This window comes from Serinus canaria, chromosome 8 (assembly GCF_022539315.1).
Source record: "Serinus canaria isolate serCan28SL12 chromosome 8, serCan2020, whole genome shotgun sequence".
Taxonomy (NCBI): domain Eukaryota; kingdom Metazoa; phylum Chordata; class Aves; order Passeriformes; family Fringillidae; genus Serinus; species Serinus canaria.
In genome coordinates this window covers 12,615,101-12,687,189 of record NC_066322.1, presented here as the reverse complement: position 1 = coordinate 12,687,189, position 72,089 = coordinate 12,615,101, and positions in this window count along the sequence as shown.

Below are 72,089 nucleotides of genomic sequence, written 5' to 3'. Positions count from 1 at the left end.
TTATGGGAAACATGAAGAAAGTGGGTGCTTGTCAAAGCTTTCAAGTAGCAGACTATCGTACACATTTAAAAATAATCCTGATTTTCAGAAAAAATGCAAATACTACTTATTTTTAAGTGAATTGTATTTAAAAAATCCACTGGGTAACTGGTCAGCAAAACCAAATGGGGTAGAATAGCTGGCTGAGACCTCACAGCACATAAGGAGGAATGTAAAAAGGTGGCTGCAGTAGTTTGTGATCTACTTCAGAAGTTGACTTCTGCCTTGTTCAAATGAAAGAAATGTACTCTGTGTTCCTTATCCCTACTCATAGCTGAACACATCATCTGGAAAGGATGCCACAGGCAAGTGTATCACAATCTAGTTTATAGGTACAGAGTACACAGGGCTGTTTGACATTAATTGGATCTACCCAACCCTCACATGGAGGCCAATTTGGCACACATAAAATTTGCGCACTTTTCACATGCAAGGCTGGAATTCTGCATCAAGTTGATAAAAACAACATTCACTAATTAGCACCTTCTGCATTGTCACCTCCAAGATAAAAGTTGCCAGGTGCCCACCCTCCTGCCTCAAATTGCTCTTAGTCAGGCTGTGTTACAGGCAGCATAAAAACAAAACCCCCCTCCAAATTGCTCTGAGGTGACTTGTACCTAGAGCTCAGCAAAACTGCCAGCTTAGACTACAGGGAATCTCCATCTGTGACACCCTCATCACTTTTACCTTGCAGAATATACTGTAAATTAAAACAGAAAGTGAAAAAGACATGCATGTTAACTAAAGCTTAACTAGCCAGCTTTATTTTGAGTGCAAAGTAATGGCACTGTAAAGGACAGAACTGCTGTAAAACAGTTTCAGATTATTACATTTTACGTAAAAGAAAACAAACCAGAAAGAACAAAGTTAATTAGTTTGCAAAGAAAAAGACATGTTAGTTGCTCAACAAACATTCCATGAAATAAAATTCACTCAGACCTTTTGACATACCATATCAAACAAAATGCAAGAACTGCAATAATTATAATGAGATTCTAAATATAGTGACAGCCTGTGTGCTATTAACCCATCATTTCATACCCCTTCACTCAATAGATTTTTTTTTCCCCTTTAATGGTCATATTATGTTGAGTCCTGAAATCTCCCTGAGAAAAAGGCATGTACAAAATATTGCAGAGAAGAGACAAAAATGGGAGTAACAAAAAAATCTTTAAAAGTCTTAATATTTAAAACAGTTTAAAATACTTCCAATTCCAAAAGTATTATTTGTACTAGTAACTTATCTCAATCAAAAGCAAAAAATAATTTAGGAGTATGTTAGCAGTTTATTTTCATAAGAAGCTACCAAGTAAGCCTCGGCTGAAATATTTTACCAAAAATTCTTTCTTAAAATGTCTCAGAAAAAAATCACAGAGAAAACAGTTTGTGTTATTCAACAGGCTTTTACTTCAAGGGCAATTCTGAAGGCTTATAAGTTTTAGCTAGCTCCCTTACAGACCTGCTTTATCCTAATGAAGTTAGAATTAGCTATATTTAAAGTTTTACCTTAAAAGGATGTTCTCTGTAACCTTACACAAAGTTAGGGCTGTGCAGCTCTAACAAGGCAAGCAAATGAGGACTTGGGCTCTTGGTTACCAGGGAGAGAGGATATTTTCCCAGGGGATTTCTCTGGTTTTGCCCTGACAACCAGACAATGAATGTGCTGTTAGCTGTGACTCACATGTGTCTGTGGCACACACCAAGCTGTTTTGTACCTCTGAAAACTGATAAATGTCTAGATATAATCATCTACCCTGCTCCCTTGCAATTCTCTAAATGTGCTTTAAAATGTGCATAGTTGCATGTGTGTAAATATATTGCAAAGGTGCATACATAATAATGGCTCAGTATCACTGACTCAGCTATTCAGAGATGGAAAACAATTGACCAAATAATTTATATACAAATCTATATGTATGAATTATAGAGGAATGGATGGATAGGTTGGCAGGTGGATTAGCGAATAGATGGACAAAGTGCACATTTCTGTGTGAATAAAATGAAATGGAATAGAGTTCTTAAGGAAAAAAATAGAGGAAATTAATTGAGTGTTGCCTATCATCAAGCAATAATAAAACATTAAATGAAATAATTTCTACAAATGCAGTGATATAATAATCATAATCATAATCATAATAATCATAATAATAAACAACAATATGACATATTTTACATAAAAAACCTCTGAACTGAGGTGATTAGAAGCTTAGCAGACCTCAATTAATCCAGAATCATAGCTGCACTTTGCTCACTGCACTTTCATTCCCTGCTGTTGCATGAAGGAACTTGGGTTTGATTTTCAGCACTTGACCCAACAAACTTTCCAGAGAGAAAGCCATTCCATCAATATGGAAGAAATACAATAAAGCCAAGAAAGAAGATGGATGATCTGTCAAGCAATGAGAGTCTTTTCTCCTCTGGGAGAGTGCACCACTTCCCCAGTAGTCTCCATCCCTCTCTGATCAGGATGCTGGTGTCTGGGTAACTTGAATCCAGTATTATTTAATATAAAGAATAATAATGGGTATTAATCTCATGTGATTAATGCATATGAAATCTCACATCATATTTATTAAGAGTGCAAATCATGAATTTCTAGCTTAATAAGAATGATTAATTGAGTCAAGTGTTTAATTTCCTCTCTTCAAATCATATCTTGATTTGCTATGAATTCCATAGCAAAGTCATTTACATTATCATATCATCAGGAAACATAGTTAGTTGTTAGGAAGATCAGATTGGGAGGTTGAGTACTTAAATTTCAAAAGATCTTGTTTTGTTTAAATGCAGGGAAAGTGTAATGGGCACAGTGAGCTGACCAAGACAAAACATTTGATCATATCAGAAAAACAATATCTCTTGTATTTTCTGCAATCTGAAAGTATGACTTTTTCAAACCACTTTGATTCTGCATTGAAGTCTCCTTAGACTTGTGCTGTGCATACCAGGAAGTTTAAAATGCTAAATAATATCTGAAACTACCCTAGAAACTCAAGTTGCTTATTAAAGGTTTTTGTTGGGTTTTTTCCCCCATGTTTGAAAAAATTCTTTGTTTCACTAAGGGTAAATCTCTTGTGTTTTGTAATGCTGTTATTGAACAAGTTTAATGATTTGCTGAGGACCTCATCTAGCAGCATTACCCAGCAACATGAGATTAGAAATGTATGGTGATGTAGGCTCTTCTAGAATAAATGAAAATATTTTATTCAGCTACCAAGAAGGGTCTCCTGAGATCAAATTAGAAGATAGCTGTGAAGGGAGATGTTTAGGCATGCTCTGGAATTATTTATCAGCATTTTCTGCTTGTGTGAGAATAAGCAGACATTAAGTTTAGATTAAACAAAGGAGAAAGAAAACAAGCTTTTTTAAAGTAATTTGACTGCTAATGATATTTCTGAATTATTCTCAGTTTAATAGTTTAAGTGATTTGCAATGATAATAATTGTTCCTGCTAAAGCTCCAATAGTGTCAATTCTATCTTTGATGAAATGAACTTTCTCTAAGACCTTCATATGGACAAGCAATTGCAAATTTATGGTGGGCTTTGTTAATTATAAATTTGTTTTCTTCTTGACATTTCTTGTAATTTAATTTAGTTTAATTGCATTCATCAACAACAAGAGAAACTGACTTAAAAGTCCATTAAAAAGAATAAATGTTTCAAGGTTCTGTATTATACTTGTTTATCTTTATTTATAATGGGTCTGTACTTCCAGATAGGACAGAGGGTGTTTAATTATTACTTTTTAACAATAATGTGTACTTTCCTCATACTCTTTCAAGATAAATGTGCTTTAAATTCTTCTCACCCAGCTAGAAATTTTTATGGTGATTTTTTTTTTTATTCAGTCGCTATAACCTGGTTTGCAAAATATTTAGAAAATTATGAATATGTTTAAATGGAATACTCAGGTGACTAAACTCATGAGTTGTTAAACCTGTAAGACAAACCAGAAGAGAGGACAATTTGTCCCTCAAGGAAAATAATATTGTAATATCTGTCACAGATACTCACTGTGAGTGAAATGCAGCTCCACGAAAAATCGTGCTGTAACCACTCACAAGGAAAGTCTCAAACCATGCCTGGCCACAGCACAGAAAGAGATCTCAGAGTTGGAGTTGGTTGGTATTGTCAGGCACTGTTAAAGTTATCTTTATTTGAGCTTCTCAGGGAGTTTCTCTAGTCAGGATTTGCTGATTTGTCCAGCTGAGGTGTAAGCTAGGGTTGTGTTAATTTCTGAGTGGCCAGAACAGCCTGGCCACATCTGGCTGGCAACAGCGAGCCCGGTTGAGGGTCTCTGGAGGCAGGTAGAATTCTTCCCAGTGCAGGAGTGTGAGATGATTCACCACTGCTCCTTTTGTCCTCTCCAGACATTGATTAACACATGCTCATGGTATGTGCCTTCTTTTTGGATGTACAGCCATCCAAAGCACAAAGAGAAGCAGGATTTGGTTGAGTGTTTGCCAGCAGCAGTAGAGGGAAGGAGGTGTCTCTGATATAAGTAAATATTGCACAGTATGATGAGTGATTTGTCACACAGATTCTAACCTTACTGTTGCATGGCTACACTGTCCTTCTGGTTCTGGCCATGCATTAGAATGGGCCACGTGCTCCCACAGAATGAAAAGACCATTCTTGGTGCTAAAAACTTGCAGTCCGACACTGATTGAGAAATCACAAAGTTGAAATCTTGCTCTATAAAGTAATGTGCTATCAGAAGTTGTATCATATCTTCAGTACCCTTTTCTTAAGGCATTTCAGTTCCTATGGAAGGTCCACTGCAACTTTCATCTGAAAATGAAAGTGCACTGGAAAAACTAACAGTGCTACACACGCTAATATAACTCAGTGAACAGACTCTCATTTGTTCTTGAGCTCTCCATTTTATGAGGGAGAAAAGGAGAAACATTTCTTGGCTCAGCATGTCTTCCTCTGCGTTTCTGCCAAACTAAATGCTTGACAAGTGCAATTTTACAGCACATGCTTGATGTGAACATAATGTCACCATGTTTAGCATTACAAAAAATAAAGGTTACAGTGGAAAAAAAGGTCAAAAAATGTTTTGGTTACTTGGATGTTCTTTCAGTATTGTTTCTGCTCTCATTTCCTTCTCAGAATTTTGTGGAATAAATGCTGAATATCTCAGGAAAGTAAGGATGCTTTGTGGCTTCTGCCAGGAGTGCAGCAAGCTGGTAAAATTTGTGGGCTGCAGCAAAGGCAGAGCAAGGTCCAGCACAGCAATGCCTGGTGTTGCCACTCTTACAGCCCCAGCAGAGAGACCAGGGGTGCCCCTCAAATTTTCCCTTTGACCTCTACAGATTATCCTTGGAGCCATTGGATTAGATCTGCCTTCTACTGGAACATACTGGCAGGCCATGAGAAGGTTTTAAGTTGCTTCCCAAGTGGTTCTTGCTGCACAGAGCTGACCTCCTTTTGCCCTGTAGGACTGCCATTCTGGTCCTTTTCACAAGCACCAGACACAGGCCTCTGCATTACACAAGTGCACATTTTCAACAAAGAAAAAGGAAAGTCATATATATGACCTCAAAATTAGAGGTGAAGCAATAACTTTTAAATCTACCAGCCCTGCACATGTGTAGGCTGCTCTGCACTGTGGTTATGACTCATAAGACCTAGCTCAACCTTTTTATTTCAGATATTTCACTGTGATTATGAAAGAAAATATGCTTTATAAAATAATGTGGTATGAAGTTCTCTCTTCACTGAACCCATGGCCATTATAACCAGCCTCCTTGTAAGCATAAGTAGCTCCCATGAATACAAAGGTCAGAAAGGACTTGGCTCAAAACCTGACTCAAGCAAGTATACATTTATTTTCTTTCCTACTCCCTGTGGGGATAAGAGGAGAAAGAAACAACAACAAAACAAAACAAAAAAATACCCTCTGTGACCAGAGACAGAAAATAAGAAAACCTGGAAGATTAAGCTTGCTATACAAGATTTGCCTTCGTGTTATCTGCTAAATCCTCCCTTCTCAAGGCAGGGAATGATCTGATGTACATTCCTACAAAGCCTTTCTAGAAAGCACACAATATTCATTAGCTGTGCAGATATTGGTGAATGTATTTAATGAACCTTTTTCCTCAGATGAGACACAGAATAAAGACAAAGCTGTTGTGAAGGCTGAAATAATCTGGCTGGAATAACTTTGGCATTTTGTCTTGTCCAGAGTGAGTGACTCTCATTCTCACTTCAGAATGTCAACATATAAAAATTTGGTGGTCTCATCCTGTCTTTTCTCAACTTGACTGATATAACTTAATAAAACCTTCTTTAGCAGCCTTCTCTGTTCCCCCATCTCCCCATTCCTAGAAGTGTCTGTATAAAACACCACTGATTAAATTATCTCCAGCTATTCTGCTTCAATAGTATCAAATCACTTGAATCTTTTTCTCAATTTCCTTTTTATTTTTTTAACAGTATCAAATTCAAGATCATATCCTGTTTGAAGTTCCACAAAACTTCATTATAGATCACACAATAAAGCTGTTTCTTCAGTTTCATTTCTGGACTTTTTTACTCTTTCTTCATTCCTGTTTGTTAAAGCATTCTTTATTACATTCTCTAATGCCCCTTCTTGAGGCTACAGTGAAGTAACTCATGTTCTCCCCACACCCACCTTTTATCACCTTCTAATCCCTCCATAAAACTCACTTTCTCACAGAAGTTCCTATCTCATTTTCCCTGAAAAATAATCTTGCCATACATTTCATTATTAGCACCTGTCTCTATGAGGTTTGTCTTTAGGGCATATGAGGGTTTCTCTATGCTCTATATATTTGCTATCCTATGGAAGTGATTGATGATAATAATTGTAGTTTTTACGTACCTTACTTAACTGCTTTTTTTATGATGTTCTTAATTTGGTAGCAATATAAATAAGATATTTCCTTCTCTATGGATTCACTGCTGCAATACTCATTAAGAGTATAACTCATTTATTAGACCCAGAGAGCTGTTTACAAGTTCTGTCACTGTACAGAACAAATAATATGGAATTATACTCAAAGAGCTCCAGCTCCCAGATAGATATGAGACACTTACAGAAACATAGGTAACATGTGACCCACATTTTCTAGTGAGGCATATTCCTAGAAGAGACCAGTGATGGGGGTAAGAGGGATTTCCAAATGTATCAGGTACTCATAAGCTTTTGTGTACCACTAGCACTAATTATTCTTAGGACCTGCTGACATCAAGGATCCTGTAAAAACATGGGTTAGGATATTAAATTTTGTCATGATATGCTCAATTTAGGTGAAAGCAACCTGAACCATGAGTTCTCAGCTCAGTCTGTGGACAGGCTGGCAGTTAATAACATGAACTTTTTCTTATTGAACTTCATATTATTTCTAACCCATGCTTGTTCTTGTTTCCTCCCAAAAATCACTGTTTCCTACTAAAAGAAATTGCATTTACCTTCAAAATTTAATGACAGAATCTTAATGAAAAAAAAAAAAAGAGAGAGAAAGGAAATTTTGGGAAAATGTATACTTTATTGCAGATTTGAAGCAAAGTTATGTTTACTGGTTGATTAGCATTTTTTAGTTCTTTTTCTCTCACAAGTTTACTTTCCCTGCCCTCTAACATAAGACAACTTTTTTTCCACTGGGGTTCTTGGTGATCAGACATGAGATTTCTATAATCAGAACAATGGTGGAAGGAATTGCTCTTTTCTAACAACCTACATCCAGCCAAGATGCAGCCTGACAAGCTGGTGACCTAAGTTAATTCCCCAGTAGAAGGGCTGTTTCTTTATCCTCTGCCCATGGGGGACAGGGCAAAGCCTGATAATTGGACAAAGGAGAATCTTCAGGGCTGTGGAAGAGGAACAGGTGAGAATGTAACTGATCATTATCTTCAGCCTGCAACTGGCAACCAGATGCTCCTGAAATACATCAAAAGAGTTTTCAGTAACACAGGGCTTCCTGCTCAGGGGGAGCAGCACAGGTTGTCTTCAGCCAGAAGAAAGTGATATACAACCACATTTAACTCTGTTTTTACTCTGCCAAATTTGCAACCTTTTACCTGTCTGTCAGGGCAAGATGCAATAAATCAAGTGAACATTTTACTTTTGGTCTTGCATAGATATGGTTTTTTAAAAGCTTTGTTAACTAGGCTCAGTCTGCAACTGAAGAGTTGTATCTCAACTATTGCACAGTATCTTTCCTAATCTGGTTCTGTACAACAGAAAGGAAGGTCATAGACTCTATATTATGCAAATATACGTGCCTGGTATTGTCATTTAAGAGACTGCAGATCTAATCTCTTCATTTTCTCACTCAATTACTTGTTTTTCCTCTTTGTCCTCCCAAAGTTTTAAGCCACAACTGAAATCCTTTGAAAAAAAAATTAGCATTTGTATCAATTTAGTTCTTCAGAGTAGAAACACAGTTGGTCTATACAGTAGCTGAAAAACACATACTGACAGAAAAACCCTAATGAAAGATGATAGCAATTAACATGGACTATCAATGTTGAATTCCTTTGTCAGAGAGAAAGAACAGATTTCTGTCTGATAACCTGAAAAGAACAATATCCAATTTGTGGGCATTATCCATTCTTTTGAGAGCTCTGAAACTGTAGGATTTTTCCCTGAGTTAATTTTAAAGGAATGCCTGACATTTTAATAAAACCTTCATTGAAAATTTTCATTTGGGCTTTAGAAAAAATACAGAAAAAACAAAAAAACCAAACCAAAACAAAATAAAAACCCCCAAACCAAGAAAAACAACCAGATTTGTCCCTATAAGCTGTCACTGTGTTGAGCAAAAGTGGGCAGGTTTCCCAGGACCACACCTGGAATCTGCTGGTTGGCTCTGTGTTGACAGTGGGATGATACAAGGAGAGTAATAAAAAGGGGAAGACTTAGCAGGATGACTCAGCACAGATGCCTGTGACCTGTTTTTACTGAACCAGGCCCCAGCTTTAATAGAGATGTTGTCACCCTTTTTTGAAAGGCTGATCTAACACTCCAGTTGGAGTAAAAAACTGGACAAGCTAAGTAGCTAACTGCTATTCTTGGCTTGCTCTCCCATACACTGAGTCCACAATGAAAAACAACTTTGCAGGACTGTAAAACATCTCAAAAAGCAAACTGTGCTCAGTGGTTCTGAGTCATACCAACAAAAGCAAGACCATGTAGGGAGCCAAAGGACCCTCTCTAGTCTGTGTTTTCCATGTTGTGTCTGGGCATTGCAGGGTTTTCTAATACAACAAAATGTTCACCGAAGAGCCGCGATGTATCTTTGTCTCTTGGGGGTAAGCTAAAGGAAACTCACATATTAAATTTCCAGTTCTAACAGTGCCAGGATTTAAGTACAGATGAACCTGTCACTATACTGTGAAGGAGAAGTACAAGTTTCAGCCAAATATATTTAGTTTCTTTGGCCGGGTTTCAACAAATTCTTAGGCAAATTTGCTACATGGGGTTTCCCAGCTCCGACTCCACACAGAGATTTAACTCTAAAAAATCAGATCTGCCAAAGTCAGGGTAATTACTTTAATTATGAGCCCATGCCTCTGTCTTCCAGCTCCTCTGGTAACTTTTGGTACAGAAAACCTGAAATGGGCCCTGCCTGTCTTTCTGGAACTTTTTAAATGATGTCTCAGGTATATTCATCTTTTTTTAGCTTTTGAAAAAATTAAAAAAAAATAGTACTGTCTCCCAGATTATTAGTTGCCACTAATTATTCATAAACACTCTTGACAGCTGCATTAGCTGCCCACTGTTACTATCTTCCAACAAATTTTAATACACCACCAAGAAATATTCTTGTATAGCTCAATGGAAACCAAGGCTTTGACTGCATAAGTGAGACTTTTCACCCACAGACAGATGGAAACATTGAATGTTGGGGAAAGGGAAGCAAACAAACTCCTCACAGTTTTAGGAGGGATTTATATTAGGCATTGTTCGATTTTCATCAACCTGATTAGAGCATGGAACACTCAGGAGCCAGCAGTGCTTTCATGAATCAGAAAGAGCAATTAAATTAATGGTTTTGTCAGAGCAGTGATAATTATATTATTAAAATATAGCATGGCAGTATCTAAAAACCTCAACCAAGAATATGGCCTCATTTTGTTAAGCCTTGGAAAAAAACACAGTGATGTTCCTCCCCTTCCTGCCCCAAAATGCAAATGGGTAAAGCAAACAGTAATGCAGAGGGGAGACTCTCATTGTTATTTTATAAATAAAAAGAATGAACCATTGACAGACAGGATGAGTTACCCAAAGTCACAGGAAATCTGTAGCAAAGTGACTGAATATGCTTCCCCCAAGCCATGTGTCCTAAATAAAAAGCTATCCCTCTTCCAGGCAGCAAGAATTTCAAGTCATGCCACTCCTCATAAAATATGCAGCCTTTCTGAAAAAGAGTGAATTTTCCATTTACTGATAGGTTAGTAAACATGGCACCTCTGGGCAATTTGTATGATATTCTTAGAAATAAGTAACATTAATCAATTTCACTATGGACACAATGTATACAGTATTTGAAGATGAAATTATAATTCAGAATGATGTAATTAATGAAAGTAAAATATATTTCAACAATATCTAGTGCATATGTAACTTATAGAGATTTAAATGCAGATTTATAGCCAGTTTGTCATGTGCTAGTGAAATGTCTGCATAAAAATGTGTGAACATTTGTGCTGTAACAACTCTGTCAAAAGAACATCATGGTGATCATTTGGCAACATGTATATGTTGTCTGATGAGCTTCACTACAATTAATTATCACTGCTAATGAACATTTGATTAAATTAATTTTCTAAAATATACAAATGATTAAGTGAGAATATGAAGAGATTTGTTGCACATATTGAGAGCAGAAAATTCTATGTGACATTTTCCTGTGTCTAAAATAGTGAAACAGTGAAATTATAATTCTTTATAAAGAATTTCAAAAGAACCTTTTGGAAAGCTCTGTTCTAATATACATATACCCAGGAGTCATTTGAATGAGCTGAAGATAACCACAGTCCTGACCCCTGCAATACATTCCTGTCACCATAAAATGCTGCAGAAGAATATTAGCAGAGCAAAAATAATACCAGAGTGTTGCATAGTAACAAGAGTTGCTGCCTTCAGTTTAAATTCATGGCTCAGCTTAAGAGAGCTTCATCCCTTTCAAAACTGGCTGAAATACAGACTGCTTGTCACATCTCCTATTTTTTTAGTTTGTTTAAGTTGACCCTCTCCATTGTACGTTGCACTGCAGGTTTTGTATCAACAATGAGTGGTAGTAGAATTTTCACTGACATTGGAATACATAGAAATACACAACCGACCTCTGGTATTTGTCTCTTACATTGCAACCATTAAAATACTGACTAGCGCTGGAAATCAATTTGCTATTGTTTCAAAATATCGATCCTAAGTTTTTACTAAGTAGGTATTTTTGGGTTCTAGTTCTACAGAGGAAATTATTTTGCTTATTTTGCGTTTTGCAACACATAATGCACAAGTGTTGTTTTGCCCTTTGAGACTGCCAGAGGAATGAAATTTCCTTCATGCCAGCCACTGAGCCGATGACAATGGTGACTATTGAATGGGGTGGCAAAACAGGAGCCCTAGAAGCCATCATCTGTCTCTTCAACACACGACTTTATTTCAGACAGGATCCCAAAATGTTCCTCCAGCTGGGGCAGTAATAAAGACACATTCAGAAGCTGTCCCTTACCTTTTCATGGTCCCTTGATAATGAACACCTTCTTCCAAGTGGGTCAAAAACTGCTGGGTGGAAAGCAGGAAAATATAGGCACAAACACATAAACTGATGTAAATAAAGATAAAGTGATTTTTTTCCCTGTGGTATCTGGACTGCACGTCAGATTTAATATATGAATATTTCTCCCTGTGAAGGACTCATTGTAGCTTAGCTTGCATGGCTGCTCAAGATAATAAACAGGCATAATCCTACATTTGGCTTTCAGCAATGCCAACAGCATCCTGTTATCTTGTTTGATGTTAGCAGTAATGTGAAATAAACTGAATTTCAGAAGTAAATCAATACTCATTTTGACAATAAATGAAAATTATTAATAAATAGGTTTTAAATGTATGTACAAACACAACATTCAACAATGTGGAAAAGCAATGACAATAACATCACATATAAACAACACTTTCAACTGTCAATCGTGTTTGAATTTAATTTTATACTTCTGTAAGAATGTTGAACTTTCTTCAATGAAACATTCCAATGAATGAAGGCATTCCAACTTATGTAAAATGCAAAGTTTGCAAATATATATTTTTTATAATAAATGCAATTTATTCTTCTAATGAGTCTAAATCCCACAGAGAAAGAAATAAATCAGCATTTTATCATCAACAATTTTGCCACTTCACTGGGAATGTGACCTTCTCCTTAATTTATCACACAGCCGCCAATACTTTGTACTTCTCTAAGGGCTTCTTGCTGAAGTTTCCCAATTTTTACAAGTATCAGCAATTTATTTTACCCTACTTTTGTGCACCTAGTGCTTTACAATCTTTGTGTTAGAGGCTACAGAAAGGAGACACTAATTGATAAACTTTTTGCACAGGAAGATTGATGACAGAAAGAAGCAGAATTCATATTTTGTGACATACTTTAGCTGCTAGTCTGTTCTAAATTTTTGATTCAGGAACTATTAAAAGAAAAAAAGCCTTTGGGTCCAAACTTAACATGCGTGTATGAAAACTTTATAAAGATCCACCTGTAGTTTCTAACTGACCCTCTCTGGGTTTGTGCTGACTTCCTCTTAGAATGAAGTTGAATTTATATGGCTGTTAGTGTTTAAATACTCATTCTGATAAAGCATTCCCTTTTCACACCTGTGCATCCTAATTATTTTGTAATGGCATCTGCATAAGACCCATAGTATTTTACTGTCAGTCTGGAGAATCCTTCTACTCAGAAAAACATGTGTGTGTGCATGTGTGTGTGTGTGTGTGCATCACAAATATTAAAGATTTTCCATCTGTCACACATCTTTAACAATTTATATAAACTTCATTGTTGGGAAAAGAACCCAGAAATTACTGAAATGCTTTCCACCACTCATTTAGCTAAAGGATGCAACAGCTATTGACATACTAACTGTGGATCAAGAGGGTTCTTGTAGTTATACCTCTAATTCTGTCCTCTTAAACCTAGCAGGAGATTTGAATTAATTATACTGGCATCAATGATATAAACAGACAATTCATCTTGAATCATTCAATAATCTTCAGTAAATGATTAATACACTTTTAATCACAGAATACCTGGTATCTTGCCAGTCAATACTTCTCAGGAGCTTAAAAAGATGCATTACTGCAAGCTACAAATCAGTTTCTGTTTTGTTAGCTCCAACTAGAAATGTCTTGGGTTTATTAGGGAAAGCAAATTTAATGACTGAATTTTTCAAATCCGGGGGGAAATGATTGTGTAATATTTTGTTGATTTTCTTCCAGCTAGATCTAATTGAATATAGAAAATGTATTGGTACTTTTATTACTAGAATCTTTATTAGGTCTGTCACATCCAAACTAAGTGAACTGTCTCTGAATTCGGGTTGAGCATGTTATTGTTCTTTCTTTAGGGCATAACAACATTCTTTCATGGAAGTTTGGCAGTCATCCATCATCAATGCTCTCCTTGGAGGTTATCATGCATCATGGAAAAAGGGCCTGCCCTCTCCCTACCAACAATATTTGCCTTGAAGGAGAAAATGCCTCCTCCCAACAGCTCCAACTTTCTTTCTCTGACAAATACATAGTCCAGCAGGAAGTGGCAAGGATAACAGAAAAAATTCAGAAGTCGGAGAGACACAATGTTAATTTTCAGGAATTATTTCTCACACTTAATAATCAATGTGTTCAGTCTATGTAGGTTCAAAAGAACTAGGATAATATTACTCTTTTTCTTTCTTTTTTCTCCCCCCCTGTGTACAGTACCCACAATGTGACTGAATCATTAAGAAACCTCTGTGACTGTGATTTTTGTCATGCAAAACAAATTTAAGCACTCAACATTATTCTCTCATAACTTACTCTCTTAGGCAATAGAAATAGTTATTTAAAAATTCTTCTGTTTGAGTAAAAGTGCTTCTTTAGAGCCCCACCAAATGTATTTGGGTGGGGAAGGGACCTGTATCATATATTTATTTACCAATGGTCACAGCTGTGCTAATACAGCAGAATATTAATCTGTATTTTTACACTCAGAAAGGATTTTGGAACAGCAACTTGCTTTTGAAAAGGGCATATGCAACAAATATTAGCTGTAAATAAATAAAAAGTGGAGGAGCCTTCTAGGAAATGTTTGTGTATGTAAATGCACTCATCCATGAAGAGTAGGAAGCCAGTCATGCTGTATTTATCTGGAGAAATCTATGCCATGCTAACCAAGTTCTTATTGAAAGATTTCACATGTTTATTCCTCTGTGCTCTAATACAAGAGCATAGAGGCCGTGGAAAATACATTAGAATTTGTCAATTCCAGCAGCTTTTATTAAATTAGGAAGTTTCAGAAAGCTGTTGGGGGCTTGCTTGCTTGTTTTGCTCTCAGTGTGGTGTGACAGAGGACCCTTTCTCAGATTCAGTTGAGATATTGCTCTCCAATGAACAAATGGAAATCCAGTATATAAAACCTTGTCATTCTATTTTTAAAGTTATATTTGCAAGTCTCATGCTCCTCTGACACCTAAGAGAAGTTGCTTTCCTAAAGTCACCAACACAAGGAAATGTGGTGATATTCCTTCAACTAAGTTAGGTATGTATTTACTATGAAATAAGACCAAACATTTTTAGAATTAGATTGTAGAGACTTGTAACAAATCTTGCTCTGTTTTATATACTGCTTAACCAAACTATTTTGTCTCAATTTTTTTTTTTTTTTTTTACAAAATACATTGTTCAGAAAATATTTTGTGACTTCTGGGAATAGCTTTTACACAGAAAAACTGAACTTGTTTCCTAAATGATGTGTAAAAATTAGTCACATTGTGTTGGGTTTTTTTGCGTCCCACAGGAAAATCAATCCAATTCTTCCTGTGTTTGAAAGGATTATTTACTTAAATGTTTGTTCAGTTTCAGCACTGTGCAATACTATGCATCTAAGAAAAAGGTCAGATTCAGATTTGGATCACAGATTCCAGTGAAACTCAATCTATTAACAACACATTGTGATGACATATATGCTGTGAGGGTGTTGTATAATGACTCTAAGTCCAACAAGATTAATTTGCAAATGTAAGTGCAGAGTTTGACAGGCTAGAATATGGCTGTTTCAAACAGCGTGGCACTTTGATGTGACACATTCCTTGTGGATAGTCTGATGGGAAGAACAAGGCTGCTAGACAAAGCTGATAGAAGTTCTACTGAATTTATTGCATCATACCTAAGGATCAGTGGATATCACTTGAACTGTAATTTGCCTTTTTTCAACTCATTCAATGAAACCTTCTTTACCAGGGTCATTTCTAATTGTAGGACCTGTGCTTGTAGAAGAAAATAAATGCTTTGGAGCACAGCTGGGGTTTTATTAGAATCTGCAGTGTGATGGAAAGGGTGGAAAATAGGGCAAATGATGGCCCTATCACCACTTTTTTGGACAGGACTTGTACAACAGGATGATTATTTGAGACAAGTAAAATTATGCCGGTCTAAACATAGGATCTTTGTTCTAGTTTTTGACAGACATAGCAACAAACTTTCATTGAGCTGTAGTGGAAGTGCCAAGATATAACCCTGTTAATTCTCTAGTTGATGGGAAGATGTATCAATGCAAAAGTGGGAGTAGTTTGGATAATGGGAAATAATTCATTGTTTAATAGCAGTAGAAAACAAATCCGATTGAGTGATATCAGTATTATAGTTTCTTATTTAAAAACGTTTTTCTAGTTCTTAATATCTTTAGTTTCTCCTTCATATTGTTTTTTTGAACATGACAATATTTGATTAGATGCTGCTGTATTTTATTTGGTACTTGTGTGGACATCCTTCTTACATTTCATTTTATTTACTGAATTATACAAGCCCAGTATAATGTGTTTAAAAGGATACTTCATCAACTATATGAATCGTATTGCAGCTGTAGCATTCCTATGTTAAAGCTGATTGGTTTATCTATCTATTATAACTCTTGATTTGGGACATTTAAGTATTTTTGGTTTTCTCTCTAGGCATAGCCAGCACTTATTTTATTGTACTGTGTCTCCAACGACCTAATTCTCCAGCCAAGGTACTGTAGCTCAGAAGCAACAAGCTATCAACCCACCCTTGTCATTTCAATTTTTCACACATTTTCTTAGGCTATATGTTCTGTATCTCAGTGAACTCTTATCTCCCTGGTCCACTGCCACAGCTTTGTGGTATATAACAAAGCTTCATCTCTGAAATGTCAAAAAATAATGAAAATAGGAAAACCACAAAAGAAAAATTGGCCACAGCCAATTCTGTGGATCCAAAGCTCTTAGGCTTGTGTTCATCAGCAAACCTTAAGTGAGGCAGTTTTTTCTGCCACCTGCACTGCAGCTCTGCTGTCACTTGGCAGTCAGGTACTACCAAGCAATGAGCACTTCCAGAGGAATTTTTATCTGCCAGTATTCTCTATCAGCTGGAAGAAAGACTGCACATCAACAAAGGATCTCTCTTCTTTTACAGCTTTTACACAATTTTTCGAGAGTGTGAACAAAGTTACAGGAGAAGGTGACATAAGAACATGTAGTACTTATAAAAGAGGGACTGGAGGTGGGATTAGGAGATTTTTATGGAGCTTGAAAATTTCTCAGGAAGGTCACTGTGGGTGTAATCCTCACTTTGATTACCACATTTCATCAAAATTTCAATCATCAATTCCTTTTAAAAGGTGATATGTTCCTTCCACTTGGAGATGTGATTCTTCCCCTGGGATGAACTGATGACTAGCCATTTCATCAGTAATAAACAAAAAATCTTCAGTATCTCTTGACATTAAACCAAGTCAATGTTAAGGGAAAAAAAAATGCAAGAAGGGAGAACAATGGATGATGTTGTTCCCATTTAGTAGATGGATTGAAACTGAAAAGCTGCAGAAAGAAAGGAAGGACTCAAATATATTTCCCACCCTAAAGGCTGAAAAGAGTGTAGAAATATAGGCCCATTCCAGCAGAATGAGGGAAAGTAATAATTTTCTTCATAAAAATAAACCAGCATTTATTTGCAGAGTGATGTGAGACATTTGACCATTATCTTATCAGAGCAGCAGGGCAGTTATCAGTATGGCAAAGGATCTAATTGTGAGAATTCTCCTGGAACGAAAAAAAGAAAAATATCTAGAATAAAAATCCTACTACTAAAAGGCAGCAGTACCCCCACCCACCCAGCATATGCATCTATGCAGGTCTTTCCATGCAGTCCTAAACATGACATATACTTTACAAAGAAAGCCCAAACAAACCACATTAAATTTGGAATAAAGCTATGGACGATGCAATGAAACCACCTTAAATTCACTGTCACATCCTTACAGCTTTGTGGATATGACACTGGCTGTTCTGTGCCTTTCCCTCTCTGATGCCACATCTCATCATAATCAATTAATAATTTCAGATGGACCACACACACACATGGGCATTTTGGGCAACCTGAACTTCCAGCTACTGTGCCATGTAGATTGTGGCTTGCTCCCAAATCTCTGACCCACGATGTTGCAATTTCAGTGAATGCTGCCAGAATTATTGGATGGACAGTGTGAAGGGCATGTTCTCAACACACAAACGTCTGCCAAAATAAGAGCAGTAAAATGGAATTTATTCCATCCTTTCAAGTGTAATAGAAGCCAATAAAACCTGAAAAAATTAGTTAGTTAATGCAGCACCAGAAATAGCAATTTTAGTGAATCAGAGAGAAAAAAAATCACACACACACACACACACACACACATAAACAAAAAAAAATTATTGAACTGACAGAGCTACAGAATAGAAAATCTTGACAGGCAACATTTTCATATTTTGAGTACCTTAATGCATAAATACTAATCAAAGGACCAACTGGCTATTTGTGGAAAAATAAAATGAATGATGCCAAATCAAAGTGCCAGCAACTACGCATAAATGACCCTATCTCACCACTGCATGATGAAAAAGATAAAAATCACACCAGCACAGTGGTTTGGTGGCCAGCCTTTGAAGCTGAAAGCTCAAAAACATTTAAGCAGAGATTACCACTGATGTTTTGTGGTTGGAGTATCAGAGAGATTTACTTTCTTTAGCAGCCTTATCTAGAATCATCTCCTTCCTGAAGTGGAAAGCAATGAAATGCTGGGTAAACACATAGAGGGTTTTGGGTTTTTTTCAGTTAAACATTTACCTTGCCCTTTTTGTGAGGGTTTCAATAGATTCAGTATGATATTGAAAAGCATGAGTCTGGGTCATGTGTGCATATATAGGGAAATTTGAATCCTGAGTCATACCTTACTTGAAAATGCTCTTTGGAAGCTTCATATATATTCATTTAATCTTCTCTTCCTGTCTGCTTTAGTCCTCTCTCTCCTGGGTCTCTGCATCTGATTACAAATCCATTTTCTCCCCAAAACACCAAATCCTATTTAGAACATATTCAGGACACAGCTCCTGAGTTTGAAGCAATCTGTCATTTTTATGAGGAGTTTTGACTGATTTTTATGGGAAGCCTAAGGGACAAATGGCATGCAGCATGCCAGAGTGGAGTGATTAGCCTGCCAAACTTGGAATCTCTAGCAAACACCCATTGCTGTTCTAATTAACTTACTACATTCACCATTTGCATAAATAAATTGCTTAATTGATGCTTCCTGAATGCCATGACTTTGCACAAATTTTGCGAGACCAGAAATATCCACGAAGGCCTTGCAAATTGTATAGCTTTCATAAACAACTTCTTCCTTTTATGGCTCTTCATTCATAAAGCATTTTCTAGAGCTATTTTATTTTTATATTAGATTTTTCTTGGTTGAATTAGGAGTTTTATAAATAAGATAGAAATGCCACGCCTTTCAAAATTTGTTTTAATAATGAACAGGTCAGTGGTACTTTAAGTAGTCAGCCAAGGTATGGCATTCACTCCTCATTAGCGAGTATCTTTCCAAGACTTTACAGGAATCTCTTAAAGAATTTAATGGACACTATAAAGAGATGCAGCTGATTTTCTGCATTTTTCATGAGAAAGAGAAAAACAAGGGAATTGTCAAGTCTACAAAAACAACATTAGAAGTTAAATTTTAGTGGAACAACCATAAATAGAGTACAACATAATTGGGAAAGGAAAATCTCATTTGTGAAAGTCACACTGCATCTACCCTGCTAAGACTACTACCATAAAAAATCCTGCAGCATGAAAATAATATTAAAAAAAAAAAAAGATAAAAATAGTGAAGGTAGAGTTTTGAAAATATCCTGGGCACACCCTGTCTTACTCAATATTTCTTTTGCTCTGGGAATAGCTTATACTACAAAAGTAACACATCCTGAAGTAATTGCTCACTTACAATTAAGAACAAAGCAGCTGGGGAAAGAATCCTTTAGTCACAGGAGAAATCAAGATGAGTAAATGTAATAAAATAAAATATCCCCATGCCTGAAAATAGGTTTCATAAAAGCTGGACAAATGGGGAGATTAGGCTCAGCTTCCACGCTTAACCATCTGCAAGCAATTTCATATATGTGGGTGACTTCACCATTCAGTACCTAACCTGGCAAGATCAGACCAGAATGAGTTCTCTTCCAAAACCCAGATAAACAGATCATAATATTTCAGAGTGTTTCATCAATTCAAAAGATGACTTAAATTACAATGACTATAGCTAAAGTAAATTGTACAAGATAGCTCCAAACCCAGAGCATGAAGAAATGTAGCTCACACTGTTTATTTATTCCTCCAGGCTAACGCTGGTGGGTGGAGAGAAATACTGAGTAAAGTGTTTTGTGTGAGCCATTTCCCACTGAAGTGTCTGTGTCACTCATCTGCTTGGTGGAGAAGCTGTGCCATGATATTCACAGCTTTTGACCAAACAGAAAACCTTTAAATTATAGACATTTTTGGACTGTGATGAAGCAATCGCAGCAGTCCAGGAAAGCTTGGTCATCCATCTTCCACATCTGTAACTTCTCTCCCCACCCTTTGTTGTCCTCTAGAAGCCTTTGAAATAAGTTTGGAATCAAATCTTGATAGCTGATGCTATCTCAAGGCACTCTTCAAGTATGTCAAAGACAATATAAATTTTCTGTACCAAATTTCACACAGAACAGCACTCAGTCTGGGATCGGTACATGGTTTGGTACCAGCCCTGTGTCATTTTCTATGCAGACACAGATGATAGCTCAAAAACAACACACATGAATTAAACTGGAGAAGACTCCTTGATTAATCAAAACCTGATTAATCCAAATAAAACATTTCTAGAGTTTAAGCACACAAGATTTTTATTTGTTAGGAAAACTGCTGTAATTCTGATAGTCTGTTTAACAGAAAGTCACAACACAAAGGTATTAGTTTTTTTAAATCACCTTTGGTTGTCATTCAAGCTGATCTGGTTGACTTGGCCCAACAGCTGTGTGGAAACTCCTATACAAACTATTTATGGTGAAGGAATACCAGCTGAAGGAGTAATTTCTTAAACTTGCACATCAAGTAGATGAGCTGTGCACACTATTCATGTGTCATCAAGGCCTGGCAATCAGCAAGGCTGAGTGAAGCTCATCAGTTCTCTCAAATGCTCTAGGTTGGGTATTACGCATAAAAGTCCTTCCTTGCTTTCATTGCCTTGTACTTCAGTAATGATGCCTGATAATGTCAGGATGTTTCTAAAAAATGCTGTTCCCTTTATTCCTTTAAACTTCTCTTCCACCATGTTACTATTCACAGTCTTTGCATTAGATCATTTGCAAATGAGTCTGTGCAAGAGAAAGCTTCAGGTCTACCACTTCACATAAGAGAATAAAATTAATTTTTAAAAATTAAACTATAATGTATTATAAGACTTTCTGCCACTAATGAAAAGCAAAATAGGAATCTTGAGAGGGAAGTGTCTGTGTTTTTAATATCAAATGCTGATTTTATCAGCCTATAAAATGTATTGAACACAAAGTATGGTTAAAAAATTCTCCTAAGAAACAAAAGCTAGAACTAGTTAACACGATTGTCTACTTCATGAGGATAGAAATTCCCTCAGGCTGCAATAGCAGTTATGAACTTAATTCTGAAATGAAACAAAAAAAACCTCAACATTTTCTGTATATCAGAGCTGCAGTGTATATCTTCAGAGTTTTGAAATGCCATAGGCATTCCTCTCGTTTTCTGTAATTCAGTATTTGTATTGACATCACCAAGTACCAGGGACTGTCAGGCCCTCAACATAGGCAAGTGTCCCCTGCCTGCAGGGTGTCAGTGTGGGTGGCACTGCAAGCTGCCACCACGTGCTGTGGGGACTGCAGGTCCAGAGCCCTGCCGTGCTCGGCCCCCTCCAGCTCAGGCACTGTTCCAGGACAGATCCCAAGCAGATCCACACCTGCCTGCATCCCATATCTGTCCCCAGAGCCAGTCCAACAACCCCACCTGAATGATGGCCCCTAGGGGAGGCGATGTCACCCAGGGACAGGCCCAGTGGATAGCCATGGATGGACTCCTGATCCTCTGGTGATGGCTTCACCTAGCATGAAGTATTGCAGTGATGGAATCACTGAGCACTAGGTGAGTATTTCAGTAAGGGAATCACCAATCACCAGGTGAGAATGTCAGGGATGGAATCACCAATCACCAGGTGAGAATGTCAGTGGTGGAATCACCGAGAACCAGGTGAGAATGTCAGTGATGGAATCACCAAGCACCAGATGAGACTGTCAGTGGTGGAATCACCAATCACCAGGTGAGAATGTCAGGGATGGAATCACCAAGCACCAGGTGAGAATGTCAGTGATGGAATCACCGAGCACCAGGTGAGAATGTCAGTGATGGAATCACCCAGCACCAGTGAGAATGTCAGTGGTGGAATCACCCAGCACCAGATGAGACTGTCAGTGGTGGAATCACCAATCACCAGGTGAGAATATCAGTGATGGAATCACCAGCACCAGATGAGACTGTCAGTGATGGAATCACCCAGCACCAGGTGAGAATGTCAGTGATGGAATCACCGAGCACCAGGTGAGAATGTCAGTGATGGAATCACCAATCACCAGGTGAGAATGTCAGTGATGGAATCACCCAGCACCAGGTGAGAATGTCAGTGATGGAATCACCCAGCACCAGGTGAGAATGTCAGTGGTGGAATCACCAATCACCAGGTGATAATGTCAGTGATGGAATCACCCAGCACCAGGTGAGAATGTCAGTGATGGAATCACCTAGCACCAGGTGAGAATGTCAGTGATGGAATCACCCAGCACCAGGTGAGAATGTCAGAGATGGAATTCCCCAATGGATGGGGTGGTGCAGTCTCCAGGTCCTGTGCAGCTCCGCTGGGCCAGCGCACACCGCTGGGGCAGCAGGAAGGTCCCTGGCTGCTCTGGGCTCACACCTCCCTCTGCCTCCACCTGCAGACACTTGATGACTCTCCAGTCTCTCTTTTGGTTCCTATAATGGATTTAATAAAGGAAGTGCTGACACAATCTTCGCCATGGCAGCATAAGTCCTCTCCTCCAATAAGGGGGAAAATAGGAATATAAAAATGGCTTTCTTTGTTCAAAACAGAACAAACCAGATGGTTTCCCAGACTATAGTGGCTAAAAACTCTTTCATGGATTCCAGTGTGTACAGTATAATAGAAGTGTTCAGGGGCCTCTAACTTCGTACAAGGTATTTTATTGTCTTTGTTCACTGGTCTGGATATTTGCCATGACAGTAATTGAACCTTGAAAAATATACATTTCTTTAAAGCATATTATACTGCAGTTTTTAAGGAATTGCTAGTGCCGTGTAATGTAAAAGGATTTTCATTATTTAATGCTTTGGGACAATTAGTACACTTGAATAAATAAAATTGTTTTACGTATAAAACGTATATGATATTCAACACTATCATTTCTCAGAGCAACATTAAACATAACCAATATTTTCTAAACTAGGAAAAGTTTGTACGTAAAGAATAGATTTCTGTGCATTTGAATATTTTTACTAATGCTTGTACACTATATACTAGCATATTAGCAGCAGAAAAAGAATATACATTCTACTGATTCTATTCCTGAAGGTTAGATACAACATCAGGATTAAGCTGATAAAGAATTATCAGTATTAAAAAAACTGTAAAGGAAACCCTGTTCAAGAGAAAGTTCAAAGGCATTCTTGTAAACTTTTACCCAGAGGAACCACACCACTGAAGCTGTTTAACTAGGGAGTGCTGTGAGTAATCACCATACTGGCCCCAGATACACATTTTCTTCCCCAAAACAGTAATAAGGAAGAAAGATAAACACCTCAGTGGAGCAAGGGGAAGCTTTTAGCAATCCCAGGTGTGCAGAGTTTATAAGTAAGAACAAAAAAAAAAAAAGGGAAAATGTGAGTAACTATCACTTCACTCTTTTAAAATTAAATTAGGCGATGTATCAGTGGAGTTTAGGGAATAAGAACAATTTTGAGGAATGTGCAAAACCACAAGATTTCTCCAATCCGTAATTTTTATGGAACAGTAAAACGTGTGTTAAAAAAATCTATTTTTCTGCATTAAACATTTCCTCATTTAGCCTGTCACCACCTCATCCCCATCAGCACTGTTTCCCAACATTCAGGTGCTCAGGGACAGGCAGGGACAAGACCATGGCACATACTAATGTGAGTCAGGAAGTGCCATCTTGACAATGTCATGCTTTTATTTCTCTAGAGAAAACAAATTGAAATTCCGCCTTAAAGCTTATATGACAAGACAGACCACCATGGAACTGTGCTTGAAGATCCAAGGGGCAAAATTAACATATATTTCATACTGGACAGGATATTTCAGGCAGGCAGCAGCTTTACAGTATTTGTGTTAGAGTCTGAGTTAAGCAAACTTTTGGTAAACCAGCTGCCCCCTCCACTGCAGCTTTTCTCACTGTAATTATCTGAACATCTTCCCCCACCACATTTACATCCTCTGTGGAGACTGGTCCTTTTGGATGGGTCACCATGGCATGCACGGGGGCACCAGGCTGAAAGGTTGAACCAAAATGGAAAGAAATTGCCTCAGAAGAACCACTGAGGCATGCTGATAGCTCCTCCGTGTGCTCTGAGCAGGAGACAAAAAGGATTTTACAGGCTGCTGTGGAAGGCTTTTTACAGGTGAGGCTCAGATAGTAACCACTGCTTCTAATTTACCATAATCTGCTGGTCCCTTGGGTTTCTGCTGCTGGTGGAAGAAGGAAAAGAGCAGGAGAGGTTCAGGTGCTTTTGGCAGTCAAAGCATAGAGACAAGTAATACAGAGCTTCCAGTTACCTTCCTAATGAGTCCAAGCAGCTGTAATTAACATGTTTGAGAAATCTTTGTCTTAATTGTGAAAACCTGTAGGATCAGCTTTGGAGAGGTCTGCACTACTCCTTTTGAGAGAGTATTCTGTGCATAGGCCCTTGGGATGTTTCATTACAGTGATACAGATAAATATTTGGGGAAAAGAGAATTTTGTCTATCCACATTAAAAAGAGTAAAGTTCCGTTCTCCTTAGGATCAAAAGTTTAAGGAACAGTCAAAAGCTTGTTGAAGAAATAATAGATTAACCTGCTGGTCTTCTATCAGGACCTACAGCTTTCAGAAAATAACTTTTCTGTGCAGGTATGTCTTTCAATTTTGTTTGTACATTCTACAAAATTCATGTTAATCAATTATACATGTAAGTTTACTGGTAATAATGAATACTTTGTCTATCTCATGAATAAAGAAGAGAAATGGAAGCTGCTACATCTGAACAGCATTCTGAGCTTGGCCATTTTTCTGTGTATGTGAAATCAAGAAAACATTTCTAAAGTTAAAATGCTGGCCATGATTAGTGCATCTCAATGTTCTCTACAACTGATGTCAGGTTCTATGGGGCAGCCCTATAAAATATAAGAAAAAAGACTTATTTCAGCCAGAATTTCAAACATCCAAGGAATTTAAGTAAAGAAAAATGTACTGCATTGCTATGGCTTATTGCAATCAACAAATATGAAAAAGGCACAGTTTTCTCTGAAATTCTAAAAATCAGTAGGAAATTCTATAGTATCCTATTATTTTCCATAAGACATTTTGGTTTCATTCATCACTTTCTACAAGTTTTTTTTTCTGCAGATAAATTCTCACCTGAGGCATCTTAGGTATTAATATATTCTGCACTGTCCAATGTTTTCCCTTTGCTCAAACACTCCAAATTACTAATTTTCCACTGTGAGTTAGGATGTATCTGTCTCAACCAGGATGAGAAGGAAATGTTATACATATCTAGGTTCAGTCAAATGATTAATTTCAGCTGAAACTTTCAGAACTGATTTCCCAGGTTGAGCAACTTAGATCTTGGTAGCCAAAACCTCCACCCTCCACTGATGACCTATCTAAAGCAAATCAATTTTGTTTTGTTTACAGTCATTGATCGAGACACACTGAGGTTCTGGCCTTCATAGTTAAATGAGAACCTTGGGATATCATAGGAAAAGTGGCCAAGTGTGATTAATGGGCAATGTCTGCCTCCATAAAATCTTTCCATGCTTGCAGATGTTCCCCACTTTATGTCTCTGCCAGACGTGAGCATCATAATCTTGACATGATTTGCCTGATTTTAGGGTCTGACACAATGGAGCTGTAGACTGGAGGTGTGGATGTGGGGCCTCAGTGCTCCCAGGTAGTTCCTGGTGCAGAGGAAGCCAAGGAGCCCACTGGCCCCTCATGGGACTTTTGTGTCACTTCAGTGCCTTTCTTGTCAGCAGCTCTGCCAGATGAGAGGCAGGACATCATTATCTTGTGCCCAACCTGGCTGGCTGAGGGGCAGCTCCTCATTACCAGCAGCAGCTCCAACACTAACACACTCTATGAGGGTGGGTGTTAAAGTCTTTGGAGATCTATCTCCAATTATACAATTATCTAATCAAACATCTGCATTTTTATGTTCTTGTATGATAACTCTTTCAGAACTCCACAGGTGATAAATTTATTATTTTTCGAGAATAAACTTCTGGAAATAAAGCAATTGTTATTGCAGATTAAATAGGATTTTTGCCTCGCAACATTTAAAAGAAGTTTTTGCTGTTAATTTTCTTCTTAGTTACAAAAGGTCATTTTCTAAATGAAGGGTGAGACATAGTTGTTTGGACAGTGCAAATGAGAGCTCTGGCAGAAGAGTTAATATTTGACAGTTTGCAGGAGACATTGATCAGTGTATTTTCAAATCTTTAATTCTGTAAGATTGGACAATTAATGTTGTGAGGCTTAGTCTGCAGCATACAACTTTTAGTTTTGTTTGCAACAAGTTTGGATTGCATTTGAACTCTTGTGTAAGAGGGATGAATCCTCTTATATGTTTTTATATAATTAACCAAAAACCTTTCTAATGCCATTTGAGATACTACCTTAAAAAAAAATAAAATAAAGCAAACCTGATTGACATGAGGCTGTATCCACAGGACCTGATTTTCACCTGAAGCACTAGAATGAAATAACCACAGAAGGGAAGCCTGAAGCAATATCTACACAGGCTTTCCTCACAAATGCATTCATACTGCCTTGAGGGGCAAGGCTTGAACTTGTACCAGTCTGTCTTGTACTTCACTTTCTTTCTTAGACAGCAGCTATCTGACGCAAGCTGGGACTAGGAGGCAGAGATAAGCAGAACAGCTGCTCTGGGAATTCATTCATTCATGCAGGGTGGCATGCACACACCCTGCTCTTCCTGGACCCCAGCCACATCCCCAGACAGGTAACACCTGGCTGGACTGGGGGACAGAATTCAACTCTATTTAGAACAAAAAGGAGATGTTTCCTAAACCTCACTTGACACAGAACTACACTGGTAGCACCTGCATTCATAAGGTCACTGCCTGGATGTTTGGTAAATGCTGCCAAACCCTCACTCCTACAGACATTTTGTATTTGTTTGCAGTTTTCTTTTATTATTTTTCTATATGTACTTTAGGATTAAAAAATTAAGTAAGTCCCTTATGAGTATTAACATTATGATTGATAGATTTTATATCAGCAGGCCTTTCAGTCTAAAAATTATGACTTTTTTAAGCGAGCTCCTCTGTCTCTGGAACAAGACGGAAAAAAAAAACCTGCTTCAATGATTGTCAAAGAGAAAAATAAATTTAACTTTTTTTTTTTTTTTTTACAAACACCCTTATTTTTGTACTCTGTGTCAGAATAAAAGCTACTTCAGCAATTGCATATTTTTACTTAAAACCAGGGGTTTTGGCTATAAGCATTTACCTAGAAGGTTTGAAACCCCATGGAATTCTATCAAGAAAGTTACTAGTCATCCTACTGTCAATTTCAGCTGACATAATAATCCATCTCTCCCATGGCTGCACTGGGGTACAGAAACTGCACTGTACTAATCAGGTGGATAGAATGGAACTTTTTTTATTCTTTCTTTTTAAGAAAAGAGTGTGGGAAAATGTACTTTTCCAAATTTAGATGCAAAGAGTCTAATTCAATCTGAATGGACATCAAATTGGGCTTTCTGGAAAATAATATTTTATTTAAATTATCCATTTTACAGTTTGTTTAACAATAAATAGAAAATGAAAAGAAAGTATTTACCATGTTTTTCTGTATAATAGTCTCAGGATATGACCTACTTCTTATGATGGTTTATTAGGGAGATGACAGCTCAGTAACTCTTCTAACTGACTTTACATATTTACAGATTTCCTTCTGTTATGTATAATTTGAATACCACACCCCGAGACATGATGGTTTGATATTTATATCCTGAATTATCATATCAGTGAAGCTAAAAAGTGAAGCCTGAAATCTGGCAGATAGCATCACAGCAGAAGGATAAACAAGCTAAAACCAGGTACAAGCTGAACTTACCGTCAGTTTTGTCCCTTCTTCCTGAAGTCATCTTCCTCATTATTCCTAAAGAATTTCTGTAATGTCTGCAGGAATGGTGGGGCTCTCTGACAGGATGGGGCTGTCTGCAGGAATGGTGGGGTTCTCTCTCTGACAGGATGGGGCTGTCTGTAGGAATGGTGGGGTTCTCTCTCTGACAGGATGGGGCTGTCTGCAGGAATGGTGGGGCTCCCTGACAAGATGGGGCTGTCTGCAGGAATGGTGGGGCTCCCTGACAGGATGGGGCTGTCTGCAGGAATGGTGGGGTTCCCTGACAGGATGGGGCTGTCTGCAGGAATGGTGGGGCTCTCTGACAGGATGGGGCTGTCTGTAGGAATGGTGGGGCTCTCTCTCTGACATGATGGGGCTGTCTGCAGGAATGGTGGGGCTCTCTGACAGGATGGGGCTGTCTGCAGGAATGGTGGGGCTCTCTGACATGATGGGGCTGTCTGCGGGAATGGTGGGGCTCTCTGACAGGATGGGGCTGTCTGCAGGAATGGTGGGGCTCTCTGACAGGATGGGGCTGTCTGCAGGAATGGTGGGGCTCTCTGACAGGATGGGGCTGTCTGCAGGAATGGTGGGGCTCTCTCTCTGACATGATGGGTGCACTCTGTAGGGCTGATGGACACCACAGCCTAGGGCACACAGCATGGACCCTCTTGGCAGCTGTGCCCAACAAATACCCCAGAGCCTGAACAACCTAAATATTTCTGAGGGAAAAGTTCTTCATTTCAGCAAGAACACACTGAGCAACTCAATTCCTTGCCTTTCATTTTTGCCCTTCATGTTTTCTGATAATTTTCACCATTCCTGAAGAAGCTGTACTTTCTGAAATAGCTTAAGACCTGTTGGTTTTGATTTTTTTTTTCCTGATATCTCAAACCACAGACATACCCTGTACTATGAGAAGCAGTGCAATAGTTTATTTCTCTTTCTCATGGCTTGGAATTCAAAGTTTAAAAATCTCAAAGCTTGTCATGAGAAATGGAAAGGAAATCATTGTCCAAAATTCAATTCACTACAAAAATAATTTGAAAACTGAGACACAGAGACTTTGACTCTAAGCTGTCATTTTAGATGGTTCATTTTGGATTTCTAGTCTGACCTACTGAAAATTAACTTGATTTTTGAAAACTAAGGTATGTCATTGTACCAAAAAAAAGAGGGAAAATAAAATGAAGAAGAAAAGAGAGGGAAGACAAGAGGAAGGAAGGAAGGAAGGAGGAAGGAAGGAAGGAAGGAAGGAAGGAAGGAAGGAAGGGAAGGAAGGAGGAGGAAGGAGGAAGGAAGGAGGAAGGAAGGAAGGAAGGAGGAGGAAGGAAGGAAGGAAGGAAGGAAGGAAGGAGGAAGGACAGGAAGGAGAAGGAAGGAAGGACGGAAGGAAGGAAGGAAGGAAGGAAGGAAGGAAGGAAGGAAGGAAGGAAGAAGGCAAGGAAGGCAAAGAATGCAAAGAATGCAAAGAAAAAGCCATTTTCATACAGGGGGGAATTTCCATCTACAGCCAAAGTCTTACTATTCAGTTTAACTCAAATAAATTCAATGTGTTTTGCAAAGTCTTTGAAACAAACAAAAGGAACTCCACAATTTTTCATGTTTGCAAATGACTAACATTATGTTTACCAAATATGATTTACTTCTGCTGGAATAAACAGATATTAGAATATTCTATTTCCCCTGAGACCCGTGAGGCCCTTTTTGTAACAAATAATTTGTTTACCTCTGCATTTTCAGTTTCCAAATTTTGTATGTTCTTAATAATATCATGGTAAGATTTTAGGAAATGTCTAAATGAAAGTTCTAATAAAGACATTTAAAATCCACATATTCAGTGAAGCATAGTTTCTTTGAAATTCTCAGCCTACCAGAGTAAATCTTACCCTATTCCCTTGTTCATCTAGTCTGTAGCTCCAAAATAAATACCACAGTAATGGATTTTTAGCACCCAAGGCGCTTTGGGCAACCTGGGGCTAATAACTTTCAGTGCCAATGGCAATCTTAGTATGCAGTAAAGAGAAAGGCAGTAAAAGAAAATTAGGAAAAAAAATATATATAGTATTGAGAATGCTGTTTGCATTCCCTACAGAAGCCTCTCTGCCCATGAAAGCTTTCAGGTGCTCTTCCAAGGCAGACTCCCCAACACTGCAGAGAGAGTGGAGAGCAGGGCTGCTCCCCTAAATGATCATTGGTTTTTGTCCTATATCTAGCTGTAGATGATTTCTGTGCTGTTAAAGCTGACATTAAGTCTCCCTTCAACAAACCTGGGTAATGTGAGTCACATTTCTTCATTCCAATCACTTCTTTGGGGGTTTACCAAAGTAATTTAAAGTAGTGCTCCTTATTAATATATCACAGCCTGTCAAAGAACTGGCCTAGAGAGAAAAGCCGTGCTGCTCTCTCAGAATTTTCTCTGTAGTTATAGCAGAGGAAGGAGCAGTGACACTGAGGGCCAGATGTCAAGCATGAGAGCCTGCATTATTCTTGACTTTCTTGCAAGTGTCTAAGTATGTTAAGAGAGCTGAGCAGAAATGCTAAATATGCATGCTCAGACAGTGCCAGACATGCTGGGGAAAAGAAAAGCAAGTGTGTGTGGTACCTCCCTGCTCTGGAGTTCTCTGGAGTTTTCCAGACTGCAGGGCAGGGCTGGCAGGCTTTGAGCTGCAGAGCCTGAGCAGTGTGTGGTGCCCACGTGGGCAAGCCCTGGGTATGCCCTGGGCTCCTGCAGTCCATCTGTCCTCAGCCTTTCATGGACAGATTGCCACAACTGCCCCAGAGAGTCAGCACATGAGATTAAATTTGTTTTGCCAGCAGAAACCAAGCCCCAAGCAAATGACTGAACTCAAGGTTTCAGGTGCTTAGTTAGGATTTTGCCCAGTCTCCTGGAGGATAGCTGAGCCTGATATTGGAATTAAACTCTGCTCTTCCATGCCATCAATCATTGCTCACACTAGTAAGTCTTGTGTCTCATTCAGCATTCAGAAATAGAAAGTCTTCAGAAAATACAAATGCAAAGAACTCTTTACATTTGATCATGATTATGATTCTTACTCATTTTTGATAAATATTGATGTCAATACAGTTTGTTCACATAAGTTACTAACCTCCCCAAAATATATGCCTTTAGAGTGAGAGAGGCTATTGGTACAAAAAGGGAAGTTGAAATTTATGATTAGTATTTACTTGTTATTTCTTTCTCAGCACTATGAGGGAAAAGGTGTTTAGCCAATTCTAACTGCATCTCTATTCTGTTAAATCCATGTTCTGTTTCCCTAATAAACACTCTTAAAACCCTTTGAAGTTTGATTTCACAACCAAATTGAATTGCTGAATTACTTTTTTCTGTGCATACTGTGTGAACATAAATGTTTTTTGAAAACAGTTTTCAATGCCATGTTCATTCTTCTAAATGTGTCAGGGCATGTTAGGTATACCTAAAGCATTATAATTGTGATTTTGCTAGGATGCACAATGTCAAGACACGCTAGATGTTCTAAACTGCACTGCAAATATACTTGCTATATTTTTTCTTCAGCTAGTGGTTAAACAAAATTAAGCAAATTATATTTCAGCAAGGAATATGAGGGTCAAAAGGTTAAGGACTACTGTGAACTGAGCTCTTCCTGATGAATAAAACACATTTTACTGCTAGAAATAATTTCACCAGTTTTTCTGTGAGGACCTTGGCAATAACAGGGCTCCAAAGGAGTTGGAAAGAGCAGACCAAGCCAAACCAGTAAAACAATGATTTATCTTTGCTGCAGTCTATTTCCCTGTTTTATTATCTCCTAATTCTGGTGTCTGTTGAGATTTTCTTTACAAGTTTTTCCATTGTGTGTCTCAGGACATTTCTGTTCAACAGAAAACTTGATTTATAACTGAAATCAGTAAAAACTAAATCATTACTAAATAAAGGATTTTAATGATTACTTATAAGATTCATCCAAGCCACAATTCACAGTTTACAAGACCTTAATTTGAACACAATTTATTTCAGCGCACAAAGGGAATTTCAATGGATTGTAGTTGTCAGTATCCTAAATTGACTGTTGGAATACTTAATCTCATTGAAAAAAAAGAAAATTATTTAAAAAAAGTTTGAATGCTATATTTTTAAAATTTGTTCCATTATTTTGTTTAAATGGAAACAGCTACTGTTAATTTTCTTTTTTGCATTTTCACTGGGAACACAGTCAAATCTAGGCTTACTTTATTATTCCATTAATTATTGAAATATATATATTAACACAGTAGCCTTTCTTCAAAAAGCAATTCAAGGATGATGTATTTTGCAAATTGACAATGGAAGGGAGTAAGTTTGACTACTATGATAAAATGCAGCACAAACAAAGCACTTAACAGTTGCATTAAGCAGTACTTAAGCAAAAAATATTCTTTTCATCTGTAATGCTTTGGGGAGTATGATTGAGATTTTCCCTCGGCGAATGAATGCTGTCCTAGGAGTTGGTAACATTTATTCTTTACAGCTTGCTTTTTAGAATGCAATGGTAGTAATAGTCTCAAGAATTAAAAATGGATGGAACAATATAGTTAAAACAAATAAAACCCATCAAGTCCAGTTAGTCATCTGGCCTGCAATATCTTTAGAAGTAACTCAATATTAAATGTCTCTCATAGATCCAAAAAGGTCATGAAAACAGTCATGTAAGTTAACAACCAGAAATTTCAAAACTAGGCTTTGTAGAAGCACTTTCCTATTTTTATTAGAGCTATCTGAAAGTTTTATTTTACACTTCTGTGCTTAATGAGAAAAAATTTAAAATTCTATAGAAACGCCTTTGCCAGTGGAGTGCTGAAATCATGTCAGCTCCACAATATCAATTCTCTTCAAGCAAAAGCCAATGTTTTTTAAAAGATGAGGAGACAGAGAACTGGGAGATTGTCTGAAGCCAGGAAGGTTGACTGATTGAATGAATTCCATGATATCAAAATTCTCCAAAACTGCAGGAGGAACCCTGCTATAACTCAGAAACCACTGACCAAGAGACTTTTTCAGCTTCCTTATTTGTGAACCCCACAAATTCTTTTAGGCCAGAGAGGTTCAGATAAGTTTGTATAAGTGTGAGATAAATATAAAATAATGTGTGAAGCAAGAAACCAATGCAGGGACTCTGACTTTAATAGAACAATCATCCAGCACAGTGATTAGAAAGGGAAAAATCATTGAAACCATCAGTCCAGAGCACAACAGCAGTACAAAAGGCAAACAGGGCAGAAGATTGTTAGGTGGCACCCAGAATACAAAGCAGCAGAGGTTTTTGCAGCATACGTTTACTTTGTCATAATTGGAAGCAGCATTAAACTGCACAGGTGGCAGATAACTGTGAACAGTCTAAAACATTTTGTCAGAGAAAGTGGAGAAGAATAACATTACTTTGGGTCAGACACACCTTTTTCCCACTGCACAGTACCTAATACAATAAAAGCCCAGAATGCTATGCTCTACTCTATCACAAATCATTAAGATTATTAAAGTCAAAGAGATTACTGAAAAATAATTAAAAATTTAAGAACACAATTACAGAAAATGTTTAAAAATGGTTTTGAGGTTGTTTTTAAAAAATATTTTGTATAATAATAATAATCTGTTCAAAGACTGTAGCATCCCACAAACTGCATAGCAAAATCCCAGTTCTGGGAAAATCAGTGAGCATTTTGCCAACAAGTCAGATCAAGACCTTGCTGTAGTGAGGCCAGCTCTGTACTGAGAAAATCCTCTGAACATCCAACACTAATTAAATTGCATTAGAATGGATGTGATTCCAGCTATTTCTGACCTTCACTGGGGTTGTTTCAAATTCATAACAGTAAGGTCAGTTTTTCCTATCCAAAAGCAGGAATGAAGCAGAGATTCAGAAGTAGTACTGGAATATGAGAAGGTGCTTGATTTGCTATCAATTTATCCAGGAAAAGGAGATAATTAGGCTTCATGGGTCAGAGAGTATGAAACAGCAATTTTTATCTTCACTGCTAAAGTAGAGTTGCCAGAAAATCCAAGCCACTGCAGCATTTTCTTTTCCATTTGCAGGGTGCTCCTTGCAGAAGGCAGACACAAGTGAGATGGACGTGCTGAGTCTGGCCTGTGCAGCTTTCCAGCAGAGCATCTAAAATGTCACTTTTCTTCACCTGCTTTTAACTTTTCCTCTGAGACTTTTCACACTATCCAGTCACAGTTCATCACTGAACTGCTCTGGTACTTATCCTTGGATATCTGAATAGTAGCAATGCTCCAGCAGATGTCTTTTCAAGCTTCATGCTAGTATAACCTCTCTTTTGCTAACCAAGTCAGTTATTTTTTATCATATCTGAGAAGCAAAATAGGCTTTTGGAAACAATGAAGCAAATAATGATGGATTAATGAACTAAAGATAAATGTGCTCATTTAAAATACTTATTTACAGTCTCTCATGACCTTACATTAATTGAATGACTCTCATTCACAGTGTCATATACCATGATGACTTTTGATATTGCTACTTTAACTAGGTTGGAATAAAATTAAAATCTAGTGTCAGTTTGGGAAAAGTAGGAAATACTAAAGTGGACATTTCAAAAGGAGCAAACATACTGCAGGTGCTAAAATTTTGATCCATTTTGGGTTTTTTTTTTTGTAAACGCTCTTTGAGGGAAAGGAAATGTGCTATTTTGCCTCTGAAATAGAGCAATGTGTCTTATTTACTCTTAACTCCACAAATAATAGAAGTACAAATAGTGTACTCTAGTAAAAAAATGAACTGTTGTAAATATTCAGTAGAATATTGAACTTTAAACAGTGTTCATGTTTAATCCTTAAATAGAAGGCTGAACTAATACTAATGTAGTAATGAACCAATCCATAATTCACACACTTAAAAGATTCTATGTGGTCAATCTCTGAAACTTATGTGTCCAATGGACACATTTCCAATTAACAAAATTGATAAAAAGAGCCCAAAATTTTCTAAGCTTTATCACAGATAGTGTAAGAGCATTTAAGAACTAAAAATTTCACCTTCATAAACTACCCAAATAATAGAATAGGTCAGTTAAATTATCAATCATAAAGATAAATATTAGCAGAAGGAGATTCTTAGAATATCTGCCTCATTTATTTGTGATTTTTATTTTGAATGTTTTTATGTATCTATAAAAAATATTATTACTTTTGGAAAGCATTTTGGTTTTTTTAATCAAATATTTTTGTACTTTCGGTCTATGAAATCTCCATAAAAGTATAGAATCAGTTAATAAATTTGTTCAAAGTTTGTGTTTTTGGAAAATTTAGAAGAAATCTCTAAGGGTATCAAACATGACAAATTTTGTTGTTCTTATTCTAATAAAAAAAATAATGCTAGGAATCCAAAGAAGACTATTTCGGAGGATGGGTTATGCTAGATATATTTTATTTATATTTTATATCAGAAGGAAAAAAAATATATTTCCAAAGCACTGGATTAACCTTTCATAAGATACAAAATCAAATCACCCTTGAGAGAAAAAAAAAAAAGGAAAAAAGAAAAAAAGGAGATAATCCTTTGCAGGAAAATATTTACTGAACATGTACCAGTGCTCAGGGTTTTCTTCTGTGTAAATTTAAATGGATACAACCCAGAATTTAATTCAAGTTGTTTTGGTTTTTTTTTTTTCTTTTTAAGGAGATGTAAATTGAAGGAGGAATAATGTTTCTGACCCAGAAAGGGAAAGTCAACTGCAGTTCACTATGAATAAAGAACACTCTGTGAAAAGTATTCAAATGCAAAACAGAGCAAACCATCTGAATACAACCTAGGCAAAATTATCCTCAATTATAATTGTGGTTTTTTGTTAGTGAGTTGTTTTTGTGGGTTTATTTTTTTGTTGGCTGGTTTTTGTAGCCCACTCTCCGGTTGATGTCCTTGCTCTGTGCAGTTGCTGTGAAGGACGGAGAGTGACATAGCTCAAGCAGAAGGTAAAATATCTTCTCCAAAGAGCAGGTTTGCTTTTTGTTCATTACAGCTCCAGGATTCCTACGACCTTCAAGATCATAAAGTAGTTGAAATAGGAAAATTGTCAATAGCTGTGTAATCCATACCAGAGAAAGCAGAACTACAGACCTTTCATGGCAATCAGCTGCTGTATATTATCAAAGGCAGGTGTTTCATTTTCTCTGCTCTGCTGCAACTTTTGATTGCTCTATCAGATATTTATTTTTCCTTTTTTTTCCTGCTTTGTTTCTTTGAGGGGTTCTAGCAAGAAGGGTGGGACTCAGAATGGGAGGAGAACAGATACTTTCAACCTTTGCTGCTCTGAGCATCTTCTGAGCATTGGCTGGACTGGTTGTTCAAGCAGAAGGAATAGAGCTTGATTTAATATTCCATATTCTGTGTGGAAGTTGGAAAACATTTTGACTCCTCCTTATACATCTTTCAAGTTGCTTGATTCCCACTTCAATATTTTTTCTTCTAAGTCCTAAAATTTCCTATCTAGGAATCTGAGGATAGCAAGAAATGAGATCCTGCCAATCAGTGTAGGTGGTTCAGTAAATCAGTTTAGCAGGGTGACCAACAGAGTTAAAATTCCACCCATAATTATATGATGTTTAATTTGACTCCTATGGACAAGGGAACCATCTTTAGAAATGTATATATGGAAAGATCTCCCTTCTTTCCCCCCACAAAAATCCAAAACCAACAAACATCTCCACACTACCGTATCACTATCTAGATTTATTCTGTGCAAATTATTGACTGAAAAAACAGTTTTGTAAACCAACATATGAATTAACTTCTTGCAGAAATTCTGAACAATAAAAAAAACCCATGTAAAGGGATTTTTAAAGTCCTTATCTTGAAAAATATTCATATGACAGAATTAATAAAATTCTTACATGTAATACTAGACCATAAGCAAGAAAGTAATGTATTTATGGCAAAGATCAGATGCCATATTTAATCTAAGAAATTAGTGAAATTCATACAATTCATAACAGTAAAATTCTTGGTTCTATGGAGTGTGTCTGACAGTAAGATTTTAAAAAGATCTAAGTGTTTGACCTTTTTTTAATAAGTAGACTATTTCAAATGAGCACATCTGGTTTATGTTCCTAAACCTCTAGCCTTTAAAAGTTCTGTTCCCAATTCACACAAAATACCATTGAGCATTGCTTGACATGGTGACCTTCCCTGTAGGTGGCTGGCTGAATAAACCGATTAAATAGATTCAGGAATTTAGCATATATACAGCAAGTTAACACTTGTATCCTGGAACCACTGGTAAACATACTTAGTGCTTCTCCATGCTTTCTGTTAGAGATGTGGAATTGAACTGGGAATTTTAAAAATCCACCTTATATAAATAAAGAAAGCATTTCTTAATTTTCACGTCAAAGAAGTTTTCATTATGTTGTCACATTTTCTTACATATAAAGAAACACAAATCAGAAAAAGACAAGTAATTACAAGATTAAATGTTATTATGATTTCATGCAGATTGAGGCAGTGAAGGGGGGACAGAATATGTAGAAAAATTCAAGTGGTCAGTAAATATTTAACAAGCTCTTTTGTTAGTTAAAAATTAAATAGCATATGGACTGGGAAGGTTTCATTTTTTCCCCATAACATTAATAGCAAGTTCATTGTTATTTGTGTAGAGTGTAATTCTTTTTGACTTTGCCTTCCATTTGCCTTGAGGACAAGCCAGTTTAAAACTGTTCAGCACACTGCACCATGCATAACAGGTAATCTGTCTAATTAAGGCCTGTAAGGATGTTCAAAGTAAAATATTGAAGAGCTTCCATAACCTCACTTTCACCCTCCCTGTGTACCACAGCTTCTGAGACTCAGAGATACCCTAGCCATTAACTCGAGTGTTTACACTCTAAACTCAAATTCTTCTTTGCCAGAATGGTTCATTTCACATTTTACAAGTCTGTTTTCTCATTTACAGGCAGAAAGCAATTTATCAAATTTTTACATTGCATTTCTCGGCTTGTTTCAATATTGGATGATATAATATATGCCTGGAAATTCAAAATGCAAAGGCATACTGTGACTTTATCCAGGGACCTAATAAGATTTATATCCACCTTTTTTTTGTGTGTGTGTTCATTTGATGCATTTCAATGAATTATTAATTACGACCAACAATAAAATATTATCTTGGTCTGATGCACAGCAAAAGGAAAGATACCCAAGAGAAAACCATCTGACAGCTCAAAGCAGACATGGCCAAAGGATGCTCACAAGCTTCTCATCAAGAATTGCATGACATGCATCTGCCCATCAAATGAACCAGACTGACTGAGCCTTTCTGAACATACAGATGTAATCTTTGGGGAGGTAAAGTCAAGATTTATTACATATTGGGAGGCATTGATTTGATTTTTTTTTTTTGTTATAAACAGCCCAAGCTATGATAGCGAACATCAAAAGGTTTCATTTGTTTTCCAAACCTATTTTTAAAAGTTGACATATGGGATGGAAATATATGTAAGGCTGTATGTTCTGAAGATGACAGAAGTCAGACTCAAAGCTACATGTAATAACTTTTTACTTGAGATTTTTAAATCATACTTAAACGCGGTATTATGTAACTGCTATAAATATGTTATAATCTGCTGAGAAATTTGTTTTCATTTTGCTTTTATTCCATTTTCTTAACTGTTCTTTGCTCTGATAAAAGGTTTCAGAATATTCTCAGTACATATGCTACACCTTATTGTCATTTAAGCTACACATCCTGATTTTTAACATAATGAAAAAATACAGTTCTTTACATATTTCAGCAACATGCTATTAGCATTCTTTCTGCATTACTTACTAATGAATGTCATATAGCAGAAAACCTTCACAACTTCCTTTACTTTCAAGGTCATTATAAGAAGTGTTTTTGAAACTGCAGTGAACAAATGTGAAAAGCAAATGAAGTTTTTCTCCCTTACAGCTATCTAGAGAGTCAAAGAACATATAAAATATTCAGAGAAAATGTCAAGTTAAAACACTTTGGGTCTGAAAGCAATAAAGCAGGACTAAAATTATTTCTGATTTCCTTTTAAATAGAGTATTCAGATTTGTTTTGGTCTTTGTCGTGCTATAAACAAGAAACTTACACTAGATAACACTGTGCCCCACACATTAAGCTGTACTTTCAAGAGGACTATTTTATTCTTTGTAGACACTCCAATTTAATTTTAAGCCTATCAGAAATATATTCAACATACTAAATAGACCTAATTGAAGAATATAGCATGCATTTCACAAATTCCTGAAAAATCTCTATTTAGCATATAGGGAATAAAATGTTTCATGCTTATAAAGAATTACTAAGAGTGATAAGAAATCTACATTGAAAAAATCATACCAAAAGCTGGCTTAATGCTTATTTGGAGAAAAAGTGAGTGCTAATGGATTTTGACAGGCTGATCCTGCCTATAATAGCATCAAGCATACCAAATTCTTTTTCACACCACACCGTCCCCAAGGGATCATCAACCTATAGATTAAAAGCCCTGACCTTTGACCTTTCTATAGTTAACTATCTGTCAGCTGATTGTTAGCAAAGCTACCAGCAGGCAACGCTTCTCTGTTTGTATTAATTACAAATACCAGTTTTAGGTAAGACCAATTCACAACAAGCATCCTCTAAGTTTTGAAGCCTGCTTCTCTTGCAATTTTTTTTTCAGCTGCTACTGTCTACTAAAAAATAAAGATCTTATCTGAGATGTTATCTACTCTTTCTCCTGCTATGTCTTTCCACTTTCTTCATTAATGATTAACTTTTTTAATAAAGCTGAGTTTGACAACACTTTTTCCTGCTAAACTTGGGCAGTTCACAGGGATTCTTTATGGAAAGCAATTCCATTTGATTGTTATTTTATTTTATTTATTTTATTTATTTATTTTATTTATTTATTTATTTTAGTTTATTTTAGTTTAGTTTAGTTTTAGTTTAGTTTATTTTAGTTTAGTTTAGTTTAGTTTAAGGGATTATTGCCAAGTTGATACTCTCAAGTGCTAACTGGAGGTAAATGTTCATCTATATCCTCCTTTTTCTTTGAAAAAATTGAATTAGAAAATTAATCATGAACAGCTCAGCTATATCTCATGCTTACATGTTTTATAGGCACTTACAGATTTAATATAAAATATTTCTTCTGGAGAGCAGGGACTAAAGTCTGGCCATGTAACCCGAGTACCTCGCGGTTGTCAGGTACCTTCAGAGCTGAAGCCCAGGTGGCTCTGCAGAGTACTGACACTCTTTTGGGTCAGGGAGTTGTTATGGGCTTCCTCTGTGGCAGGAGAGCAAACCTCTACATGAGTGTCACGGACCCCTTCTGTTCCTCTGAGCCCAAACCTGCAGTGCTCAGGAGCCCTGTGCCTTTCTGTGCTGCCCCTCTGCAGCCTCTGGGAGGGAGGGGAGCTGCTGCCTCCTGCACCAGCCCATGCAAAAACTTAGCTGTGAAGTTACAGAAAAAGGCAGACCTATGCCCCTGCTCTGTCCTTCATGGAGGCAATGGGAAAGGAAAAATTACAGCAGCAAGAAGTGAGGTGTTGCACAGGTGAGGTTTCTCACTGTCTTTCATGTGCTTGTTTTGGGTCAGGCACAAACTTGAAAAAACAAGACTAACTTAGAGTAGACACAGTCCATATATGCAGAACCTGCCCCATAGTAAAGCAGTAAGCTCAAAAAGAAATAAACCTTTTATCCTATTATCTACTCATGAGTCATCACCAAGTCTTCCATATCCCAATTTTCAATATGTTAAGAGTTTCCTGTGTTTCCTCTTCCTTTCCATGGAGAAAATGCTCAGAAGAAATGACCTTCTATTGTGGAAAATTGAGATCTAGTGACTAATGGCTAATTGTTATTGCCATTCTTGACCTGATCTGTAGTGCTGGAAACCAAATCTCAGTCTCCAGGGTGTAACCAGATACACCAGACAGCCCCAGAGTTTATACAGCCAGTGTATTAACAACTGAGCAAGTTCAAAATTGTTGCCTTAATGAACAACCTCAGATCTAATAAATTCCAGTGCTAAAACTAGCTGAGCACACAATTGTTTTCATTTGAACTGACAGAATTGAAAATAAGACATTTCTCTTCTATTAGTTTATTCAGGGTGAAGAATAGCATTAGAAAATTAGAGGAAAACTTCTCATTGGCTATTTTTTCTACAGCTTCAAGCTGTTAACAGTTACATTGTCCCCAGGTATGGGGTGGTGCATGTTATGGCTAAATGATTAGTTTAGAGGCTCTTGACATACAGACTTTTTATGTTCCCCAGTATCAGCTGTGAAAATGTATTTCCAAGCAATTAAACCTCATCTCCTGCTGGCTTGGGAGCCAGGAACCTTCAAATTTCAATTCAAATTCTTCAACACCCACTACTGCAGGAAAAAAATACAACTCAGTGAGTTAGAGTCACAAAGAAATCTATTGATATATGTTCAAGTGTCTTTTAAGGAGGAAAACTGAAGCCCTAGGAAGAAAAGTTGCTAACATGGTAAGTAAAGCAAGTGACAAAACATACTCACTGTGTTTTGTGCAGTTGTGGATCTTGCAGCACACATGCACATCAGCATTCACAACCAAAAGAAAGGGGTTGCAGTAATAAATGGTAGGGAGGAAGAATTAACCTCTGGCTCTCCCCTCCTAACTTCCAGTCTTAAAGAAGAATCTCTGACTATATAATTTTTTTAAAAAAGTACCACTTGTGCAAATTTTGGTTAGCAGCTCAGCTGCAAAATGCATAATTAACCACAGGATTATTGTGTGGCACGGATCACCTAAGAGTGACCTAAATGACAGCTTGGTTTGTCTGGGGAGTGTCAGACAGCTCAAAGGGAGGAGAAAAGCATTGCTTTCACCAAAGCTCCTCTGTGCAGATGCTGAAGAACTGAAAAGTGCAGTTAATTTTAAACTAAATTTAAAGCATACTCATGGCCCATTGTGAAGGCCAGATTGTAGGAACACAACTGAGAATAAGGATATGCCAGCAATATCTCTCTGTGTTACTTTTCTTGCTACTGGATCTACTGAGTGATGCTTTGCAATGTGTTTTAATTCTAGAATGTGTTTCTTCTGTATTCCTGTGCCTTTTATACTAGATACAAGCAATGGAAGAAAGAGGAGAAAACCCCCTTGCTTATGCTGGCTATACATAGGACAGAAAATGTGGCAAGAGCTTTCCATCAGATGTTGTCACAGCAAGGACAAAGTGTTTGCTTTAGGCAGATGCAGCTGCTGCCTCCAATATTCTCTTTATTGTTGCTTGTAACATGTAGTTATAGTTTTCAGCTTGCATAAAGCATTATCCATCATGTTGACCAATATTTAGCTCAAGAGTGATATAATTCAGGGCAGTTTGGTGTGGAGAGGTTTAATAATTTATATTGTAAGGTGCAAGCTGCTTGAATAAATAAAATTCAATAAAAACAAGCTCATGTAGATAATTATTTTTAAGAACTCAGCTCAAGCCAGATGAGTACTGAATTCTGGGGTGGACGTTTTGGTTAGAATGAAGTCCTTGTTTTTTCTCTTCCATTGAGAAGGGAGGAGGCAACTTTGTGATTTTACCACAATATTAGCAAAATATACTGGATATTTATTGCTTCCCAGCATTTGTATTTTTGGCTCTGATAGGAGTACCAAAACCCACTAATTATATAATTAGCTAATATTGCAATGCCTCATTGATGCAATGAGGGAGAAAAGTGTTGTTAAAGCAGCAGCCCTGATGGCTGGGGCACAGAGGTGCCTGCCCAGCTGGGGGGTCACTGCATTTCTGCTGGAGCTTTGGGCTCAGGGGTAGGAAGGGGGACACTGGCTGGATGTCTTTTTGTCAGCAATAGTTGCCTCACTTTCTAGATTCATCAGCAAGACTCAGTAACATGAAGTAAAAGCCTTTTAATTAATATTTCTGCTCTCATTAAATTCACAGAAAACTTGGACTTCCTACGTGGAACTGATATCAGGCTTTAATTGCAATTAACATATTAGTACCCCCCTATGTGTTCTTAAACTGCAATAATTTCCATACTTTTATCATACTAATAAGCTGGCCAATGACTTCCTGCAATATAATTCAATCGAATATTTGTAGTTAAAGTTTTATATTGTTTCTGAAGGGTGTAACTTTGATAGCATGTTCATTTCATACTTGTTCTTCAGACTCCATTTTAATTGTTATCTGATTTTCACAGATGTCAAAAGTAAGTAATAATTAGAATTGGATGAATACAGCAAACATATTTATATGAATATTCTTTTGATTTTAAATGAATTAATTTAAATTGTGTACACACTGCTTTTATGATTGCTTTCACAAATATTATAGTTAATGAATTTGTGGAAAAGCATATACAGAAAATTAGGTACTTAAATATGCCTATTCTGCAAATATTTTTTTCATTTAAAGTGTAAGTATTTGACTCTAAAGTTTCATAGATAATGTTATCTGACCAGGGAATAGGAATATGCTTTGACCTTCATGACAAATCTCATTGTGGTAGATGTATGCTGGCTGTTCCAAATCAATCTTCTCTGATTTTTGCCTAGAAGATAAGAGTAGAGTTTCTCCATTATTTTTCTAGGTACAAATGTGCAAGAAAAATAGGCAAAACAGAAATCTTTTGTGTGTGGAAAAAGAATATTAAATAGAGTTACGGAAGCAGATTACTCTCTTCCATAATTTTTAAATTTTTTTCTTCTTCATCTTCTGCAGTGCTTACAGGCACTAAACTCCTCAGGATCTCATGTGGGTCTTCAGGAGAAGAGTTTTCCTGCTCAGTGTTTCCTGGCTGTCATTCTCACACCTTCCAGAAGCTTCTCCCATTTAAACAAACTGTGCATCTCTCAGGTGAGGGAGAGTTTCTGCCCCCAGCAGGGTATTTGGAGTACAACTGCCAGAATGACACAAGCAGTTGGCCTTTCTTGTCAGAGCTCAACTCTTTTTTTTTTTTTTTATAAGACTGATGGCATGCAGTAATCAGGCAGCAAAGTGAAAGCAAATGATTTAGATTTCTCTACCATCCGTCACCATAACACATCAGCAGGAGCTCAATTCTTCTGGCAAGCAAGCTGATTATTTCCTCCAGGTATGCTCCTTTGCCCTACTAGGAAGGCAAGAGCTTCTCACTTCTTGGTGGCCCATCTTTCACAACCTTTGCCATTTCTTTTGTTTAATTCCATGTTGTTTTGACAACTCTTTAGACAGCCTTTGCTGCCAGTCTTTATAATGTCTTGTTTGCTATGAACTCATGGCCTTGAGGACCCCAGCCTGATGTCGCTTGCATTCCTTGGGATTTTTCTTTCTTTCTTTTTTTCCAGACACCTTTTCCTTTTTCTTTTAGTTATACTGTCTTCTTTCTTGTTATACTGTCTTCTTTCCTGTCTTTCTCCTTACAGACTCTTCTAAAATGTTTTTTTTCCCTCTGGCAAAGCTAATTATTTTCTGCAGTTGGGTGTTTACAGAAATTTTAGGTTTAAACAAGGGAGTTTAGATGCCATACAGAAAAACTTCAGATAAGTGGTAAATATAGATAATTTAGCTTTGGAAAAAAGGTATTTATCTAGGTTGAATATTAAAAGTCATGCCCAGCTTTCAGTTTTCTGGCTTGCAGGTGACTCTTGTTTTGCTAATGATGCTGCCAAAATGCATAAAGTATCTAACATTTGTAACATCTATTCCAAACTCTGGATCTGAAATGATTGATGATATACAATCAAGGGGCTAGAATTTTCTAAAATTGACTATCTCATATATCTCTAAGACAGTCATAGTGACAATTAACAACACAAACTAGAAAAGTTTCAATAGAAAAATAATGCATTCAGTTTTCATTAAAGAAAGTCTCATACTGACTAAGAGTTTATAGTTTGACCATAATCTGCTGTATTCTTTCTTCTGGATGAAAAAGAAACAAGGAAGGAAAGGGATAGGGAATAAGAAACAGTCACAAGGACAATCCTGAGAAATAATTATTTTCATTACATTAATTAAACTGCAGAAATACATTTAACAATGAAAATTTTTAAATATAAGATGAGATAAAACACATTAACCTAACGTTGAAGAAGACTGACAGCCTGGAAATACATTCTTACTGAGAGAGGATGAAATTGGGTCAAATCTTCTCTAAGCAATTAGGTCCATGGTTTTCATTCAAGCTGCTCTGTAGGAAAAAAAACCCATAGCTAATTTTTGTGAGTAGTGTTAATGCCTGCATCGTGCATATATGTCATGGTGTATGCAGTGACCCAGGAACTAAAAGGCAGCACATAAGGAGATGCTCAGGTTTACACTGTCAGCAGGAATTGAAATAGTTGCTGTACCTTGGGTTTTCCCAAGCACTCATTTATGATTCACTCAAAACCCAGCTCAAGTACAGCCTATTGTAACTTTTACACTCGATGAAAATGAAGGATGCACTTGGAATGTAGCTGCTTGAATTCCTGGTCTACATTCAGCCCTCACTCCAGTGATGTAGTCTGCATAAACTAAAATGTGAGTTTCCATAATAAATCCTCAGTATGCTATCAGTTATGAGGGAAGAAGACAAGTAGATTAACAATTATTTCAAAGCTGCATTATAGTGAATTATAACAACCTAAGTTTGGGGTTTGTGACCCATACTGAATTCTTCCTGCTCTTTGAAAAGTCATGCAAAGGAAAAGGTTTTGATCAACAGATAGTACTCACCCTGAGCAGTGCATTTCTCTTTGACTCACCAGAGGATACAGCACTGAGTGCCTTCATGTGCAGTAACTTATTATAACTCAAAAATAGAACAAGCAACCTTAACTTCAGCTATACTCTGCATTTGTGAGCTACTGCTAATTATCAAGTGTGCTATAAATTCACATTTCCCTTAACCAGCTGCACTCTACTATTGCATACAGACAAACCTTGAGATTTTACCATGTATGATGTAAAGACTGGCAAATCTTCATAACTTCTTTAGGGCTTTTTTGCCATTTTATCATGTAACGTTTAACAATAATTGCTTAATCACTCTTAACTCCCTGATATTTATTGCAGGAATATGAATCTTATAGACTCATTTGATGTTAATATGACTGCAATAGAACTTTAGTAGATTTTTCACTGAAATTCAGAATTAATTACCTGGTCCATAACTTTGAAGCTACTGCTCTGTTATATGGAATCTGTTCTTATAGCTTTTATCTGAACACAACTTAATGAACTTCCATAGAGTAAATAAGTCACATTCATATTGGCCCCAGGTAGGCTGAAAGTGGCAGAAAGTGATCTAATGAGTGGTGAAAGTGCAACTTCTATGGCAATTATAAATGACTCCAGTTTCTGAAGTCAGCTCCCCAAAGAGCTGCAGCTACTTTTCAGGTGCTGTAGGCATTTGTAACTATGCTCAAGAGGAAGGAGAGAAGTACAGACAAAGTGGAGTCGTTTATCTGATAGAGGAGGGATTATTATTTGAGCTGGTGTCCTTTCTTCACATAAAAAATTATTTACTGCACTTTAAATTCAACTACAGCCAAAAGATGCAAAGTTATCAAATAAAAGGTTACCAATCAGTGCTTCAAATCCCCGTGGAACAAACAAAAATATCTAAAGACCACAGCAAGTGGTCTACTTATTCAGACACTGTCTGCTGACCTTCTTAACAGACTAGAAACTCACAGATATTGATTACTGCTTTAGGAAAAGTGTCTCAAAAATCCTTTAGTGTTTTAAAACATTTATTGTCTTGAGCTGCATTCAAAACATTATGAATGGACAGTGGCTCGTTTTGGAATATACTTTTCATTGTATTATTCTGACAATGCCTTTTAGCTTCTTAATAATGTTATTTAATCTGCATTTAGAGTGACAGAGTCTGCCCATTATTTAATAAAATAGGCAGGGATTATAAGTGATTTACCTTGTCATATTACCAGGAACAGAGCCATATCATAGATCTTTATAAGGTGTGAACTGATACCTTACTTGGGAGTCTCTCTATAATGGAGTGTGAATTCTTTTTCCTCCCATGAACGTTTTGCATGCAGTAACTCATCCTCTGAGTCAGTACACTGAATGAAGAAAACCTCTTTTTTTCATAAATGAGGACCAATAATATGGTCCCTATTTACTGGACATTGAAAAACATATTTTAGATACAGCAAACAGGGCTGGATTAAAGGAAAATGAAGAGGGTTATTTGAAGTATATTCTGGAACACCTGATGAGTGTTCTTATGTCCTGCAAAGCAAGGAGACTATTCTTGTGATCTCTAACAAGACAATATGAGTTTGCAAATGTGAATAAGTCTTTTGAGTAAGAGAAAGTTCTCATCTTGGAGTTACTTCAGACAAGAAAATTTGCAGCTTCGAAAAAATCAATATTCTCAGTAAAGAAGACTAAAAATCAGCTGAAAATTGAGGAACAATAGAACAAAATTTAGCAAAACCCAGCCAATGCACCAAGATTCTATATATTTGGAGGTTAAATATGTCTAAAGCATGATTTTTTTCCCAAAAAACCAAATTACCTTTCTACTCAACATCTAGTTTTCATTCAAAAAAAAATCTGAATTGAAATTCCTTTGGCAGTCTTAAAATTTGTACCTATGTATCCATAGAGTGAAAATCTAGATAGGAATCTTTGAAGAGCAGGAGGAAGATTTTTGTTTTGCCACAGCTTCACTGAGTAATAAAAAAGGAGGTTTAACTCACTGGGTGACTCTGTTTCCTTGTCACAAGACAGATTCCAATAATTTCAGCCATCTTAATCAAATACTTTGAAATTTATGAACAAAAATAGCTATCAAAGAGCTGGGTATCATTAAGAAACATGACCTCAGCTAAAAATAATTTTTGGTTTAATAATTTATTCCAAACTTATTGAAATGAATGCTTTGCATTTCATCAATAGACAAAACATGTCATACTGTGTTCATAAATCAAGTACTGTGTTTAGGTTTTCTAAAAGCTCTAGTTAAGTGAGGACAGAGTTTGTGTGCTCTGCAGATGTATGTGATCATAATATTTACTGGTGATATAAGCTTGGCTTTGATTCTCTGCATTAACTTTATCAATGCAAGATAAAAAATGACTGAATGTAACTGAAAGCCCAGCTAGGAAAGGCAGTGCTGGGTGTGTGCCTTCTGACTGACCTCATAAACAATCAGCATTTCTCCCCAGTTGGGGCATTCTCTGAGGCTGCTAATCATCACAAAAGAATTACTAGACTTTCATTTCCAACTCAGACAATCCATAAATTAAGGCAGAACTGATTCTCAGACCATCAATGGATATAAAAGCAGTTGAAAGAATGGATGTTCATTACCTGACTGCCCCATCGTCTTGTGTGGCAATTTAGTCCACCCACCTGCACCAGTGGGAATGTGCTCGTTAGTTCATATAGATTAGATCTCCTCTTTTCTGAGGAAAGATATAAAACTCTTTCCTCCTCCTTTTTAGTAGTCCCAGAGGCATCTGTGCAGGAGTTGCTCATCAGCTCAGGCACGGCTGGGGCAGTGCTGACAGATAGCTGGGAGCAGTGAGGAGCTTGGGAAGCAGCACAGAGCCCGGAGCTCCTGAGGCCAGAGGGGCCAGATATGTGGCAGCTGGAGAGTCAATTCACTGTGCTCTGGGTGACCACAGCCTCCCCTCTGTGCCATCAGCAGAGTGACATGGGATAAAGCCCATCAAGAAAACCCCTTGGCTTTCCCTCTGCTCCTGAGGCGCTTTTAGCCTGTGCTAAAGGTCTCTGAGCATCAGGCAACTCCCCAGTCTGGTCACATGTGCTGTGGGGCTTGGTCCTTATGAAAGTTACACAGACAGAGAGTAGCTGTCCTTGAGATCTCTTGGATTTTAAATACACCCATTCCTTTCAGTAATCAATTAGGATAAATTTTATCAAGACATAGCAGGAAGGAGTTAAGCAAATTAGAAGTATTCCCAAGATTTTACTTCTGTTCAACTATAATTAAAATCAAACAATAGTGCAAAAATAGTTTGGGTATATCATACAATGTAGCTCTAAAAAAATCCCAGGAGGAAGTTATAAATGCTTCCTGCAAACAAAATAAAAAGAAACATTAGTCAGTTGCAAGCCTCATTTCCTCAACGATGGGAAGTAACAATGCCATAAATCATGAGTTACCTGAAGTCAGAGGAACTTTTCTGCCGTGGGCCTTTTGATAATCTTTACATTTACCATCATGGGAATATTTGTTGAATAAATATTTACTAGACCAAACATGCTATTTCTGTACAACAGACATTTTTTGTAAACAGTACTGAAAAATGACACATGCCAGGGACTTTCAGCTAACTTTCATTTATTATAAGACTTGCTGAATGATCCTTTAATAAAGGATGTGTGAGGAAATATACCTCCAAATAAGAAAAAAAGGTCATTAGAAAGACTCAACATTCAAGTCATTGCTATGAATTGGAAATACACATCATGTTTGTATAACTTTTTGTGCTCTGTCCTGAAGCTGACACAAAAAGGGAAGGAGGACACTGGATGTGTCTCAGCCAGCCCAGGCTTCACCTTGCACAGACAGCACTGGAGTGCTTTGGGCAGAAAACGTGACAATGGCAGGACTGCAGTGTGGGATACACTTTTCAGCCTTGGGATCAATTTATTTTGTTCTGACACTAAAATACTTAATGCTGTTTCAGTCTAAGCAGAAATATTCACAATGGTTTGTGCCTTCTTAAATCTCCCACAACTTGCTCAATGTGGGTGAGCTTTTCTAAGCTCTGTTTTGAGGGAAAACCAGCTACAACAGCAGTGTCAGGTTTATGTGAATAAGGAGTTCTGGACTGGAGTAATGGTAATAATTACGAGCAATTTTTATAGATTTCTTTTATGCCAAATAATTCACTTTATATTTTATGCCCACTTGCCAATACAAACAGAAGCAGAATAATTCCTAGGGTGAAAAAATTGCTATTCTATGGAAAACAGCTTTCATTGCTATGTGAAAAACTGAAAGGTAAAGGCTAGAATGAGAAAATATTTGGCTCTCTGCAAGGCTGGTGCTTAAAATGTGACTATCCATTACTTCTGAAGGTAATGGGAATTTCTCTGAGTTTGACCCCAGGGTTAGTACATTAACTCTGAGTGTGGGGAAGCAGAAGAGGCAGTGACATGGGCTCAGGGGTCTCCCCCACAGCAGCCCACAACACCAGGCAGCAGCAGCCTGATCCCAGCACAAGGGGAGAACCTGCTGGGGGCAAAACACTGACCTCAACTCGTCTGAGGTGCTCAGGGACACTGCTTTGGGGAGCAGTCCTGCCATTCAGGGCCAGCTCTGCTCACCTTCCCATGGATTATTAGAACAATATCTGAGTCTTAAGTCCATTTTAAAAATCAAGAGATATTAATCAGAAGGTGTATGCTATATGGCATTAATAAACAAAATTTTTCACAAACTCTGCTAATGAATAAATAAAATAAATTAGTAGGTTAAAATCAGCTCAGAAAATCCACAGTCAAAATGCTTTTGGGGAGGTGATTGATTTTATTCCTGCATTTTCCACCTGGAGCTGTGTGATTCATAGACCTGAAATAAGGAGGAGTAAAATATTAGTCTTTTTCATTTGGATGATATTGCAGACTATGTTTTGGGGCATTCCTCTAATATTTCTAAATTGTAGTCTTTAAAATGTCATTCTTCAGCAAGTCCTATAGATGGAGAATTATAAGATATTTTGGGGTTCTGTTAGATCCAAAATTCTGCCGTATATTTATGTATGCATAAACACTCTTCATTCAGTGTTTCACTCTAATTTGCCCAAGGTATCTATAAGTAAGAACCTCAGTCACCCCCCTTTGGGATGGGTTGCAACAGAAGCAATATTTTTGCAGGCAACAAAGTAAGCTAATGTCATGAGAAGAGCCATAATTAGCAAGCAAATATTTCTCAGACATTGAAACTGCATGGGCTGAACTGCAGAACTGTCTGAACTGTGACTGGTTCAGATATTTGCAAAATTTCAGTGAAATAAAGCAAGTGATTTTTTAATATATCTAGGTAACAGTGAGGAGCATGTGATTTTTTTATAAATGGACCCTTTTTGAAGGATTCAGATAATAGAGACACCTCAAAACCAAACAGAAATAAAGCATTAATGAACATGAAAAAAAACCCTTCATAATGCGAGTGTTCAGGATTTGACAGAAAGTGGATAAAATCTCTCAGAGATTAAAACAGACACAGAGTTGAAATACCAGATTGCCTGTGGCAAACTCTGGAAGCAGGCTTGTTCACATGGAATGGGAATATAACATGAAGGTATGACAGGCCATGTTTTATTGGTCCATTAATACATGCCTCAGGTATGTTTTCAGGCAGGAGGCCACAGGCTATTAATTGGTATACTCTGCAGTGTTTAAGCCCTGAAACACCAAAAGCTATTCTGTGATCAATTAGAGAAAATCAGTCACAAAGTTTCCATTTTAGGAAGATGTAATATATTCTAAAATATAAAATAAATAACAAGAAACAGAGAGAGAAGACCATGTGGTTTTTTTTGCACGAGGAGTTATTAAGGACTCTCGTAAAGCTGGAGCTCCTCAATCACAATAAGCTATGCAGGAAATAAAATAAAATAAAGATATATAAATCAAACTTTTCTCGACCTACATTTTATTAAGTTCAGGTAATCTGCAAAGATCCAGGCTGAGTTTAGGTAATTTCATTATATTCCTTATTTCACTTGAAAATGTAACAAATATTGCCTGTATATTGAAGTCTGAAATGCAAAATTGCAGAGCTGCTATATCCACACAATTCTAAGGTTTTGTACTTGAAGAGAGAACAGTGAGTTGCAATTTATAGAAGCAATCCATCACAATACAGTTGAAAACTAATTGTGAAGGCTGAGTCGTGTTATGCAGGAAAATCAGCTGCACTTTTCACAAAAAGGAACAACTTCCCTTTCCCAGCAATCCCACTTGGCAGTCAGGGCTGGCTGAGGAAGTTTTTGCCTGTTGAATCCCCACATCACTGAATGAATGCCTTGGTAGCAGATCTTCTTTTTCCTGTTTTATTCTTCTGCTGAGAATTTTGTCTTAATTTTAACATTTAATTTTGTGTATTTTTCCTCCATTATAGTTCAGAGGTTTTGTTTTCCTTCCACACAAATGAGAAATTGCTTTTTTCTCTTTGCCCTAGTGTCTTTTCTCTATGAAATTCAAATGAAATGATTGTTCTGCTTGCAACATTTGTGGCTTACAGGACCATCCTAAAGTTCAAAGGCTTTACATAAGAAGCATCTCTAAAGAGTAAAATCCTTTCAAGGGATTGAAAAATGTTATTCTGAGGATACAAGAATAAGGGGAAAGACTCGGAGGTTCAGGGTGAAAGAAGTGGAAAAGTAAAAGATGATGAAACTGCCATGGACAGTGTTAGATAAGAAACTACAAAAGATGTAGCAAACATGAGCAATAAATGGGAAACCTCTGGTTAGCAGGAGTTGCCCAAGGAGAAGAGTGTAAATAGAGCAGATTCTCCAGAGGGAATAAATGGAGGAAACAATAATTCTACAGATTAAGGGGGTAAAAGAACTCTTAATAAAATGCAAAACTCGAAAGATGGTCTCAGGTCCTGTGACCAGCCACACTGCTCTTGGTTAGCTCATAGTCTGTGGGAGTAAAAGCTGGAACAACAAAAAGATCTTTGAAAATCCTCTGGAGACCTCAAGTCTATGAGTATGTCTGTCCACAGCAGTTGTCACTTGCACTGGAGAGAGCCATTGTTCAAGTGCATCCTTTGTTTGCATTTCCATAAGCTCTGGGCTTGGCTCTGCATGCTTTTTAAGGTTTTTCTTCTTCCCCTTTAAATCACTATTTCAATCATGTTTTCTCTTCCAAATGTATGGTGGCATGTATTCTTCTCAGGTTAATGGTTTTCTATAGACTTCTTTCCTATATATTTAATGTTTCATGATTTACCTTTCAATTTTCCCCTCTGTCCTCATGCCTGTTTGTATTTTAGTGTCTTTTAGCATAAAGAGAAAAAGCCATTTATATACCACATATTTATTCTTTCAGACCATTGAAGAAGTTAGTTAAGGCAGGAGTCACCACCTTTTTTCAGAGCTCCAAACTAAACATTTCCTTTCAATTCATCATCTGACATTCATTCAATTACAGCTCTTTGTTTAGTTCTTCAGTCCATTTAAAATTAATGCAAATTGTTCAACTGAGATAGTTTAGATTAATTTTGAATGTAGAAATTTGTAAAATACTGCATTCCATTATCTACGTTATGTTTGCAATGTTTCCCTCATTCTCTAATCTGGAAATCTTATCTATTCCAGCAATCAGATTTCTCAGGCAAGTACCTTCTATACTCACGATTAGCACAAGCTCATTTTCCCTTTTTCCTGCCACTTCCACCAACCTTCATTTTAATTTCTTTGTCTTCCTTTGGCTAAGGTATATAATTTCTGGTGCACACATTTTCTATATAATTTAGGAATTATATCTGGACCACAATGTTTTTGGTTTTCCTTTTCTTGCCAAAGTGACAAAGATTTTTTGTTATTTCTTTGTTTTTTAGTTCTTGAAACCTAACCTAATATAATTAATTGAATAGAATCTCTCTAGCACTGTAAATATTTCTGGTTTATAAAAACTCAATAACATTACAAATTTATGTATTTACTTATTTATTTCCTGTAGAAAATATCGAACTATTTTTCTTTTGTTGTTTGGAGAAATTAAAAGGCAAAATTTAATAGTTCCAATTTTTTTGTTAGCTTTTTTAAAAAAAAAAAGTTTAATCAAACTTTCACTGAATGTTTTTCATGCTTTTAAATTCTTAAACAGTTGCTAATCTTACTGCTCTAAAACTAATAATTTAATAGTGCACACTCAATTTATTTCCTAATTTTATAGTTCAACATAAATTTCTTTCTGTTTTGTATGACAGAAATATTCAAAGCTTATCTACTGTGGAAGTTGAAATATTTCAGTTAAAATATTTACAGTTTTTCAGTAAATACTATTTCAATTAAAATATTTAAAAATATTTTAAACAAATAATAATTCAATAAATGAAAGTTGTATCAGTACCTTTGCCAATATGTAACATATGAGATGCATGCAAAGATTAGATGAGAAAAAACAATGTGAGTCTGCATTAAGGGCTATGAGACAAACCAGAATGAGAACTTTACTATTAATAAAGAAATACTTCTTTTTTCCAAGTGATGCTTTTTTCACTGCATGATACAAATAATTTTCTTGTTTGATGTATTAAACTTTTTTTCTTTTGCTTTCCTTGTTACTGCATTCTGTTTTAAGCTGTGAAATTATTTCCCAGTACAGCCCAGCAATGTTTCTTCTTCAGAATATGCCATTCCTTTATGGTTGCATTGGTAAATAGATTTCTAATCACTTTTAAATAGCAAAAGATCATTTAGGAAACAGATAAAATCAATGCATGTCATACAAAGGAGTTATCCTTGAAATAATTACAGAAAAAGTAATTATTAGTAACCTGATGGCTTAGTTGCTGCATATAGTTTATTGTGATCTTAAAACAAGAGCAATTAAATCAACAGAAGCCTCCTACTGATTTTGCCAACTATTTTACTGTTTTCTATATGATGGGTGAAAATTGAATGTCCATTATCCCCTGGCAAGACAGCACTTAAAGCTTCAAAGGATAAATGTAATGCATTCATGGTTATCACAAAAAAACTATAGATTTTATACAGCTCAAACAGGCAACACCTCAACTCTGTATTAGTGAGGAGCATCACAAAGGCATTAAACAAGACAGCTTTATGGGTTTGAGAGAAACTTTTCCTCCAAAGTCATTAATTATACTGAAGGCCTATGCAACTATTATTTCAGCTTGAAGTATCTTTGAGCTTTCCAGTATCTTCCATTACCACCTTGATTTTAGGCTAGTTTGTTTATCATTTTAACATGTATTGGGAGTATGTTGGTGGAAAAACTGTCAGCACAGATATACTTTCTAAAAGTAAGAGCTGCAGCAGATTACTGAAGCACATTTCAAGCCCTTGATCTAGCCAAAGTGACATTCAACAGCTGTTAGGTTGCAGATGTTCCACTTACATTTCCTGGTCAGCAGATAAAAAGATTGTTCTCCATTCCAGGGAAGAAGCACCACCTTCCTAACACCTGTTACAGTAAAGCTTATTATGTCTCAATATCTCTCAGAGTAGCTCAAGGACATACACTGCAGCAAACTGTGTGATCCAGATAATTAAGGATAACTTGGCAGCAGTTCATCTCCTGGAGGGTGGACTGAGAAATATCTATGTTGTGAGGGCTCCTAGCAATTAAGGAATTTAGGATTTAAATTCTTGCATAGATAACCTGGTTCTTTTCACTTTATTCCTCCCTGCATGGATACTTCAGATCTTGAGTCTTTATTTGCTGTTGGTCTGGTCATTTAACCAATACAGGGCAGAATGCGGTGTCAAAAATGGGCAAATAAGAAAAGTAGCCTTGCTCTGCTGGCTGGTTTGCACTCTAGGGCAAGGAAGAAGTTTTTCCTCTATCTCTTATTAGAAGTGGTAGCTCTGTTTTTCTGTCTGTAGCCTGACCACCCAAGCAAGCTTTGATGAATAGTGTTTCTGTATATAGTTGTATTTGGAAAATTAAATAGACTTCTTTTAAACCACCCAAATGTCCAACCAGCTACACACCATGAACAAAGCAGGTTTTTAGAGGGCTGTTTTCCTTTAGTGAGAAACTTGAGATCACTCTGCTAGCCTACAAGCCTTAAGGTGTATAATAAAAATGACAGCTCATTTTGTACAATATCAATCAGGAACCCCAAACATATTTTCCCTTTGTTGTGGCTGTTACTAAATTAAACAGACTACTCAAAGCAATGGTACTATCTTAGGTTCAAGTACTTGTTTGGAAGTGATGCTGTGTGAATAATTAAGTATAAATTAGAAATAAGAAGTATGGAAACTATTTTTCAGAACTAGATTGAAGTGATAATTTAATAAAAAACTCCCAAAACCACAGCTGGTGCATGAGACAGAGCTTAGGTGAGGCTCTTGTGTACAGAGCTGCAGAGGGGATGTGGCAGCTGAACAGACTTCTTATCAACAGTCCCTGATGTTGATGAGAGAATCCTTCAGAGCAGGAACAATCTAATATAGAAAGGGTTCATTCACAAGGGGATGACACAGGATTTTTGAATGGAGATACTCTAATTTCTGATAGATGTTGACCAGTGAGTTTCACTAAGGTGTTATATTTCAATACACCAGAAACTTACTAAACTCAATTAACATAGTTATAAAACAGCACTTGAGCTTTCTACTGCTAGCCCATCTTTTGCTTGTAACTGTTATGTAGTGCATCTATTTATTTTGATTATCAAAATACAAATACTTGAGAAGCTCAGAGCAGCTGCAGAGACCTTTTATTAAACTTAAACTTGCAGCACAAAAATTACATTAAACTCCTTAAATCCAATGCCATATGTCCATACAATCACATCCTAATCCAACTCCAATTTAATTATAGTCTATTAACTATTTCCATTCAACCCTTATTTTGTCCAAGATGTCACAGGTGCCCTCAATAATAGCTGCAGTAACTGGAAGCAGATATGAAGATATCTGACCATCAGAGAAAAAAGGATGTAGAGATAAAAGCTGCTCCCAGTAAGAAGTGAAGGAAATTGATATGATATTTCCACCCTTGACCATCAGGCTTATTTCACTACTCACAGCTTCCCACTAAAAACTTTTGCTTCCAAATGTCATGCTGCTTTAAAATGATATAAGTCATTCACTGGCTATTCTCTGTACTCCAGACCTTGCTATTACTATCAGAACATCTTTTGGTAGATACTAATGCTGTAAATAGTTAATGCATGGATATGAATGCTTGCACTGAGAAACACACACCTTTTGGAGGATGTAATTTCACAAAATCACAGAATGGGTCAGGCTGCAAGGTTATCAATGGGTATTATGGCCCTACCTCTTGCTCAGGCAGGGTCATCCCAGAGCACATGGCACAGGATTGCATCCAGACGGTCCTGGGACTTCTCCAGTGAGGCAGATTCCTGGGAATCTCTGGGAAACCTGATCCAGTGCTCAGTCCAGCACACAAGCCCTGTGCACAGTGTTCTGCTTTGCCAGTAGTGGAGTGATGTGGTGTAACACAAAGAGTAGTGGCTTCAGGTCATCAGGCAGTGAAGTAACACAGCAGCTCAGGTCTCCTGGCCTTAATCCATTCTCCCCTTAAAAAAAACCAAAAAAAACCCAAAAAAAACCTCAAAAAAGCCCCCCAAAACCCCAAACAAAAACAAACCAGGAATGCAAACCCTGCCCAAGTCTCAAACTCTTTTTTTCCCATCAGTACAGTTTGCTGGTTTTAACTCTTCTAGTTGCAATGTGTCACTTCAATTACATTCAACACTGAGGTATCAAAACAGCATGCTGCAACATAGCAAAGTATCAATAATTTCAGCAATATAAATTATTTTGAAGAAAAGATTAAAGATTTCTCTGGATTCCTGATTATGTCAAAGGAACTGTGACTATGCAAGTGACACAAGCTTTGCTAATAATCCCTTTGGAATGGAGTCCAATGACGATTTGCATACAAACATAGTAATTCAGAAAGCACTATATAACCACATTAAACAACTCATCCAATTTGGATGGGCAAAGTTAATTTAAGCTAAGGAACATAAAGCACTTGTAAGTACCTAAAAGAGAGAATTGATCAGCAGACCTGAACACATTTCACATTTATCAATAGCACATTGCTTTCCAAGGTTGAATGTTTGGGAAATGGAGTAGTCATTTTATTAATTAGATCCAGTTCCTCTTCATGGCCATTGATTATCCTTTACTTAGAAAGAGAAAACACTAGGTTGTTACAAGAGAAATTCAGCAAGAAAATATCTCCATTTTATACATATAAATAATCAATTACTCTGTGTACTCTTTCCCTTGGACCTTCCGCTGAATCTTATTTATACTCTCGTGGTGTTGTGCCTTGCTCTCAGGTACACACAATCAGATTTTAGCATATATTTACCAACAAACCTTTCTTTAATCAAATTTGTCATGTGCACACGTCCTCAGAAGATATTACCAGTAATAAATGCAGTGCTTCCAGTTGGATTAGTTTTGTAGAATATGTAATAAACTGCTTTTATTGTCACTAGAAAAGTAGCTTTACCAGAGCTTTCAGTTTCGATGACTTATCTTGTTCATCAAACTCTTACTGACAAAAGAAGAGGGGAAAAAGTAATCAGGAAAACTTGAGGCATTTTCATTGTCACATGTTTCTGTCAATCAAGGTAATCCTGCAGATAAGCAGGACAATGAGAATAGACACAACTTCTTTGTTCACTACTAATATCCACATTTTAGACAGACCTCAGAATAGGTGGCACCATGTCAATTTTTGATTCTAGTCCCCACATGAACAACATAATAGTGACAGCTTTTCTGCTTCCATTTTTTTCATAGTTTTATCTGTCATTCCTACATGGGCAGGCCACATAAATACAATAGACCATGGCTGTGGGAACCAAGTATGGTTTCTCTTGTAAAGAACTTATCTTTCCTTATGTTAATTCCTTATGCAGTCATTATTAAAAATATTTATGTGCCTTCATGTACCCACCCATGCTAGAAAATATGCAATATCTTTGTTTTCAAAATTACTGTCTCTAATTCATTGAAGCACTCTCTACAATTGACACTAGTAAAACCAGTATGGATCCAGCCTAAACACAAACTTCTTTTCCATAAACAGAAAGGTATTTTTCTATCACTAGCTAACACTAGCCTTTGCAAGGAGTGGGAATTCAAGTAGTGGATTTGATTACTGCTTTGAAAATCACTAGCAGTTTCAAACATGTTAAAATTTTAATAGATAAAAATAGAGAAACTATGAGGATTGAATGAAAGCAAACAGAAGATATATCTTGTTTAGATGCGCTCAAGTTGAAAAACTGATACCAGCTTCCCTGAACAGAGAGATGCCTATATAAAAATCACTTCTTGTAACATCCATTCAAAAGTTTTGAACAGGAGATCTTCATCTTTTAACAGATGTTTTACTGAAATATATAACATCCATTATATTTACAGAAAACCAAATATTTTAAAATCAATATTTATAACACTTTTAATATTTATGGTACTGAGATTTTGAGAGCTGAAAGTCAAACAACTTAAATTATATTCAGTCTTGAAATATTAAATATATAAGAAGATTTGTAGTGAGGTTTCAGTTCCTTATGCATAGTTCAAGTATGAAATTGATGTAAAATCAGTGTGATGATTGACATTTGCTGTAGATTTGTTCCACAGCATTTAGCTATCTTTCATCTTATTTTGGTGTTAAACCTGAACATAAGGCTGGAAAGCATGCAGAGGATTTTAAATAGTGACTACCACTCCTGTCAGTGGAGAAATATTAAAGGAAAAAAAAAAAAAAAAGTAAATAAAATCATTTTGCAACCCATTAAAATGAAATAATTATAATTTTCTCTCCTTCGTGCTTTCTGAATGCAATATAATTCAAAAACGATAGAACATGAAATTTCATAAAATGCTTTAATTTTATTGCATGAGGCTGTTGGTTAGAATCCGTGCACCCAAATCAAGAACACTCTCTTTGCTTCCAGTCTCAGCAAAGACAATTTCTAAGTAATCTCCTAAATCAGATTGAGACATTGCAAAGTATTTTTCTTCTTCCTCTTCTGCATTTCTTTTGTAGGCAAACAAAGGTCTTTCTCTTCAGATATCAATATGGCATCTTTCAGGGTGGTTAAATTTTATTAAAAAGTAATTAAAATAAAAAACAGCAAATGGCATGTTTAGTGAAGTAGGGAATAAATGTTTTAATGATGATTTACATTTTTCATGTACATTTTAGCTAGAATAATCCCTAAGTAGTTTAAACTATGCCTTTTAACATACTGGGATTTGCACACTAATGCATTGATTATGATTCCATAACTGAAGGCTAGAATTTATCCTCTTCCTTATGTATTAATTACATTGTGTGTCATCTCTAATCTTGCAGAATTCATTCTTAGACTAGAGAATGAGACAATGTATTTGAAATGGATTTTTTCTGAATATTTTTGTGACCATTTTCCATTATGGTCAGTAACAGATTTTTTTAAAAAAGTCAATTAATCTAAGCTATTAAAGTGATTATTGGGTTTTTTTGTTATGTTTGTATTTAGCATTGGGCAGTTCTTCAAGGCGTTTTTAGGAGGCTGACCTTGTGATATCAGAAGATGCTTTTTCACTCTAATTTCATGCTACAGTACTAGAGTAGAATTGAGTCAATGTTGGAAAGATTTCTTACTGTTTGAGTACAACAATTAAAAGAACATTTACCATTTGGAAGCTCTTTCTAACATCTAACTTAAATGTGCATTGCTGCAGTTCAAGTCCATTACTTTCCATTTTATTGTCTAAGCAGTTGAATAGTTTATTCAATTTTTTTGCACAAGGGCTTTTTCTATGCCTGAGGGCCATTGTGTACATCTTTAACAAAGTTTTTCAGCTGTTCATAAGGACTCTGGCTTTTTTGTTTCTCTCCTCTTCAGTTCCTTGAACTGGCCACACAGTACTCCAGCTGAGGTGATCCTGTTTCCAAGTACAGCTGGTGCACTACCTTGAGCATCCTACAGGTAAAGTCCCAGTTAACAATTCTACTGAAAACTTCATTGATCAACTTTTATTGATTTGGCATCTGCTGTTATTTTTAAATCCCAAGTATGAGATATCACCTTTGATAAAGCATGACATCTTGACTGATATTCAAGAGTGATAAATGATAAACCTTAGTGGTTTTTTCTGCATATATTTTTCATAATTCATTGTTATCCATTCTTGCCCAAGTTTATAGTGCCGTGCCAGTCCCCATTGCTCTTCTGTTTCATTTCTTTCAGACCATTTTTTCAACTTCTCTATGTAGTTTTGAATTTTAAACCTGACATATTTTAATTTCCCTCAATGCCACTAGGTAGTTGAAGTCTCCTGTGTCCTAAATGAAAATATTGAACAAAATTACACATCCACTTTGTAACCAAACCATTGATAACTGGACCTTAGTACATTTTTTCAGTCTTACAACAGAAAATGAAAACATATGAAAAAATTGTCCATTTAGATACACTAGGCCTATTTGGTTAAAAAGTTTACATTACATACCTGATTACCAGTTTCCAAGGTCTTTAGCCAAATCTTTGGCACAGCTAAGCACAGCAGTTACCCAATGGGATATGGTTTTATTTCAGAATGCAGGAATAGGTTTCAATTTTAACATGACAGTACAGTAGCTCCTCTTGCAAGACAAGATGGCTTTTCTCCAGCAATGAATCAGCACTATGTAGACATTTAGAGATGGGGCAAGAAACAAAGAACATTTCAGAATGTATTCTTGATATATCATTTAAAAATGGGTGTGAGAACATTCTCTTTACTGTTGTGAACAGTACAAGCATCCAGTGTTTCAATCCCTCAGCTTGATGTTTTCTGTTTCTTGGTTTTTTGTCTGCCTCAGTTTCTCTCGCACATCCTCACACACTCTTACACACTGCTGCCCATACTCTGACACACTTTTACACACTCACACTTTTACACACTCACAGACACTCAGACACACTCAGATGCACACAATTACACGTGAGTGTGTGTGTGCTTGCTTTTCATTACTGACATTCCTTTTGACCCTCCTTTATGTTGAATATTTCATTGCATATGACACTCCAAGTAGTGAACAATTAATTCAGTCCAAGAGAGAAAAGTAAATTCCATTTACTGTACCATTCACATCTCTTTGCAAACCAGCAATAAGTCATCACTTAAGATGCTGCTCTGAAAAAGGTGCTGTAGGATGATGGATCCCATTGCTAATCTGAGAGAGCAAATGGTGCTCACTTCTTCAATACGTGAAACCCAACTTTGTACAAAACCCACACTTTTGAATAAGTCACTGACTGAATGACTGCAAATGCATAGAATACCTCCCAAAGAGGTGTTTTTCTAAATTTGATTGAATTATGTAGAAAATTACAGCTGAGAAGCTGGCTTGGTAAACAGATCACAAATCTGAGCAGTTTGCATCTTTCCCAGATCATTCTAGACCTTTTAAAAAACTTTCTAAGTACAATAAAAAGTTAGTTCACATCCTAAACCAGGCTTGGTTCCACCATTGGTTTAATTTGAAAATGTATTTTATTCATTATATTACATTTTAGATTATCTCTGTGTATTTCATCTAAGCTCTTAGCCATTGCAGTTGTAAATAGCATAATTTTCTGCCACATTTCAGTGTGTTTGTAATGATAAGACTGATCCAAATGGGAAAAAATGCTCTACCTGGATGTCTTTCCAGAGAAGGAGCAAGGGAAAAATAGAATGGACCATGCATAAGGACGAGATCCCACTATCCTCACACATGAATGACATTTCTGCCTTCAAGTTCTCTTTCCTACTGCTCCTTGTTCCTCTAGAGCAACCAATCTATAGTTTCATTTTATTTCATCATTTCCCTGTCAGGTAAGCCTTAGGGGAAAAAATTGCTGTCTTTTTTTGTGTGCTCTCTTTGCAGTGAGCTCACTGCCTTTGAATATAAGGAAGGACAACACTGAAAACATAGGATAAGACAAACTCCCTTCATTTACCTTGAAAAAACTTGTCTTCAGCCATCAGATACAGACTGCTGTGGGTGATATTGTTCTGACAACTTGAAACATTGACCTGTGTTTCTCTAGTCAAAACAATTTGGAAAACCAAAATCAAATTTTCCTTAGTTCAGTGCAATAAAGATATCTCCTCATTTCAGGCTGATTACTACAATTTTACCATCTTAATAAAAAACACTCTTCTTTTCTTTGTATAGGTGCAGTTAAATATCTTTGGACCTTTGTAAGTAAATGAAGTTCTAGTAATTTTGGCTGAAAAACTGAATATCTGGATTTGAACTCAAAGCCACCACAAAGTCTTAAAGAGCTGTACCTCATACCATGGGTCAGCATGACTCTGCTGCTCCTCAGTCATACCAGGCTCTGCAACTTGAATTATCTCCTTAATAGCACCCTTTTAGGAGGCTGGACATGCATGATTTTAAGACCACTGATATTTCGTTCTCCTCATTCATTTCCCCTTCATCTAATGTAAGATGGATTTTTTTCCAGTCTTTTTTACAGCAAATGTACAGAAAATGTCTGGAAAATGGCAATGCCACGCCTGCACTGCACTGGAGTCAGAGGCACTGGACATTAAAAAATAGTCTGTGTGGGAGACACTGCTCTCCTCCACCATGCCACTGTTTCTGAGCAGGCCAGCACCCACTGAAGAGATGATTTCTTCACACTACCAAGACACTAGGAAGTGCCACTTTGCATTAAGCAATTCATTTTACTTAGCCTGAATTGAAACATCAGTTTTCCACTAAGTTCTGGGTTGTTAGAGGCATTGAAAGATTTAATTTTCCCAAGCAGAAAGAAAAGAGACTCTAGTGAACTGTTTTCAATGCTAATTTGGAATTAAAAGGTAGAAGTTATCCCCTGCACAGTCACAGCTCTGCCCTGAGTGTATTCCCTGCTCTTTGTCTTGTTATTCCCTACTGAGCCAGATACAATACTGCAGTTGAGAAGGTGGTAAAATAAAAGATAAGAAATGTGTAAAAATTAATAGCCACCTTAGTCAAACTTTATATGAACTAATTTTATTTAAAAGTTGTCTTTTCATTTATTTTTTTCACATAATTTAATTTGGCATTATAGCAAAATTCTTTTGAATGCAAATTAGGTGAAAAATGCTTTCTGCTTTAACTTTTAATCCCTTGACTCTGCTCATCTTCATCATGACTTTATCCTGTTAAAAAAAGCTCTGCAGACTACATTATTGCTTAATTATCCCACATCACATTTTCATTGACAATCAAAAACCCAAAAATGCTGACATTCCCTTACTAATAAACACAGAACCTCTTCTGCCCATTACATTTGGAACAAAATTAAAATCAAATCCTATTTCTTAGATATTATGGTGATATTTTAACAATGGAAAAACAACCCAAAAAATGAAAACCCAAACTTTAAAGTTTAGTCATAACCTGTTCTTGCACTTTCCAGGAAAAAAAAATAGGATGCCATAAAATATTGGAATCAAAAGTAACTGTGGGTCCATCTGAAGCCACAGAACTATTAAGAAAAGAACACCTAAAAGTCAATCCTCTCAACAAACACACCAATCATAAACATGGAGTATTTATAAAGGATTAGAGGACAGACTTGCAATACAAAAATTTGTACTTCCTCAAAAATTATGTGTATGTGTATTGATATATATAGGTATTTCTGACTAGAGAAAAAATAATATTTTAAGTGTCTCTATTAGCCAGTGTCTATAAACAGCCTGTGTTTTAGTTTTTAAAAGTATTAATTTATTATATGATCAAGCATAAATTTGAGCTATGCTATTGGCTTACCTAAAAGTAAGTTAGTTTGGTCACAGTTTTTCAAATCTGACACAAATTAAAAAGCATAGCATTCAAAACTAATCTTGCTTAAAATTTGGTGTCCTAAACCAGTCCATTTACAAGTCTAAAGTAGGCATTATATTTCTTATGGGCAATAAAGACTTTCTTATGAATCACCAGGCTGAAAATAGGGCTCATAACAGCTTAAAAAGGTTTCAGATAAATTTGAATGTTGCTGTATCCTACTGTTTGTCCCTTTTATAACCTAAATCTAACAATAAAAAAAAGTTTGATTTTTGCCATGCTTAAATGTGTTGCTAAATGAACTATAATAAAAAAAGAGCAGCCATTATTTCCCTCCCCTTCAAATTAACACTAATAATAATTTGCTTAATGGGAAAATCTGTTAAATTTGTGGCAGTCTAATAGAATTGCTGCAGGATGACCACGAGCATTAATCACCTGCTTTATTCAGTTAAATGTTAGAGACATTATTTGGAGATCAGAAATGAATCCATATTGTGCAGAGTGTTGTATAGTCTGTAGGAATTAATCCTTTACTTTTTAATTTTCTTTTTCTAATTAAGCACTTGCAGATAGTTTTCTATTTTTTGCTTTAACTGAGCACTTGCAAGTGCTACTGATACAATCACAGTAAAACAAGAATTTTGAAATTATAGATTTTGTCATTGAGGTATTTTTGCTATTTGCACCTAATTAATTAGTAATAGATGTGGAGGCAGAACTCTGACCTAGTTATAAATCTCTGTAGGTACATGTATATTTATAGAATTCCTTGTTGGACTAGATCATTAGACAGCGAGCAATAAATGAACTTTAAATGATTTAGTGGTGTTAGTTTCTTGTCAACGTTCACAAATACCTCTGCTGAGCAGAAATATTTATAACACAAGAATAAAAAGTTTAGTAGGACTATCCTGCAACATGTCCTGGTTTTAAATTTTGCACACCTCATTGACATTTTGAACTTGCAGCTCAATATGCTATCTAGTGAACTTTTACCTGTGATGAGACCACTATTGATCCACACAACATCTAAAGCTGTTCTGATCTTTAAAAAGTCTTTTTTTTTTCTTTTTTGTATTTACTTTTCCTTCTTTAAGACAAATTAAATCCTTTTGTATTGTCTGATGCACTAAACTCACCTAACTGTAATACCAGTCTTAGGACAGAGAATGCTTTTCAGATATCCCAACTGTTTAAATTTATGAGCACAGCTGGTGTTCCTCTCTTATTGCTTTACAGTGCTTTCTTGTGGATTTCTCCCTGATAATATCTCATCCTTACACATCAGAAAGAAACCTGAAAGTGAATCACAAGACTACAGAGAAAGACGCCTCCATGCTGGAAGCTTATGACTTTTTACAAAGGTAAATCTCTTCAGCTGGATTGTATATGTACATGCATAGCTATACAATTTTCTCTTGCCAACACCTGCAAAGAGTTGAGTTTAATTAAACTGCAGCTGTTGCTGACTGAGAACAGACATTTACCAACAAACAGGCTAACCTTACATTGTCTTTCTCTGTGCATATCTTTTTACTCCCAATTATCTGTTAACATTTTTCTTTAATTATAGAAACATTTTGAAATATATGCTGTGTAATTAAAGTCTAAAAATCAAAGTGCTGTCTAAAGTGGTGGGCATGTGATGCAAGTAATGGTGTTCCCTAGATGAGGAGCTTAGAGACTAATGTATATGCAAATAATATCAGTTTACTGAGCACCTTAAAAGCCAAATTGCTCATCAGAAGACGTTTGGGGAAATGAAGAATATTCATAGATAATGTAATTCAAGCCCCTGAGTTATATGCCATCTTGGAATAGGATAAACTAGTAATTAGGCCATTTCCTAATAAGAGGAAGGATAAAAAAAGAAGAAATAGAACTAGGAACTGAAAATAGACAATACTGGTGCTGGAGACAAAATATGGAAGAAATTCATTCACTTTTATATTGTGCCAAAAAAAGTTAAAGCCAGCTTGTCTGTACTGACAGTCAAGGACCATCAATAACCAAGGAAATGTAAAGCTGCTTCCAACCATTTGTGATCTGTTGTTACCTCTCTGGGAAGCCTTATTGCTGGTAAACTAAGGAAAAGAAAATTCCCCATCAGCTGTTACATTTAATTGGCAGTAATCAAAAGCTATTTTATGCTCCACATTTCCAAATTATCTCACATGGAAATCACCTCATTGTTGCAGTTGCAGCCCAGATGCATTCTCTCATCAGTTTTGATGAATCATGTTACCAAATAGTAACATATATAATGGAGATATATAATATCCAAAGGAATCAGGAACTGCTAAAACATGAAGTGTATTAGAGAAGTGATACACAGAACCTGAGAAGCAGTGCAATTTACAATCTCAAAATTAATTATTTTTATAGGAAACTCCATTTAAGTTTCTTAAGTACCTTTCAATAGATATGGATATGTAACAAATTGTCATATGAAAATATAAAACTTACTTAGGATATTCATAAAAAACCCCACAATTTAAAGAAAAATAGTATGATTTATTGCAGGACAGAACTACATTTCTCAGTGTATTTTAGCTATCAGACTTATTTTACAGTAGATCATGTGAAAACTGCTCAGTTATTTCTGTAGCAGGCTTTCTCTTCCCACTTTATAAGGATGTACTACTGCTTCATTGACATATAAATAAAAGGAGACTGTATAATTGGTACCTTCCAATGAGTCCTCCATATCAATTCATACCATCTACCACGGGGTGCATTTCCATCAGGCTATGTATGTATGACTCTGGTACTGACAGAAAAGAACACGTTTGTAATTTGCATCAGATAAAAGGAGCCTATTCTAGAAAGCAATGGAGATCAGCGTAATCTGTTACATCTAAAACAATATGTATGGCTGTTGCAAGAGCTCCTGGTTAACATAAATTAATGCTTTCTGTTTCTTCCAGCAATCTGTCAGATGCAGAAGTCAGATACACAGGCTGCCTGAGGAAGAGCGTGGAAGTCAAATCCCACAGCGCGGTTTCCTAATCCCCATAACACCACTGTCACTCCCTTCACTGAAATGTAGCAGGAGAAGAAGTTATTTCAGCCAGTGGGATGGAGCAAAAGATTGCTTCTAGGAAGTTTTCCTAAACTTGTAAAAGCACTCAAGCCCAAATGGGGATCTGTAAAAATATCCTACTTCCACACCAGAGGTTAAGCTCCTTGTGGACGTTCAGACATGGTTGGTGTTTCCAGGAGGTGCAGGAACCTCGCAAAGTGCATTTGCAGCTCTTTTCTACTAAAACATTAGCTTGAGCTAGCGTTCTTCACATACAAACCACCCTATTTCTATAGTTGTTTTTCCCTGAAGTCTTTCAAAATCATGGGGTTTTTTATCTCTCTGGGGAGTGTCATGACCACTGGACTACAGGCAGGTGGACAGACATATTTAGTTGGTATTTGCCTGCACCACTCTGCTGAAGGGATGCTGAGATTTGCTGTGTCACAGACAGGGCAAAATGGCCTAATTAAAAGCTGCATCACTCTCTGAAGGGGTTCTGGTCCCAGAGCTGCAATGTGAAATATATAATCAGCCCAATTACGGAACAGTCCCCAAGAAAGGGCACAAGAAAATGTAACCTTCAGAACGAGAAAGAAACGAAACAAAATTCTTCTCCATAGTCAGAGCAGTCTGCAGGACGAGACTACTGCATGCTAAGGAGTGTTCAGCACAAGGTATGAGCTGCAGGATGAACAGTGCATCTGAAAGATGAAGACATCACTAAAAAACCTTCAAAAGAAGAAAATTCTTATCTTGGAGCTTTGAATAATTACTTCAGATAGAACTAATCGAAGCATGTGGAGGATGCAAATATTCATAACATGAGTAAGTTACAATTTCCCAGTGCCTTCCCCTTCATTCTGGGTGCTTAATTCTCACGGAGTCAAGTAGAAGCTCTGCACATGCCCAGATACTCTGTAGAACAGTTTTGAGATTATATAATTCCATTAGTGCTTTGAAAAATGAGGGGCTCAAAATAAGTATTTCCTTAGTGTTCAGAGTAGCAGTGCTTACTATGCCCAAGGGGGTGAGACATTGTTGTTCCTGCAAGTGCTTTGTCCTCTGGGGTTTTCTCTTGCACTTGCCAGTGATTTAGCTCTCTAGTGCAGTGTGCTGGAGCACGTTCTGTGGTTCTTATTAGAATCCCATTTCTCTAATCCCAGGGATGAACTCTCAAAGGAGAGTTCTTTTTTTTTTTTTTTTAGCCTAAATACTCCAAATCAGGATTCTTCACTTAGCTTAAGCTTGATATGGACCAAAAAAGAGATTAAATTGGTTCCTATGTAATGAGACTGTTCTTTGGCACATTGAGGCATCATACTGAGGTTTTTATGTATGTTAATACAACACACATTTCAGATGAAGCATTGCTCAATTTTCAAATTGTATTAACCAAACACTTTATTAAGAGTAGACCATGAAATAACATTAGAAAATAGATTTGTTGGTCATTCTCAGCTTTTGACACCTGGTTTCACCTTTTCCTTCTTTGATCTATTATAATTTACCTAATAAACCAAATTCACGGAGTATTTTTTTTTCAGAAACACTAGACGTTTCAAGTTTTACATATTTTACATCTAGCTTTTGCTAGCTAGAGAGCTCATTAGCAGCTACTTCTTGTGGTGAATAAAATGCCACCTGAGACTATAAGACCTCCCTAATTCACAAGTTCACATTCTTTTAAGAGGTTGCTTAACCTTTAAGTCAACTGCAGCATATTAAAATTAAGCTGTTTTCAGCAGATAACAGATTATTCAGTTGTATTGGAATTTCCAGGTTATGCAGTTTCATTGGAATGCAAGTGTTTAAAATATTGCCAGACATGAAATTCCAATAGTTGAAAATCTGTGCAAATGCTTCAAAACATAAGAGTTAAATGTGTTTTGAATGAGATGCAATCTTTGAAGGGAAATACCTCATCATTGTTGTGACTACTGTAATGCAAATAATCAGCATAATATCTGGAATTAATAATAGTATTCCAGACAGCAAAAGAAATGAGCAGGAATTGCTTTTGTTTTTAATTCACAAATATAATTTGTGAAAGGTGGCAGACTGACAAGTCTGGAACCTAACAGCAGAACAGCTAATGGAAATGCAAGTTCTCTAAATCACTGAATCTACCTCTGTGAAAATTTTCTTTGGCAGGGCAAAAATCCGAAGGTTTGAAGTTTTTCTGCAACTTAGAAATGATTGGTAATACTGGGTTTGAGTTTTTCTCAGAAAGGTTTGGCAAACTTTTTCTCTTAATGTGTAAATTTCTGTCTATGAAAAAGTTGTGTATACCAGTTATTCGAATTATTTTGTTTTCTGGGAAGCTCTATGCAATAGAAAAACTTCCATTTCCTTAACTGGTTTTCTGACACCTAATAGAATTATTTATTACTTTGTTTGTTAAAAATATTGCCACTGGAGTTCAACTAAGCTTTCACTCTTGCTAAGTATTATGTCTCATCTTTATGTCATTAGAAAGAATCCTACTATTCTCATATATTAGAAGATTAGTTACATGATTGCATGAATTTTAATGTAGTTGATTTTTAAAAATCATATTGATTGTGGTTACTTAGCTATTTTTGAAAATGAATCTGTGTATTCACATTGTTTGTCTTGCAAGTGAAGTGAAACTTCTGTGCTTGAAAAGATAAATCAATGACTCTCATGTCAACTCGCACAAAGAGATTAAAACCATCACATACACATTTTTTTTTTCATTTCAAATTTTACTACTGTTAAATATTACATTTAAAATTATTTCCCTTCAAAACTCTTGTATGATGGCCATTTCCACCATGGTCTCAAACCTGTTTAGTTTTCACTTTATCACATTCACGCCAACGCCAGTTGTGAGTTGTGATGCTGAAAACTTGTCTTCTGTTCAGGTAACATTCATAGCAGATATCACAAGGTTTTCATACAAAAGGGGATAAATATATCTGTCCTTTGTGAGCACCATATTTCTAGTGTGAAAATTAGTGATGGAATCCTGAAATAGATGGAATTAATAAATGTGGACTGTGGTGTAATTTTAAAAGAAAGTATGAAATAATCTTAATGATTTTTTCCTTTCAATACTTTCATTGCACCAGACAGCTAAAACAGCAATTAATGATGGGGATTACCTCTTTTGTCCTGAATTTCTCTTTAGAAAAATGGTATAGCACAGCAAAAGGGAATTTTTTCCTAAGCCCTGGGACAGGTTTTGCTTGTGTCATCTGAAAGTTTCTGATTTTTAACTGAAATAAAAACTAAGCTATTGATAATAACACTAAAAGCCTTATTTCTGAATAACTTTTCATTCATTGAACTTCAACAATAATTGTAAATATCTGTCACTGCATACTTCTTGTGAGAAAAATGTGACTCAGATTTAGTACCCATAAATTTGATGTCATTGCTTTTTTCAGACCAAAGTAGTATTTTGCAAATGAAAAAAAATTACACTAATAAAACATCATTTAGTGCACCTGTTTACCTTTTTTACAAAAATTACAAATTTATTTTAAAAAGAAATGCAAAGGTTTTTTCACTTAAATATTTTTAATACTTAGACACAGCTTTACATTATTATGCACTTGAAAACTGAACAGAATGGAAGCCTTGGTTATCTCAGGGGAAAAAATTAAACCCAGTAAAATTGTTAATAAAAGACAGCATAGTTATAAATAAAACTTTTGCTCACAAGTAAATGCATATATTTAGGAAAGACTAACAGAGATTATGAGATTAATTCTGGGTTAAGAGACTCTTTTTGTTCAGCTGAGGAAAGAACAGTTCTGATGACTTGGTGAGAACTGAAATAGAATATGTGAGAGAGGCAAGCTGTGGCCTCCTGGATACAAATCTCTCTGCCTCATCATTTGATGATTTTGCAAAGCAACTGGGGAGCTAGAAATCAACAAATTGGCAGCCTTAGGTATATGTTTCCTTAAGCATACTGCTTCCCAATGGACTTATAAAAAGAAAACAACTAATGTAGAAATTATTCACTAGAAAAAGTAGTTAAACCAAGACTCTGACTGCAGTCTTAGAAGGCAAGGGAGGATGCTATGTCCTCATAAGTCTAAAAAGAGAGAGAGGAAGGTGGGAGTTTTAGGGTTCCCCATCAAGCTAGTCTTCACTGAACTGAGCAGAAAGAGGGCAGTTAAGATGACTCAGAGCTCATGCCTAAATTAGCATTTTATTACAGAATCTCAAAAGAAATTTACCAGCTGTCTTGACTTTATCACATTAAATGATCTGGAGGCAAACACTAGGAAATATTTTTGCTCTGAAAATGTAACCAGGGTCATGTGTCCCTGCCTTGAAAGAGATTTTTATCTAGGCTCATAACATGCATAATTTTTGTTAACTGCTCTGAAAATACACCTATGGATAAGCTGTGTGTAGTGTTTTCTGCTCCTGCAGCTCTCTCACCAATTGCAGACATAATGCAGGTGGGCTGAGAGAGCTGAAGCTTCCTTCCTATAGAAAGATATGCATACAGAGAAGTCAGGACCTTATTGTCTGCCTTAGCATAAAACTCAGCTGAAAGAATTGAAAGGTTTGCCAAGTAGC